General features: G+C 40.3%; 1 protein-coding gene across 1 annotated transcript; it reads left to right on the top strand.

Annotated features, from left to right (window-relative positions):
- Positions 1-12,737: 12,737 nt before the first annotated feature.
- Positions 12,738-40,810, top strand: LOC137218175 (uncharacterized; the record flags this gene model as incomplete). The annotated part of the gene is made up of 3 exons (XM_067724955.1): positions 12,738-12,763; positions 12,846-12,951; positions 40,268-40,810. Coding segments are annotated over exons 1-3 (670 nt in total), but the record flags the coding sequence as incomplete, so codon positions are not given.
- Positions 40,811-60,535: the final 19,725 nt, after the last annotated feature.

Raw genomic sequence — 60,535 nt, 5'->3', positions numbered from 1 at the left:
GGGTTTTTTTTTATCATTAAGCTGCATGAGCTGTTTATATATTTTGGAGATTAATCCTTTGTCCATTGATTCATTTGCAAATATTTTCTCCCTTTCTGAGGGTTGTCTTTTTGTCTTGTTTATGGTTTCCTTTGCTGTGCAAAAGCTTTTAAGTTTCATTAGGTCCCATTTGTTTGTTTTTGTTTTTATTTCCATTACTCTAGGAGGTGGATCAAAAAATATCTTGCTGTGATTATGTCAAAGAGTGTTCTTCCTATATTTTCCTCTAAGAGTTTTATGATGTCCGGTCTTACATTTAGGTCTTTAATCCATTTTGAGTTTATTTTTGTGTATGGTGTTAGGAAGTGTTCTAATTTCATTCTTTTACATGTAGCTGTCCAGTTTTCCCAGCACCACTTATTGAAGAGACTGTCTTTTCTCCATTGTATATCCTTGCCTCCTTTGTCATAGATTAGTTGACCACAGATGCGTGGGTTCATCTCTGGGCTTTCTATCTTGTTCCATTGATCTATGTTTCTGTTTTTGTGTCAGTACCATATTGCCTTGATTACTGTAGCTTTGTAGTATAGTCTGAAGTCAGGGAGTCTGATTCCTCCAGCTCCGCTTTTTCCCCTCAAGACTGCTTTGGCTATTCGGGTCTTTTGTGTCTCCATACAAATTTTAAGATTTTTTGTTCTAGTTCTGTAAAAAATGCCAGTGGTAGTTTGATAGGGATTGCATTGAATCTGTAGATTGCTTTGGTAGTATAGTCATTTTCACAATATTGATTCTTCCAATCCAAGAACGTGGTATATCTCTCCAACTATTTGTATCATCTTTAATTTCTTTCATCAGTGTCTTATACTTTTCTGCATACAGGTCTTTTGTCCCCCTAAGGAGGTTTATTCTAGGTATTTTATTCTTTTTGATGCAATGGTAAATAGGATTGTTTCCTTAATTTCTCTTCAGATTTTTCATCATTAGTATATAGGAATGCAAGAGATTTCTGTGCATTAATTTTGTATCCTGCAGCTTTCCCAAATTCATTGATTAGCTCTAGTAGTTTTCTGGTGGCATCTTTAGGATTCTCTATGTATAGTATCATGTCATCTGCAAACTTCTTCTTTTCCAATTTGTATTCTTTTTATTTGTTTTTCTTCTCTGATTGCCATGGCTAGGACTTGCAAAACTATGGTGAATAACAGTGGTGACAGTGGACATCCTTGTCTTGTTCCTGATCTTAGAGGAAATGCTTTCAGTTTTTCACCATTGAGAATGATGTTTGCTGTGGGTTTGTCGTATATGGCCTTTATTATGTTGAGGTAGGTTCCCTCTATGCCTACTTTCTGGAGAGTTTTTATCATAAATCGGTGTTGAATTTTGTCAAAAGCTTTCTCTGCATCTATTGAGATGATCATATGGTTTTTCTCCTTCAATTTGTTAATATGTTGTACCACACTGATTGATTTGCATATATTGAAGAATCCTTGCATCCCTGGGATAAATCCTACTTGATCATGGTGTATGATCCTTTTAATGTGCTGTTGGATTCTGTTTGCTAGTATTTTGTTGAGGATTTTTGCATCTATATTCATCAGTGATATTGGTCTGTAATTTTCTTTCTTTGTGACATCTTTGTCTGGTTTTGGTATCAGGGTGATGGTGGCCTCATAGAATGACTTTGGGACTGCTCCTTCCTCTGCAATTTTTTTGAAGACTTTGGGAAGGATGGGTGTTAGCTCTTCTCTAAATGTTTGATAGAATTCAGCTGTGAAGCCATCTGGTCCTGGACTTTTGTTTGTTGGAAGATTTTTAATCACAGTTTCAATTTCATTACTTATGATTGGTCTGTTCATATTTTCTATTTCTTCCTGGTTCAGTCTTGGAAGGTTATACCTTTCTAAGAATTTGTCAATTTCTTCCAGGTTGTCCATTTTATTGGCATAGAGTTGCTTGCAGCAGTCTCTCAGGATGCTTTGTATTTCTGCAGTGTCAGTTGTAACTTCTCCTTTTTCATTTCTAATTCTATTGATTTGAGTCCTCTCCCTCTTTTTCTTGATGAGTCTGGCTAATGGTTTATCAATTTTGTTTATCTTCTCAAAGAACCAGCTTTTAGTTTTATTGATCTTTGCTACCGTTTTCTTCATTTCTTTTTCATTTATTTCTGATCTGATCTTTATGATTTCTTTCCTTCTGCTAACTTTAGGGGTTTTTTGTTCTTTCTCTAATTGCTTTAGGTGTAAGGTTAGGTTGTTTATTTGAGATATTTCTTGTTTCTTAAGGTAGGATTGTATTGCTATAAACTTCCCTCTTAGAACTGCTTTTGCTGCATCCCATAGGTTTTCGGTCATCGAGTTTTCACTGTCATTTGTTTCTAGGTCTTTTTTTATTTCCTCCTTGATTTCTTCAGTGATCTCTTGGTTAATCAGTGCGTTGTTTAGCCTCCATGTGTTTGTATTTCTAATAGACTTTTTCCTGTAATTGATTTCTAGTCTCATAGTGTTGTGGTCAGAAAAGATACTTGATACAATTTCAATTTTATTAAATTTACCAAGCCTTGATTTGTGACCCAAGATATGATCTATCCTGGAGAATGTTCCATGAGCACTTGAGAAGAAAGTGTATTCTGTTGTGTTTGGATGGAATGTCCTATAAATTAAGTCCATCTAGTGTAATGTATCATTTAAAGCTTGTGTTTCCTTATTTATTTTCATTTTGGATGATCTGTCCATTGGTGAAAGTGGGGTGTTAAAGTCCCCTACTATGATTGTGTTACTGTCGATTTCCCCTTTCATGGCTGTTAGTATTTGCCTTATGTATTGAGGTCCTCCTATGTTGGGTGCATAAATATTTACAATTGTTATATCTTCTTCTTGGATTGATCCCTTGATCATTATGTAGTGTCCTTCTTTGTCTCTTGTAATAGTCTTTGTTTTAAAGTCTATTTTGTCTGATATGAGAATTGCTACTCCAGCTTTCTTTCAGTTTCCATTTGCATGAAATATCTTTTTCCATCCCCTTACTTTCAGTCTGTATGTGTCCCTAGGTCTGAAGTGGGTCTCTTGTAGACAGCATATATATGGGTCTTGTTTCCACAACAAGAGAAGCCACCGCAATGAGAAGCCCGCGCACCGCAACAAAGAGTAGCCCCTGCTCGCCACAACTAGAGACCCGGGCGCAGCAACAAAAACCCAACGCAGCCATAAATAAATAGATAAAGAGGTAAATAAATAACATATTACAAGCAACTTACCTATCACCCTTAAAAAACAAATTCACACATCACCTGCAGAAGATTCTCTAATACTGTTCTCACAAATTCATTATTGGCCAAAAGCCTGGAAATTGTGGTTCACTTTAGTAATACTTATCATTATGGAGCAAAAACAGACTGCAAAAACTTGGCAAATTATAATTTTTGTGTGGTCGGTCTGTATGTTACTGTTCAGTATATTAATTTAATACTTCATGTCCCTTTATTAAGTCCTCTAAATATTGTTTTCTCTGGCATTCAACCCATGCATAAACTGACTTTTTCCCATTTTCCTTTCATAGAAAAAAGTTAAACTGGCCAAATGTACAACTTTACTGACATACTTTTTCCCCCCAAGAACATTCTCTTAATCTTCAATTTAGAGGCCTGCTATTGAAGAAATCAAGTGGACAGGGAATATTTTCACTTTGGTTTAGCAGTTTCTGTTTCAACTTTCCAATTTACAACCCTTATGCAGAAGACATTCAGAAAGAATGACCCATGAAACTTTAACAAACCTGAACTCTACATGTTACTTTATTTCATTTGTTCTATCTCCCTTCAAATTCTAGAACTAAAAGCTAACAGATGGGTACAAGGAAAGGAATTCCATCTCCCACCCTCCAAGTTAACTTCCTGACAGCCACTTACTATTTCCATTATATCCACAACAGTTCAATTATAATATTGAAACAACAGAAGGGGACCTGATGGGAATGTTAAATGAGTGCAGCCAGTACAGAGAATAGTATGGAGGTTCCTTAAAAAACTAAAAATAGAGCTACCATATGATCCTACAATCCCACTCCTGGACATATATCTGGAGTAAACTCTAATTCGAAAAGATACATGCACTCCAATGTTCATAGCAGCACTATTTACAATAGCCAAGACATGGAAGCAACCTAAATGTCCATAAATAGATGAATCGATAAAGAAGATGTGGTATATATATATATACAATGGTTCGAGTCCAACAGTAGAAGAAAAGCCAATGACCCAGTTTGAAGGCAGTCAGGCAGTAAGAATTCTGTTACTTGGGATGAGGCCAGCCTTTTTGTTCTATTCAGACCTTCAGCTGATTGGACAAGGCCCACCCACATTAGGGAAGGCAATCTGCTTGACTTAGTCTACCAATACAAATGTTACTCTCATCCAAAAACACCTTCAGAGAAACACCCAGAATAATGACTGACCAAGTATCTGGGCACCCCGTGGCCCAGTCAAGTGGACACATAAAACTAACCATCACAAAGGGTAATTTAGTGGTTTGGAGAAGGCCCAACTATCAAGATTCCACCCAATTCCCCCTTTTTTGTTTTGGCCATGCCACATGGCTTGCGGGATCTTAGTTCCCTGACCAGGGATCAAACCCAGGGCCCCTGCAGTGGAAGCATGGAGTTCTAACCACTGGACTGCAGGGAATTCCCTCCACCCTTTTTAAATTTTTTTAATTTTTTTTTATTTTTGGCTGTGTTGGGTCTTGGTTGCTACGCGCGGGCTTTCTCTAGTCGCGGCGAGCGGGGGCTACCCTTCATTGCGGTGCATGGGCTTCTCATTGCGGTGGCTTCTCTTGTTGTGGAGCACAGGCTCTAGGCGCACGGGGTTCAGTAGTTGTGGCGCGTGGGCTCAGTAGTTGTGGCTCGCAGGCTCTAGAGCGCAGGCTCAGTAGTTGTGGGGCACGGGCTTAGTTGCTCCGCGACATGTGGGATCTTCCCGGACCAGGGCTCAAACACATGTCCCCTGCATTAGCAGGCAGACTGTTAACCACTGTGCCACCAGGGAAGCCCCCTCCACCCAATTATTAAAGACAAACAATCCAGTCTTTGTAGAGCTGGGGAGAGGTGTGACGAGATGGTTTTCAGAGGGTATGTGCAAGTTGGGCCAGGGGCATCAAAGCCTACAAGTCATAGCCATCTCCAAGAAAAGACAATTTTATGGGCCTGAGGCCAAAGTAGGTGAAGGTCTGGACTGTGCCCAGCTTAAGACAGAAACAGCTGCCTGCACATGGGGATGAAAATGAAAGGGCCATCAGTCCAGACTGCTCAGCAGCAGTCCAGAGGCAAAAAACAAAGATGCGAAATCCAAATTACATTCATTCATTCAGCAGTATTACAGGGCCTCTGCTACATGCCCAACACTGTGCTAGACATTTCAGATACAAGTATGCATAAGAAATATATTCTTCCCTCCAGAAGCTCAGTCTAGAAGGGAATACAAATATGCAAACAGATAATGATTATCCATTGTGGAAGGCTCACAATACATTGCAATGATAGCATAATGTAAAGTGTCTCAGAGGTCTTCTTGCCACAAAATACCCTCTTATCTCCACCCCCTCCCACCACAGCAATAGTTACTAAAATTCCATCCAGAGATTCATTTGTGCTAGCAATTAAAACACAAAAAAACAAAACTCAACTACAAAGGCTGTCATCCACATCTCAGTAAATTAGCTTAATAAACCTACTTTTCTAAATGTAGCTGAAATCAGTCAGATAGAGAGAATGGGAGTTTTGAGAGGTGAGGAAAAGACATGAGAACGATTTGGAAGATATCGCACTAAGTAAGAGAGAATGCAGGGAACGGGCATCCAGAGGAAGGAGAGGATCTCTGAAAAGAAAGGGGACACTTCAAGGTCAAAATCTTCAAGTACAAGGACCCATTAACTTTCTAATACTTTCAGAAAATGAACCTAATTTCTAATGGAAGCTGCCTCCAGAATGTTCACTCACTTCAAAATTCTCCCTAGGGCTGATTGATCCTTCCACATTTTCTTCCCCCAGAGGGAAGAAAAGATCCAAAGAGGAGGCTCTGCTACCATCTCTCTACATCATGGCTGTTATGTCACTTAAGTAGTCTGATCCCTAACTTCATCACAGTTATTCTGTCCCCTTGGATTGTCTTGGGTGGTCAGGGTTAGGGAGGGATGAAGGACAGGAGAAGGGGGCTTGTTATGGCCATTCGACAGAGAAAGTAAGGAAGGTATGGATAAATAAAGATTTAAGGAAAGGAAGACACAAGGGGGAAGAGAACTAAAAAAAAGATATGCTTCTAACTGATATATGCCAATAATGTTACTCAGTTACTAACTATTCCATTTTATTCACTTGGTTGGCTACTGCTCACAGTAGCTTGAAATTCCAAGTACATCCTTTATTGTTAATCTCCAGATTTCCCCTTTCACTTATTCCCCATTATTAAAAGAAAAATTTTCAATAGTTGTTTAATTGCATTTTCTGTTCCTTTAGATTCTAAACATTGTGGGTAAAACTAGGTTAAGTGTAGTCAATGCAAGGTCAAGATCTTCAGGCACAAAAAATCCATTAAATTTCTAATTTAATGAACCTAATTTCAAATGAAAGCTGCCTCCAGAATATATGGTTAAGCGTGTTCTGGGTATAATTTGTTTTGGCAAACACTATAGAAATTCACATAAAATTTCACTGAACTAAAAGTAAATTGCCCACCTAGCAAAAGATATTTTTCAATAGCTTCAAATGAATCCTAAAGGATGACAATTCTTGGAGAGAAATAAAGTATGGGTGAGTTAGAAATTGTAATTCTGGGTCATCTACCTCAATTAGAGAGACTATCTATGTTTAATTTGGTTGTGGTTAACACAGTTGACTTGGAGGCCTTATTTAGACACAACCTGAAATACCAAAGTTAAATCTCTATATCTATGTGTTTTACAGTGAAAGAAATGAAACAAAATTTTCTTCAAAGTATTAAAAACCAAAATTGCAATTATTAATGAAGTACTAGAATGTGAAACTGTTTTTCTCTTTGAATTATCTTTTAGTAGCTGTAATTTCTCTGATTCATTAAACACTTTTCTTATTCTGGCCCCCCAAAACATCAATACAAATAAGATAAAGTTTTCCTAAAGCACCCTTCATGAACCCCTAAATGAACCCCTAAATGCAAAATCTCATGAACCCCTAAATGCAAAATTTCACTGACTGTGTAGTGGGCAGGTAATTACTTTGTCTGCTGAATCACCTTACTGACAGATTTTGAGGAAAATATTTTTACGTGCCACTCTCAAACTTGTTATCAGAAATTGTTATGCAAAAAAAATTGCAAACTTGCAAACTCTCACATTGTCTAATTTTTCCTCACCAAACCCACTATGATATAGCTAAAAGGGAATAACTTTCATTAATTTTCCTACAAATGAAAAAGACTGATAGGTTACAAATTATGCATGATTTTTAATTACAAGTAAGCTGGACAGAAACATCTACTTTATTCAAAGTTGAGGAACAGCCAATGGAAATTTCCCTCTAATTTAGAACTTAAATGCCTTTTCTTTTTCTTCTCTTTCAAGATCTCATCTCATCTGATCCTATCATCACCACTCCAGTTCACAGACCTTCAGTCTTGTGACTTTCCATCCTTCAAGACCCAGCTCAGGCATCTCCTCCATGGAGCCTTCCCAGGTTGCCTCAGGCACCATGATTTCAAAGTACCTACTGCTTATGTCACTAACCTACAGGTGGGAAGCATTACTTGAGTAATATTCAAGCTTTCTATTGACCACTTGTCACGGATGTTGTTCAAGCAATGAATGATGAATCGGATTAGATGTCCTGAGAACCTGATTATCAATTTCTTCACTTATACTCCCAACTAGACCACGGACTTCTTTTAACAGTTATCGCCTTGTTGTTTACCCTCTTCACATCCCTACAGTGGCCCTTTAATAACATTTATTATTTACATAAGCGTTATGAAATTTTATCTACTATGGTTATCCTGGTGCACTATAAGGATGGTTGCATCCACTTGTATAGAAGGAAAAGATCTCCCCTGAACTGAGAAATCATTTTTCAGTTATCTGGGTAAAAGGCCTATATCTGAGACTGGAAATGGAAACCATGAGTCCAAAAAGGTGGGACTGGGCACGCTTGATTTTACTGGTAGCAGGGCCAAGGAGACAACTCCCTGGTAGTGGTGGCCAATGGCATAACCATACAATGACCACCAGGGCATCAGAAAAGTAGGAAAGCTGGGTAGATGCCATTAGAGTTACAAGGTAAATACCTCAAATGCCAGGACCCAGGATCAAAAAGCAATATTCTGTAAACTTTTTTCAAAAAAATGCTTCAACATCCTCTAAATTTCCCTTTTGTTTTCTACACGTATTAGGTCAAGTTGTTTTGAAAATTCAGTCTACCTCAACTCTGTCAAGGGAAATCAATGAAAGGTTTTGCCTTTGCCTGAGCAACCAGGGGGCCAGAAAAGGGGCCAGGTGGCAACACACAAGCAAGTTAAAGAAACCTTATGAATGGGAAAACCTGGAAGAAGAATAAGAGCCACCTGCTCTGTTCTAAACACTGGAAGGTTGAGAGCGTGTTTTACCAAGGACAGCAGCATTTTAAGACAAACACTGCATTATTTCGAATGAGTTCCATTTCTCACGCTAAAAAAAAAAGTAGTCCTGCATAAAAATTAAAAGGGTATTATTTGCAAAAATTCAGAGAATACATGCTACATATTCTCTCTACAGTACAGAGTAACACATTATTGAGTAAAGATTATCATACTTTTATGAATAATAAGCTTTTCCCCCTCGACAGTATAAACAAGGTTCGTTTTCTGAAATATTTTCCCAAACACTATTCTTCCACCATAAGTAATATTGAAGCTCATCTAAAAGATTGCCAGGTAGTTTTTTCTATAGTTACTCTGGATATTCTTTTCAAATGACAAAACGTGTCTTATATGTTGTGAAATAGCTCTTCTGTTGTACAAACTACTTTTAAAAGTACTGAAAAAAAATTATTTTAGAATTAAACTATCTAGAAATTTCCTTACTCTTGCCCCAATAATGTAAAATATATTCATATCTGTTAAATTCAAATAAATCTTAAAAGTTATTTACTTATGACATTAAAAGTTAAAAGTTATTTACTTAAATCTTAAAAGTTATTTACTTATGATATATCAATTTATATTACAAGTTATATAAATTATATGCTTAAAATATTCAGGCATACATTCTTAAATTAATCTTAAATATAACTTCTCAAGATAAATATATTAACATCTCAGTGCTTCACATCTTTAAATCTGTGAAACACTCCATGGGAAGCAACAGAATAGTGATGCAATTCTCGGGTGAAAATTGCTAAAACTTCTTGAAATAGTCAAGTAATTGTTAAACCCACTGGTTTTGAAGTTAGAAAAACTGAGTAAATCTGAAAAACTGGATCAAGTTTCTCATGTACACCTTAAAGATTACCTATAAAGATTTATGTTAAAGCACTAATTTTAAAAAAGATAATATCAGTGTGAATTTGGGGTAACCATTTTCCCTGGAACTTTATGGAATAGAGTTCTCCCTTCCAGAAGAAAACTTATTAATTTTTTTTAGAAACTTCACTCAATATATTTCTTTTAAAAGTGAAATATTTTATATATTTCGTATATCTAGGAAATGGGATATTTAGCCAAGTGACTATGCTGAAAACTAAAAAACATTAACTAAAAAAATAATTAAAAACTATAAAAGTAGAAGACATCAGTAAAATACACTCTATACAGAACACTAATCATACACTGTGCACATTTCTTCTTACATAAAACGTACTTGCAGAACTTTAGTATTAGCATAACAATAAATTATTATACAGCATTTTAGGGGAAAATCTGGTTATTCCATATTCCTGATTGAATTCTGTGTAAACAGAAATTAACTATAAGGACTATTTTTGGTATCAAAGGTAATCCAAGCCAAAAGTGTTTAAGAGATAACCTGAGATTTTAGAAGAGAGATGTGTACAATCAAAATGGAAGCTCCTTAAATCAACTGGCAATAAAATATTAGACCAGAAATAGTAATGATTATAAACTGCCATTCTGCCACTGTTATTGATATTAACCAAAGTATTAGGGAAGAGAAAATACTAGAGAAGTATCAATAATACTTTCGGATTAGAATGAAAAAAAAGGAGATTTGAATAGAATTGAAAGTTATCATTGCTAATTAAAAAACAATTAGGTCGGGCTTCCCTGGTGGCGCAGTGGTTGAGAGTCCGCCTGCCGATGCAGGAGACACGGGTTCGTGCCCCAGTCTGGGAAGATCCCATATGCCGCGGAGAGGCTAGGCCCATGAGCCATGGCCGCTGAGCCTGCGCGTCCGGAGCCTGTGCTCCGCAACGGGAGAGGCCACAACAGTGAGAGGCCTGCGTACCGCAATAAAAAAACAAAACAAAACAAAACAATTGGGTCTATAGAATAGTAATTCTTCAAAATGGAGCACATAACTGGTAAGCAGGGTACTTCATCTGCAGGCAATCCTCTGCATTTAAGGGGAAAAAATTAGGCAATTTCAGGGAGTTCTTGACTTGTCATTTCTTTGGGGGTCTTTCAACTTCATTTGTTCCCTTTATATAAAGGAAAGTAAAAGCTGACTTCAAGGTACCATCACCACCCTGTTGTGAAAAGCAGAGGAAAGTGGCCCACAGAAAACCACAGAGCCCAGTGTAAGCTGTTCTCCAGTGAACAGGAACGAGGCTGAAGTTGGTCAGCTATAACAGAGAGAGAAAGAGTCTTTTAGGGCTCATATAAACCAGACCCATGAGTTGGCATTCTAAGCAGTTTGAAACTCACCTGTACAAAAGGCCAGTACATCAGACCACTCTGGAATAAAGAGAAACTTTATTAGGATGCTTTTTAATCGCACAAAACGATCACACAGTTCGTTCTATAAAGCATTAAGAAACACCAGGCAGGTGGAATGTGGACGCGGTATTACATTTCAGACTAAGCAGATTAAATTAGACTACTTATGGTCTCTTGAGTGGAAGAGGGTAAGGAGTTGTACAAACAGCCGTTAGGCACAAGAATAAAGATTTTTATTATATTCACAAATTTACAATAAAAAGTCTACCTGAATCAGTACCAATTCTGGAAGACAACTGCTTTCAAAATAACAACACATATTTATTTATTTAAATTTATTCATATTTTACTTTTGGCTGCGTTGGGCCTTCGTTGCTGCATGCGGGCTTTCTCTAGTTGCGGTGAGGGGGGGCTACTCTTTGTTGTGGTATGCGGGCTTCTCATTGCGGTGGCTTCTCTTGTTGTGGAGCACGGGCTCTAGGCGCGCATACTTCAGTAGTTGTGGCATGCAGGCTCAGTAGTTGTGGCTCACGGACTTAGTTGCTCCGCGGCATGTGGGATCTTCCCGGACTAGGGCTCGAACCCGTGTCCCCTGCATTGGCAGGCAGGTTCTTAACCACTGAGCCACCAGGGAAGTCCACAACACATATTTATATATCGCAATTCTCCTGTTGGCCCATGCAAATGATGCAAGGGAAATATTGATAAAATACAGGATCATCAATCAATTTTTAAAACTCTAGACTAAACTGTTCTTTATGGTGATTTGATAATAATATATTCTAACTACTTCATGCTACAGAATAAGTTTAGCTTTTAAGATGTATTTATTTGTGGGAATTCCCTGGTGGTCCAGGGGTGAGGACTCGGGGCTTTCACTGGTGGGGCCCAGGTTTGATCCCTGGTCAGGGAACTAAGATCCTGCAAGTCGCGTGGTGTGGCCAAAAAAAAAAGATGGATTTATTTTAACAGGCTTTAACCTGTTCATTCTGACAAAAGAGTCATCATTATGGATTTTTTTTTAAAGATAGAGATCTTGGTATGTAAATTATATCTTAAAAAAAAAAAGCTAGAGGTTTTTAAAATAGTCCTTACAAGTGGTATTACACTAGTAATATAAAGGTGGTATTATTTTTTCTTTTTTTGTTTTTACTAATTTTTATTTTCTAAAGTTTCTATAATAAACTGTTGCAATAAAAGCTATTTAAAGTTTAAAGTGTATACTCATTTAAGAATTTACTACTTTAGGGGCTTCCCTGGTGATGCAGTGGTTAAGAATCCGCGTGCCAACGCAGGAGACACGGGTTCGAGCCCTGGTCCGGGAAGATCCCACATGCCGCGGAGCAACTAAGTCCGTGAGCCACAACTACTGAGCCTGCATGCCACAACTACTGAAGTATGCGCGCCTAGAGCCCGTGCTCCACAACAAGAGAAGCCACCGCAATGAGAAGCCCGCATACCACAACAAAGAGTAGCCCCCCCTCACCGCAACTAGAGAAAGCCCGCATGCAGCAACGAAGGCCCAACGCAGCCAAAAGTAAAATATGAATAAATTTAAATAAATAAATATGTGTTGTTATTTTGAAAGCAGTTGTCTTCCAGAATTGGTACTGATTCAGGTAGACTTTTTATTGTAAATTTGTGAATATAATAAAAATCTTTATTCTTGTGCCTAACGGCTGTTTGTACAACTCCTTACCCTCTTCCACTCAAGAGACCATAAGTAGTCTAATTTAATCTGCTTAGTCTGAAATGTAATACCGCGTCCACATTCCACCTGCCTGGTGTTTCTTAATGCTTTATAGAACGAACTGTGTGATCGTTTTGTGCGATTAAAAAGCATCCTAATAAAGTTTCTCTTTATTCCAGAGTGGTCTGATGTACTGGCCTTTTGTACAGGTGAGTTTCAAACTGCTTAGAATGCCAACTCATGGGTCTGGTTTATATGAGCCCTAAAAGACTCTTTCTCTCTCTGTTATAGCTGACCAACTTCAGCCTCGTTCCTGTTCACTGGAGAACAGCTTACACTGGGCTCTGTGGTTTTCTGTGGGCCACTTTCCTCTGCTTTTCACAACAGGGTGGTGATGGTACCTTGAAGTCAGCTTTTACTTTCCTTTATATAAAGGGAACAAATGAAGTTGAAAGACCCCCAAAGAAATGACAAGTCAAGAACTCCCTGAAATTGCCTAATTTTTTCCCCTTAAATGCAGAGGATTGCCTGCAGATGAAGTACCCTGCTTACCAGTTATGTGCTCCATTTTGAAGAATTACTATTCTATAGACCCAATTGTTTTGTTTTGTTTTGTTTTTTTATTGCGGTACGCAGGCCTCTCACTGTTGTGGCCTCTCCCGTTGCGGAGCACAGGCTCCGGACGCGCAGGCTCAGCGGCCATGGCTCATGGGCCTAGCCTCTCCGCGGCATATGGGATCTTCCCAGACTGGGGCACGAACCCGTGTCTCCTGCATCGGCAGGCGGACTCTCAACCACTGCGCCACCAGGGAAGCCCGACCTAATTGTTTTTTAATTAGCAATGATAACTTTCAATTCTATTCAAATCTCCTTTTTTTTCATTCTAATCCGAAAGTATTATTGATACTTCTCTAGTATTTTCTCTTCCCTAATACTTTGGTTAATATCAATAACAGTGGCAGAATGGCAGTTTATAATCATTACTATTTCTGGTCTAATATTTTATTGCCAGTTGATTTAAGGAGCTTCCATTTTGATTGTACACATCTCTCTTCTAAAATCTCAGGTTATCTCTTAAACACTTTTGGCTTGGATTACCTTTGATACCAAAAATAGTCCTTATAGTTAATTTCTGTTTACACAGAATTCAATCAGGAATATGGAATAACCAGATTTTCCCCTAAAATGCTGTATAATAATTTATTGTTATGCTAATACTAAAGTTCTGCAAGTACGTTTTATGTAAGAAGAAATGTGCACAGTGTATGATTAGTGTTCTGTATAGAGTGTATTTTACTGATGTCTTCTACTTTTATAGTTTTTAATTATTTTTTTAGTTAATGTTTTTTAGTTTTCAGCATAGTCACTTGGCTAAATATCCCATTTCCTAGATATACGAAATATATAAAATATTTCACTTTTAAAAGAAATATATTGAGTGAAGTTTCTAAAAAAAATTAATAAGTTTTCTTCTGGAAGGGAGAACTCTATTCCATAAAGTTCCAGGGAAAATGGTTACCCCAAATTCACACTGATATTATCTTTTTTAAAATTAGTGCTTTAACATAAATCTTTATAGGTAATCTTTAAGGTGTACATGAGAAACTTGATCCAGTTTTTCAGATTTACTCAGTTTTTCTAACTTCAAAACCAGTGGGTTTAACAATTACTTGACTATTTCAAGAAGTTTTAGCAATTTTCACCCGAGAATTGCATCACTATTCTGTTGCTTCCCATGGAGTGTTTCACAGATTTAAAGATGTGAAGCACTGAGATGTTAATATATTTATCTTGAGAAGTTATATTTAAGATTAATTTAAGAATGTATGCCTGAATATTTTAAGCATATAATTTATATAACTTGTAATATAAATTGATATATCATAAGTAAATAACTTTTAAGATTTAAGTAAATAACTTTTAACTTTTAATGTCATAAGTAAATAACTTTTAAGATTTATTTGAATTTAACAGATATGAATATATTTTACATTATTGGGGCAAGAGTAAGGAAATTTCTAGATAGTTTAATTCTAAAATAATTTTTTTTCAGTACTTTTAAAAGTAGTTTGTACAACAGAAGAGCTATTTCACAACATATAAGACACGTTTTGTCATTTGAAAAGAATATCCAGAGTAACTATAGAAAAAACTACCTGGCAATCTTTTAGATGAGCTTCAATATTACTTATGGTGGAAGAATAGTGTTTGGGAAAATATTTCAGAAAACGAACCTTGTTTATACTGTCGAGGGGGAAAAGCTTATTATTCATAAAAGTATGATAATCTTTACTCAATAATGTGTTACTCTGTACTGTAGAGAGAATATGTAGCATGTATTCTCTGAATTTTTGCAAATAATACCCTTTTAATTTTTATGCAGGACTACTTTTTTTTTTAGCGTGAGAAATGGAACTCATTCGAAATAATGCAGTGTTTGTCTTAAAATGCTGCTGTCCTTGGTAAAACACGCTCTCAACCTTCCAGTGTTTAGAACAGAGCAGGTGGCTCTTATTCTTCTTCCAGGTTTTCCCATTCATAAGGTTTCTTTAACTTGCTTGTGTGTTGCCACCTGGCCCCTTTTCTGGCCCCCTGGTTGCTCAGGCAAAGGCAAAACCTTTCATTGATTTCCCTTGACAGAGTTGAGGTAGACTGAATTTTCAAAACAACTTGACCTAATACGTGTAGAAAACAAAAGGGAAATTTAGAGGATGTTGAAGCATTTTTTTGAAAAAAGTTTACAGAATATTGCTTTTTGATCCTGGGTCCTGGCATTTGAGGTATTTACCTTGTAACTCTAATGGCATCTACCCAGCTTTCCTACTTTTCTGATGCCCTGGTGGTCATTGTATGGTTATGCCATTGGCCACCACTACCAGGGAGTTGTCTCCTTGGCCCTGCTACCAGTAAAATCAAGCGTGCCCAGTCCCACCTTTTTGGACTCATGGTTTCCATTTCCAGTCTCAGATATAGGCCTTTTACCCAGATAACTGAAAAATGATTTCTCAGTTCAGGGGAGATCTTTTCCTTCTATACAAGTGGATGCAACCATCCTTATAGTGCACCAGGATAACCATAGTAGATAAAATTTCATAACGCTTATGTAAATAATAAATGTTATTAAAGGGCCACTGTAGGGATGTGAAGAGGGTAAACAACAAGGCGATAACTGTTAAAAGAAGTCCGTGGTCTAGTTGGGAGTATAAGTGAAGAAATTGATAATCAGGTTCTCAGGACATCTAATCCGATTCATCATTCATTGCTTGAACAACATCCGTGACAAGTGGTCAATAGAAAGCTTGAATATTACTCAAGTAATGCTTCCCACCTGTAGGTTAGTGACATAAGCAGTAGGTACTTTGAAATCATGGTGCCTGAGGCAACCTGGGAAGGCTCCATGGAGGAGATGCCTGAGCTGGGTCTTGAAGGATGGAAAGTCACAAGACTGAAGGTCTGTGAACTGGAGTGGTGATGATAGGATCAGATGAGATGAGATCTTGAAAGAGAAGAAAAAGAAAAGGCATTTAAGTTCTAAATTAGAGGGAAATTTCCATTGGCTGTTCCTCAACTTTGAATAAAGTAGATGTTTCTGTCCAGCTTACTTGTAATTAAAAATCATGCATAATTTGTAACCTATCAGTCTTTTTCATTTGTAGGAAAATTAATGAAAGTTATTCCCTTTTAGCTATATCATAGTGGGTTTGGTGAGGAAAAATTAGACAATGTGAGAGTTTGCAAGTTTGCAATTTTTTTTGCATAACAATTTCTGATAACAAGTTTGAGAGTGGCACGTAAAAATATTTTCCTCAAAATCTGTCAGTAAGGTGATTCAGCAGACAAAGTAATTACCTGCCCACTACACAGTCAGTGAAATTTTGCATTTAGGGGTTCATGAGATTTTGCATTTAGGGGTTCATTTAGGGGTTCATGAAGGGTGCTTTAGGAAAACTTTATCTTATTTGTATTGATGTTTTGGGGGGCCAGAATAAGAAAAGTGTTTAATGAATCAGAGAAATTACAGCTACTAAAAGATAATTCAAAGAGAAAAACAGTTTCACATTCTAGTACTTCATTAATAATTGCAATTTTGGTTTTTAATACTTTGAAGAAAATTTTGTTTCATTTCTTTCACTGTAAAACACATAGATATAGAGATTTAACTTTGGTATTTCAGGTTGTGTCTAAATAAGGCCTCCAAGTCAACTGTGTTAACCACAACCAAATTAAACATAGATAGTCTCTCTAATTGAGGTAGATGACCCAGAATTACAATTTCTAACTCACCCATACTTTATTTCTCTCCAAGAATTGTCATCCTTTAGGATTCATTTGAAGCTATTGAAAAATATCTTTTGCTAGGTGGGCAATTTACTTTTAGTTCAGTGAAATTTTATGTGAATTTCTATAGTGTTTGCCAAAACAAATTATACCCAGAACACGCTTAACCATATATTCTGGAGGCAGCTTTCATTTGAAATTAGGTTCATTAAATTAGAAATTTAATGGATTTTTTGTGCCTGAAGATCTTGACCTTGCATTGACTACACTTAACCTAGTTTTACCCACAATGTTTAGAATCTAAAGGAACAGAAAATGCAATTAAACAACTATTGAAAATTTTTCTTTTAATAATGGGGAATAAGTGAAAGGGGAAATCTGGAGATTAACAATAAAGGATGTACTTGGAATTTCAAGCTACTGTGAGCAGTAGCCAACCAAGTGAATAAAATGGAATAGTTAGTAACTGAGTAACATTATTGGCATATATCAGTTAGAAGCATATCTTTTTTTTAGTTCTCTTCCCCCTTGTGTCTTCCTTTCCTTAAATCTTTATTTATCCATACCTTCCTTACTTTCTCTGTCGAATGGCCATAACAAGCCCCCTTCTCCTGTCCTTCATCCCTCCCTAACCCTGACCACCCAAGACAATCCAAGGGGACAGAATAACTGTGATGAAGTTAGGGATCAGACTACTTAAGTGACATAACAGCCATGATGTAGAGAGATGGTAGCAGAGCCTCCTCTTTGGATCTTTTCTTCCCTCTGGGGGAAGAAAATGTGGAAGGATCAATCAGCCCTAGGGAGAATTTTGAAGTGAGTGAACATTCTGGAGGCAGCTTCCATTAGAAATTAGGTTCATTTTCTGAAAGTATTAGAAAGTTAATGGGTCCTTGTACTTGAAGATTTTGACCTTGAAGTGTCCCCTTTCTTTTCAGAGATCCTCTCCTTCCTCTGGATGCCCGTTCCCTGCATTCTCTCTTACTTAGTGCGATATCTTCCAAATCGTTCTCATGTCTTTTCCTCACCTCTCAAAACTCCCATTCTCTCTATCTGACTGATTTCAGCTACATTTAGAAAAGTAGGTTTATTAAGCTAATTTACTGAGATGTGGATGACAGCCTTTGTAGTTGAGTTTTGTTTTTTTGTGTTTTAATTGCTAGCACAAATGAATCTCTGGATGGAATTTTAGTAACTATTGCTGTGGTGGGAGGGGGTGGAGATAAGAGGGTATTTTGTGGCAAGAAGACCTCTGAGACACTTTACATTATGCTATCATTGCAATGTATTGTGAGCCTTCCACAATGGATAATCATTATCTGTTTGCATATTTGTATTCCCTTCTAGACTGAGCTTCTGGAGGGAAGAATATATTTCTTATGCATACTTGTATCTGAAATGTCTAGCACAGTGTTGGGCATGTAGCAGAGGCCCTGTAATACTGCTGAATGAATGAATGTAATTTGGATTTCGCATCTTTGTTTTTTGCCTCTGGACTGCTGCTGAGCAGTCTGGACTGATGGCCCTTTCATTTTCATCCCCATGTGCAGGCAGCTGTTTCTGTCTTAAGCTGGGCACAGTCCAGACCTTCACCTACTTTGGCCTCAGGCCCATAAAATTGTCTTTTCTTGGAGATGGCTATGACTTGTAGGCTTTGATGCCCCTGGCCCAACTTGCACATACCCTCTGAAAACCATCTCGTCACACCTCTCCCCAGCTCTACAAAGACTGGATTGTTTGTCTTTAATAATTGGGTGGAGGGGGCTTCCCTGGTGGCACAGTGGTTAACAGTCTGCCTGCTAATGCAGGGGACATGTGTTTGAGCCCTGGTCCGGGAAGATCCCACATGTCGCGGAGCAACTAAGCCCGTGCCCCACAACTACTGAGCCTGCGCTCTAGAGCCTGCGAGCCACAACTACTGAGCCCACGCGCCACAACTACTGAACCCCGTGCGCCTAGAGCCTGTGCTCCACAACAAGAGAAGCCACCGCAATGAGAAGCCCATGCACCGCAATGAAGGGTAGCCCCCGCTCGCCGCGACTAGAGAAAGCCCGCGCGTAGCAACCAAGACCCAACACAGCCAAAAATAAAAAAAAATTAAAAAAATTTAAAAAGGGTGGAGGGAATTCCCTGCAGTCCAGTGGTTAGAACTCCATGCTTCCACTGCAGGGGCCCTGGGTTTGATCCCTGGTCAGGGAACTAAGATCCCGCAAGCCATGTGGCATGGCCAAAACAAAAAAGGGGGAATTGGGTGGAATCTTGATAGTTGGGCCTTCTCCAAACCACTAAATTACCCTTTGTGATGGTTAGTTTTATGTGTCCACTTGACTGGGCCACGGGGTGCCCAGATACTTGGTCAGTCATTATTCTGGGTGTTTCTCTGAAGGTGTTTTTGGATGAGAGTAACATTTGTATTGGTAGACTAAGTCAAGCAGATTGCCTTCCCTAATGTGGGTGGGCCTTGTCCAATCAGCTGAAGGTCTGAATAGAACAAAAAGGCTGGCCTCATCCCAAGTAACAGAATTCTTACTGCCTGACTGCCTTCAAACTGGGTCATTGGCTTTTCTTCTACTGTTGGACTCGAACCATTGTATATATATATATACCACATCTTCTTTATCGATTCATCTATTTATGGACATTTAGGTTGCTTCCATGTCTTGGCTATTGTAAATAGTGCTGCTATGAACATTGGAGTGCATGTATCTTTTCGAATTAGAGTTTACTCCAGATATATGTCCAGGAGTGGGATTGTAGGATCATATGGTAGCTCTATTTTTAGTTTTTTAAGGAACCTCCATACTATTCTCTGTACTGGCTGCACTCATTTAACATTCCCATCAGGTCCCCTTCTGTTGTTTCAATATTATAATTGAACTGTTGTGGATATAATGGAAATAGTAAGTGGCTGTCAGGAAGTTAACTTGGAGGGTGGGAGATGGAATTCCTTTCCTTGTACCCATCTGTTAGCTTTTAGTTCTAGAATTTGAAGGGAGATAGAACAAATGAAATAAAGTAACATGTAGAGTTCAGGTTTGTTAAAGTTTCATGGGTCATTCTTTCTGAATGTCTTCTGCATAAGGGTTGTAAATTGGAAAGTTGAAACAGAAACTGCTAAACCAAAGTGAAAATATTCCCTGTCCACTTGATTTCTTCAATAGCAGGCCTCTAAATTGAAGATTAAGAGAATGTTCTTGGGGGGAAAAAGTATGTCAGTAAAGTTGTACATTTGGCCAGTTTAACTTTTTTCTATGAAAGGAAAATGGGAAAAAGTCAGTTTATGCATGGGTTGAATGCCAGAGAAAACAATATTTAGAGGACTTAATAAAGGGACATGAAGTATTAAATTAATATACTGAACAGTAACATACAGACCGACCACACAAAAATTATAATTTGCCAAGTTTTTGCAGTCTGTTTTTGCTCCATAATGATAAGTATTACTAAAGTGAACCACAATTTCCAGGCTTTTGGCCAATAATGAATTTGTGAGAACAGTATTAGAGAATCTTCTGCAGGTGATGTGTGAATTTGTTTTTTAAGGGTGATAGGTAAGTTGCTTGTAATATGTTATTTATTTACCTCTTTATCTATTTATTTATGGCTGCGTTGGGTTTTTGTTGCTGCGCCCGGGTCTCTAGTTGTGGCGAGCAGGGGCTACTCTTTGTTGCGGTGCGCGGGCTTCTCATTGCGGTGGCTTCTCTTGTTGTGGAAACAAGACCCATATATATGCTGTCTACAAGAGACCCACTTCAGACCTAGGGACACATACAGACTGAAAGTAAGGGGATGGAAAAAGATATTTCATGCAAATGGAAACTGAAAGAAAGCTGGAGTAGCAATTCTCATATCAGACAAAATAGACTTTAAAACAAAGACTATTACAAGAGACAAAGAAGGACACTACATAATGATCAAGGGATCAATCCAAGAAGAAGATATAACAATTGTAAATATTTATGCACCCAACATAGGAGGACCTCAATACATAAGGCAAATACTAACAGCCATGAAAGGGGAAATCGACAGTAACACAATCATAGTAGGGGACTTTAACACCCCACTTTCACCAATGGACAGATCATCCAAAATGAAAATAAATAAGGAAACACAAGCTTTAAATGATACATTACACTAGATGGACTTAATTTATAGGACATTCCATCCAAACACAACAGAATACACTTTCTTCTCAAGTGCTCATGGAACATTCTCCAGGATAGATCATATCTTGGGTCACAAATCAAGGCTTGGTAAATTTAATAAAATTGAAATTGTATCAAGTATCTTTTCTGACCACAACACTATGAGACTAGAAATCAATTACAGGAAAAAGTCTATTAGAAATACAAACACATGGAGGCTAAACAACGCACTGATTAACCAAGAGATCACTGAAGAAATCAAGGAGGAAATAAAAAAAGACCTAGAAACAAATGACAGTGAAAACTCGATGACCGAAAACCTATGGGATGCAGCAAAAGCAGTTCTAAGAGGGAAGTTTATAGCAATACAATCCTACCTTAAGAAACAAGAAATATCTCAAATAAACAACCTAACCTTACACCTAAAGCAATTAGAGAAAGAACAAAAAACCCCTAAAGTTAGCAGAAGGAAAGAAATCATAAAGATCAGATCAGAAATAAATGAAAAAGAAATGAAGAAAACGGTAGCAAAGATCAATAAAACTAAAAGCTGGTTCTTTGAGAAGATAAACAAAATTGATAAACCATTAGCCAGACTCATCAAGAAAAAGAGGGAGAGGACTCAAATCAATAGAATTAGAAATGAAAAAGGAGAAGTTACAACTGACACTGCAGAAATACAAAGCATCCTGAGAGACTGCTGCAAGCAACTCTATGCCAATAAAATGGACAACCTGGAAGAAATTGACAAATTCTTAGAAAGGTATAACCTTCCAAGACTGAACCAGGAAGAAATAGAAAATATGAACAGACCAATCATAAGTAATGAAATTGAAACTGTGATTAAAAATCTTCCAACAAACAAAAGTCCAGGACCAGATGGCTTCACAGCTGAATTCTATCAAACATTTAGAGAAGAGCTAACACCCATCCTTCCCAAAGTCTTCAAAAAAATTGCAGAGGAAGGAGCAGTCCCAAAGTCATTCTATGAGGCCACCATCACCCTGATACCAAAACCAGACAAAGATGTCACAAAGAAAGAAAATTACAGACCAATATCACTGATGAATATAGATGCAAAAATCCTCAACAAAATACTAGCAAACAGAATCCAACAGCACATTAAAAGGATCATACACCATGATCAAGTAGGATTTATCCCAGGGATGCAAGGATTCTTCAATATATGCAAATCAATCAGTGTGGTACAACATATTAACAAATTGAAGGAGAAAAACCATATGATCATCTCAATAGATGCAGAGAAAGCTTTTGACAAAATTCAACACCGATTTATGATAAAAACTCTCCAGAAAGTAGGCATAGAGGGAACCTACCTCAACATAATAAAGGCCATATACGACAAACCCACAGCAAACATCATTCTCAATGGTGAAAAACTGAAAGCATTTCCTCTAAGATCAGGAACAAGACAAGGATGTCCACTGTCACCACTGTTATTCACCATAGTTTTGCAAGTCCTAGCCATGGCAATCAGAGAAGAAAAACAAATAAAAAGAATACAAATTGGAAAAGAAGAAGTTTGCAGATGACATGATACTATACATAGAGAATCCTAAAGATGCCACCAGAAAACTACTAGAGCTAATCAATGAATTTGGGAAAGCTGCAGGATACAAAATTAATGCACAGAAATCTCTTGCATTCCTATATACTAATGATGAAAAATCTGAAAGAGAAATTAAGGAAACAATCCTATTTACCATTGCATCAAAAAGAATAAAATACCTAGGAATAAACCTCCTTAGGGGGACAAAAGACCTGTATGCAGAAAAGTATAAGACACTGATGAAAGAAATTAAAGATGATACAAATAGTTGGAGAGATATACCACGTTCTTGGATTGGAAGAATCAATATTGTGAAAATGACTATACTACCCAAAGCAATCTACAGATTCAATGCAATCCCTATCAAACTACCACTGGCATTTTTTACAGAACTAGAACAAAAAATCTTAAAATTTGTATGGAGACACAAAAGACCCCGAATAGCCAAAGCAGTCTTGAGGGGAAAAAGCGGAGCTGGAGGAATCAGACTCCCTGACTTCAGACTATACTACAAAGCTACAGTAATCAAGGCAATATGGTACTGACACAAAAACAGAAACATAGATCAATGGAACAAGATAGAAAGCCCAGAGATGAACCCACGCATCTGTGGTCAACTAATCTATGACAAAGGAGGCAAGGATATACAATGGAGAAAAGACAGTCTCTTCAATAAGTGGTGCTGGGAAAACTGGACAGCTACATGTAAAAGAATGAAATTAGAACACTTCCTAACACCATACACAAAAATAAACTCAAAATGGATTAAAGACCTAAATGTAAGACCGGACATCATAAAACTCTTAGAGGAAAATATAGGAAGAACACTCTTTGACATAAATCACAGCAAGATATTTTTTGATCCACCTCCTAGAGTAATGGAAATAAAAACAAAAACAAACAAATGGGACCTAATGAAACTTAAAAGCTTTTGCACAGCAAAGGAAACCATAAACAAGACAAAAAGACAACCCTCAGAAAGGGAGAAAATATTTGCAAATGAATCAATGGACAAAGGATTAATCTCCAAAATATATAAACAGCTCATGCAGCTTAATGATAAAAAAAAACCCAACCCAATCCAAAAGTGGGCAGAAGAGCTAAACAGACATTTCTTCAAAGAAGACATACAGATAGCCAAGAAGCACATGATAAGTTGCTCAACATCACTAATTATTAGAGAAATGCAAATCAAAACTACAATGAGGTATCACCTCACACCAGTTAGAATGGGCATCATCAGGAAATCTACAAAAAACAAATGCTGGAGAGGGTGTGGAAAAAAGGGAACCCTCTTGCACTGTTGGTGGGAATGTAAATTGATACAGCCAGTATGGAGAACAGTATGGAGGTTCCTTAAAAAGCTAAAAATAGAATTACCATATGATCCAGCAATCCCACTACTGGGCATATACCCAGAGAAAACCATAATTCAAAAAGACACATTCACCCCAATGTTCATTGCAACACTATTTACAATAGCCAGGTCATGGAAGCAACCTAAATGCCCATCGACAGACGAATGGATAAAGAAGTTGTGGTACATATATACAATGGAATATTACTCAGCCATAAAAAAGGAATGAAATTGGGTCATTTGTTGTGATGTGGATGGATCTAGAGACTGTCATACAGAGTGAAGTAAGTCAGAAAGAGAAAAACAAATATCGTATATTAACGCATGTATGTGGAACCTAGAAAAATGGTACAGATGGACCGGTTTGCAGGGCAGAAATTGAGACACAGATGTAGAGCACAAACGTATGGACACCAAAGGGGGAAGGCGGCGGGTGGGTGGGGGGGTGTGGTGTGATGAATTGGGCGATTGGGATTGACATGTATACACTGATGTGTATAAAATTGATGACTAATAAGAGCCTGCTGTATAAAAAAAATTAATTAAACAACAACAACAACAACAAAATCCAAATGTTTATTGAACTGAGTACCTACTCTAGTTTTAAAGTTGTTTTTCAAAGCCCAGTCCCCGATACCTTGCTACAAAGCCATCTCTGCCTGTTCTGGCTTTTGTTACACTTCTTTTCTCCTGACTCTGAGAGCATTTATAGTCTGTACCAGATAATTTAGCACTTTATTTTGTTTTATTCTCTATTATAAGCTATTTTGTATGTATTATATTTTCTCCCAATGAAATTGGAGCTCTTCCAAGTTAAGGGTTATATTTTATATTTCTTCTGTATCCCTGTAGCCCAATGCTTTGCCCAAAGGAGTTCAAGAAATACTGGTTGGTTGACTTCTGTGTAAATGAGTACTGACAATGGCACTAATTGCATTCATGCATAGAAACCCCCTGAAGTTGAAGAAAGTAGATTTCTTTGACTTTACTAACCAGTGTAATAAGTAATATACCATTAAAGCTCAAGCAAAGAGAGAAGGGAAGGCGGAGGCGGGAATTAAGATCGCGGGCAATGGTTCTCATCTGGGGATAATTTTTCTCTCCAGGTAGGGTTGCCAGATTTAGCAAATGAAAGTATAGGACACCCGGCTAAATTTGAATTTCAGACAAACATTGAACACTTTTTTTAGTATAATTATGTCCCAAATGTTGCACTTGGGGCATATGAATAAAAGTGATTTGTTGTTTATCTGAAACTTATATTTAAGTGGAAGTTCTGTATTCTATCTGGCAACCCTACACCCAGGGGATATTTGGCAATGTCTGGAGACATTTTTGGTTGTCACAGTGGGGTGGAGGGGAGAGGGTGTGCTACAGGCATCTGGTGGGTAGAGTCCATGGATGATTCTAAACGTCCTACGATGCACAGGACAGCTCCCACAAGAGAAAATAATCTGACTCCAGATGTCAATTGTACTAAGTTGAGAAACTCTGTTCTACAGGATATAAGGAAACTAGTTCCAGGTTATCTTACCTTTTGGGCACTGTAAGCACAGCGATTAGGGTCTTTGACCTTTAAAGGTTTATAAAGATGTTTAAAACTTGAAGTGTGTGTGTGTGTGTGTATACACATATACATACATGCATATATACATAAATGTCTACACATACATAGGTATGGCTTCAAAATACAAAAAAAAAACTCACAAAATTAAAATCAGTAAGTTTAAATCTCTTAAAAGAGAATATAATGTTGGCCAGTAATCTGCAACTCAATTCACATAATTATATCATCTATATTAAATGTGGGATGTGGGTGCATTTCAATATGTTTGATACAATGTAGCGTAATCCTCTAAAACAAAGAGTAGAGTGTCTGGATTTTACAAAGGTTTAAAAGTAGTTCTGCTGAAGTCAGGCAGCATCCAAAATATTGTTTCTGGATGGGTTCCTGAAGGGAGAAGGACGAGGTTTTGAGATATGGAAGATGCTAGAATGTAAGGTCCACATGGAATATCCAAGGAAGACTTGAGTGAAAACCCAAGGCTGACAGGATAATCAAGGACAGAAATTAGAGGCAAGGGAGAAAAAAAGAAAAAGCTTTTCTGAATCATCATGAGTATGAAATAATTTGTTATATAGTGCTAAAGAAATCCTACCTTCTTATTCAGTTGTCACACCAGTAAGTCATCTCATGTCACTCTTCTGAGAATGAACCCTGGCAGTGGCTCTCCATCTCACTCTGAGGAACAACCAGGATTCTTATAGAAGCCTGGAGATCCTACCACACCTTCACCTTGACCCTCTGTTCTCAGTTCCTACCACTTCCCTCTCTGCCTCACATTCTCCAGGCACAGTCTTATTTAGGGTCTGTATTATTTATCTGTTGCTGTGTAACAAATTACCCCAAAGTGTAATTAAAAGAAAAAGCATACATTATCTCACAGAGTTTCTGTGGGTCAGGAATCTGGGAGTGGCTTAGCAGGGTGGTTGGAGCTCAGGATCTTCCATGAGGTTACAGTCAAGATGGCAGCTGGGGCTGCCGTCTGTGAAGACTTGACTGGGGCTGGAGGACCCGCTTCCAAACTCACTCACCTGGCTGTTGGCTGGAGACCTCAGTTCCTCACCACATGAACTTCTCCATTGGGCAGCTCCCAACACACCTTTCTGTAGAGTGAGATCCAAGAGAAAGAACACTCGAGAAAACACCAACACATGCCTTTTATGACTTAGTTTTCAAGTCACACACTTTCACTTCTGCCACACTCTCTTCTCCTCTCTTCTAAATTCAGCCCTCAAGGGCATGAACACCAGGAGGCAGGGGGTCACTGGGGGCCCTAATGGAGGCTGGATACTGTAGGATCCTTGCACTGGCTCTTCCCTGTGATAATCTCATGGCCAACTTCCTCAACTCCTTCAATTCTTTGCTTAAATGTATCTTCTCAATAAGGTCTGCCCCTACCACCCTGGTTAAAATTGTCATTGGCCCCCCTTTCCGCTATACTCTCCCAATCCTCCTTACTCAGCTCTACTTTATTTTTCCATAGCTGTAACGTCTTCTTCTACTATCCTATATAGTTTATGTATTTATTATGTTTATTGTTTATTGCATGTTTCCACCCTTCTCTTCCCCCAAGCTCCAGGGAGGCAGGATTCTTTGTCTCTTTTGCTGACTGATGTATCCCAAGCTCCCAGAAAAACACCTGACCTACAATAGGTACTCAAGAGACATTTTTGATTGAATAAATGAAGACCATAAAGCAGAAACAGTTTATTTTTAAATTGCATTATTAGGAAATCCCTGGTGGTCCAGTGGCTAGGACTCCACACTTTCACTGCTGAGGGCCTGGGTTCAGTCCCTGGTCGGAGAACTAAGACCCTGCAAGTGTGCGGTGCGGCCAAAAAACAAAATTGCGTTATTTAGGATAGCCAAGATATGGAAGCTACCTAAGTGTCTATCAAGAGATGGATGGATAAAGAAGATGTGGTATGTTTATGGTGTGTATGGCAGTAGAATACTACTCAGCCATAAAAAGAGAATGAAATTTTGCCATTTGCAGCAACATGGATGGACTTGGAAGGCATTATGCTAAGTGAAATAAGTCAGATAGAGAAACACAAATACTGTATATCACTTATATGTGGAATCTAAACACCACTACAAACTAGTGAATATAACAGAAAAGAAGCAGACTCACAGATACAGAGAACAAACTAGTGGTTACCAGTTGGGGGTGTGCAATATAGGAGTGGGGGAGAGGGAGGTACAAACTATTGGGCGTAAGATAGGCTACAAGGATGAATTGTACAACATAGGGAATATAGTCAATATTTTGTAATAACTGTAAATGGAGTGTAACCTTTAACAATTGTATAAAAAATAATAAAAATTTTAAAATTGATTTAATTTCTCAATGTCTCAAATAGACAACTACAGCATGTATCAGAAACTCTTATCTCAAAAAGAAAACTGGAACCCAAGCAAGTTCAGACTTCCATAGGATAGAAGAAGACAGAAATGAGAGATGAACTAGGAGTCTTTTAACAGAGGCATGCAGGGGAGAATGGACAGATCTGGCCCACAAGAGTGCTTTATGGCAATCACAGTTTGAAGATGGGAAATTTCATATTAAAAACCTGGGTTTCTGGCATCTCCTGAAAAATCTACTTCCATCGGAGAGTTCACTGTAGACTTCACTCCCTACGTCTGACAACCTGCCCAATGTGTTCATTTCCATTACCCACCTGGCCCCTGAAGGCATTGAGTTTGCAATCCCCTTTTTGGATTGTACACTACACTGGTGTCATTGGCCAGATAACCACACACTAATTATAAGCTTAGTTGATAGAAACATAATACAACGTAGGGACATAGTACCGTGACATTTCTTGGATCTGTCCACTGGTAGAATGACGAACCTGTTGGTCAGAGATGGTCTGATTCCATCTTGCTCACTATTCAGCACGTTATATTAATAGTGTTAACATCTGATGTGGTACAGTGTGATTCAGCTTTTCTCTTGCACTTCTCCTGGCAACAACAAATGTTTCCCTTCTGAGTCAGCATTACCTAGATGCTACTGCTGACCAAAATTAGACCGTATATTTTCAACCACATAAATAAGAGCAATTCAAAGTGTTCTTAATATTGAGTATGTAGGTCATGTAATCAGCCTATGTTCATAGTTCCTGTGATCTGAGCCAGAGGCAGAAATACAGCAGCATGCTCTGCTATGCAAGCATCATTATATTATAATGAATAGGTAATATTAAATTGGGCTAATGAGTCATATTACCGTAATCCAATATTTCCCTTGTAAAGTCCCTGAGGTTTATACAAGGAAATCTTTTCTAGTAACAAGAAGAGTGGTTCTGAGGCATGTGCCTCTCAGCACCTGGGTCTTTATTAATTAGTTGTGTGATTCTGGGTAAGGAGCTTAACCTTTCACAGCCTCAATTTACTCAGGATTAAAAGAGATCACATTTGTGAAAGCTTGAAGGACAGCGCCTGGCACATAGTGGGATTAATCGATGTTAGTGTCTTTTTAATTGACATTGATTCTTAAGATCCACAAAATAATAGACTAGATCAGCCGTCCTCTTGAAACTTATTTTCCTATGTAATATGGGATCATGTAGCGCATGCTCAAGCAACACTTCTTGAATAGATTTAAGGGGGAAAGAAAGAGGTTGATTTTCTTCTCTTCTACTCCCAAGCCAGGCAAAGCAGATAAAGACACTTCACTTAGTATTTCTTTTCTGAATTGACCCAAAATTAGAGCAGACCCCTAAAAATATATACTGAAATTTATTCCAATTTTAACCCCAGTCTGTAATTCAACTATATCCAGCTTGGTTATCTTATCAGTGTCGTGGACCAGCAACAGTGTATGTTTTCATATTCCCTTAAGTCATACGATCCTCTCTTTTTTCTTGTAATAATTTCTATAACTCTATCACATTGTATTTCCCATTCCAACTGTTAACATTAATTCAACAAATATTTACGCTATGTCCCAGGTGCTGTGCTAGGCATGAGGGACGCCTGAGCTGAGAAGGACCCCATTCTCTGTTTGCTTCTGGTCTAGTAGATAGACTTATAAGCAAATTACAGCTACCACTTACTGTGCGCCCACAAACTGCAGACAAGATTCTGTGCCACGCCCTTTGTATAATGTACTAATAGGTGTGGTGTAGTGAATAGTTGTCAGCTGTCTCTCCAGCATCCATTTTCCACCCTCCTTCCCTACAGCTCCCAGTTCCTGTTTGTAGATCCTCAGGGAGGGTGATTCCACTCCTGGCTCAAAGGATGGAGCACCTGACCAAGGTGAAGCCAATCAGTGCATTTCCTGCCTGTGGTTACAGTGATTGGTTCAGGGATGGCCATGTGACCTGCAGTGGTAGGCATTAGGAGAGAGATACTCCTAACTTTAGCTGGGAACACCAAACAAAGGCATTCTTATTTTCAGGTTGGGGTATTAATACAGATGTGAGTGCTAGAACTGATGTAACCTTTTTTTTTTTTTTTTTTTTTTTTTTTTTTTGCGGTACGCGGGCCTCTCACTGTTGTGGCCTCTCCCGTTGCGGAGCACAGGCTCCGGACGTACAGGCTCAGCAGCCATGGCTCACTGGCCCAGCCGCTCCGCGGCACGTGGGATCTTCCCGGACCGGGGCACGAACCCGTGTCCCCTGCATCCGCAGGCGGACTCGCATCCGCAGGCGGACTCTCAACCACTGCGCCACCAGGGAAGCCCGCTGTAACCATTTTTATTAGCATGAAGGGCACAGGAAGAGGAGTGTATCACTGAAAGAATCTCAGAGAAACCCTGATGATTTCTTAATCTCTACACTAGCCTATTTCAAAGCTTGCTTTACCTCTGGGCTTTTCTGTTTCAGTAGCTGATAGATTCTCTTCCTTGTTTAAACCACTGTGAATTAGGTTTCCTATTACTTGAAGGAAAGCATCTTGAAGGCTACACATGACCTCACAGTAGATGGCGCCTCCATTTTTATAACTGAGGAAGCAAAGGTACTTGTCTTCATCATCAACCCAATACATGGCAGAGCTATGATTTGAACTGAAGTTCGATTGGCTCCAAAACCCACACTTTCTATGATTGTAGAATTGCTTTCAGCATTTCCAGTGCAGTGTGATAAGTATATTAAAGATGTGGCAGTGACACAAAGGAAGAGATTGTTAATTCGTGTGTGTGTGTGTGTGTGTGTGTGTGTGTGTGAGTGATGTGGGCATGGAGATATTCAAGGAGAAGGAATAACATATGCAGAGGCATGGAGTGACTGGCTCATGGTATATGCTGAGTAAATGTTTTCTATTTCTTCTGACTTTATGCTTTTGAAAAGTTTATATTGCCAGAGAATCTTAACTGGAGGGTACCAGTATCTCCATGGATCCTTCAAGATAACATAAAGGACTGAGAGTTACTTCCAAAAAGCTATCATTCTAAAGCAAAGTTGCACAGATTAATTCAAACATCCCTTCTGTACCATTCGCAGGAGCTGTGTCAACTCAGTGTGGCTACCTCATGCTCAGGTAACCTCAGGTAGCTCAGGTCAACAAGTCATGTCTCTTTAATATCTGGTTAGTCCATGCCCTCCTTTTGATTCCACTGTCATTTTTTGTTTCAAGACTTCATTGTTTCTCGTGTAAAGTCTTGCTACTCAAAGTGCAGTCCATGGACCAGCAGCCTTGACACCACTTGAGAACATCTAAGAATCTCAGACCCTCACCCCAGACCATCTGGATCAGAGGGTCCATTTTAACATGTTAAACTTTGGGAAGGGGCTTCCTGGTGGCACAGTGGTTAAGAATCCGCCTGCCAATGCAGGGGACAGAGGTTCAATCTCTGGTCCGGGAAGATCCCACATGCCGCGGAGCAACTAAGCCCGTGTGCCACAACTACTGAACCTGCGCTCTAGAGCCTGTGAGCCACAACTACTGAAGCCTGCACGCCTACAGCCCATGCTCTGCAACAAGAGAAGCCACCGCAATGAGAAGCCCGTGCACTGCAATGAAGAGTAGCCCCTGCTCACTGCAACTAAAGAAAGCCCACGCACAGCAATGAAGACCCAACACAGCCAAAAATAAATAAATAAAAATAAATTTATTAAAAATAAAAAACTTTGGGAAGTACTTATGTATTTTACCACTAGAGTCTCTCAACTGATATCCCTACCTCTAGTTTTATGCCACCTCCACTCCTCCATCCCATTCTCCTTAGGACCATCAAATGACCTTTCAGGAGTAACACTGAATATATCTCTAGCCTGCTAAAAATCAGTGATGAAAATTATTGTCAGGGGTAGCGATCATTTGAGCGCAAATTAGTTCAATGGGAGTAGAAGTAGGGAGGAAGGGATAGTCTAGGTTGATGAATTCAGATGTACCTAGGCAATATCAGTAAGATTTATAGGACAAAATACACATTTTCTGGCTTGACTGACTGGCTGGAAGGAAACTTACCACCTGTGGAAGGTTTTGGAAGGAAGAGATTTAAACTGAGGTGCTTTGGTGACATTTATTCTAGCAGAGCTGTACAACAGAGAGATGCATATGCAGTCGTCCCTTGGTATCCCTGGGCTTTTGGTCCCAGGACCCCCTGGATACAACAGCCACAGATGCTCAAGTCCCTTACATCGAATGGTGCAGGTTTTGCTTATAATCTACACTCATCCTCCCGTATACTTTATTTTATTTATTTATTTAAAAAATTTATTTATATATTTATTTTTGGCTGCATTGGGTCTTCATTGCTGCACGCAGGCTTTCTCTAGTTGTGGTGAGCGGGGGCTACTCTTCGTGGTGGCTTCTCTTGTTGCAGAGCACAGGCTCTAGGCGTGCGGGCTTCAGTAGTTGTGGTGCGCAGGCTCAGTAGTTGTGGTTCACAGGCTCTAGAGCGCAGTCTCAGTAGTTGTGGCGTACGGGCTTTAGTTGCTCCGCGGCATGTGGGATCTTCCCGGACCAGGGCTTGAACCCGTGTCTCCTGCATTGGCAGGCGGATTCTGAAGTACTCTGCCACCAGGGAAGCCCCATCCTGTATACTTTAAATCATCTCTAAAGTACTTATAATACCTAATACAAGGTAAATGCTATGTAAATAGTTATAAATATAATGTAAACGCTATGTAAATAGTTGCCAATGAGCAGCAAATACAAGTTTTGCTTTTTGGAACTTTTTGGAATTATTTTCCCCCAAACATTTTTACTCTGTTGTTGGTTGAATCTGCAGATGTGAAACGCACAGATACAGAGGGCCGAATGTACACATCCGGAAATATAGATTTGTGAAATTTTAGCATCCTTTTACTCATTTTACTATTTAGGTTAACTCCTTTCCAGATAACCTCTAACCTGCATAGGTGATGATGGAAAATTGAAGAAATTACAATAAGATTGGATCTGTACATGTGTAGTGAATATGGATAGGAAGCAAAGATTTTGTTCCCGGGATGGAGCACTGTTGTGGAGCATCCCATAAATATCGATCCCATGTGCAAAAGGATGCTACTGGATTAATTCTACATGAAACAGTCAGATTTAGACAACATCTAGAAGTTGTGTTACGATATGCTTATGTTAAGTTATACACAAGTCGGGGAGCTTTTCACAAATGGACATTTCTTCTGTTTATTCAGTTCTTCATTCATTCAGCAATCATTTGCTGAGTACCATGTGCCGTTCAGTATTCCAGCTCTGATTATTTGAAAATGAATAGAACACATTTCCACTCCGTGGGTATACCCATGAAAACATGTGAATTCTAGTAAGTTGTAGTACACACTTCTGGTGAGTGTAAGTTAAGTACGGCATTTCTGGAGAACGGTTTAATAATAGTCATCAAATGCCTTTGACAATGTGCATATCCTTTGATTTAGCAATTTCACTTTAAGGAATTCATCCTAAGGAAATAAAGGACATCTACAAAGCTTTAACTGCAAGACTCTCCTCATGGTTTTCTTGATAATCTCAGGAAGTTGGGAATAACCTGATGGTCCTCAAAACGAAGGAGATTGCTTATGTAAATTACTCTGCAGGCAGCAGGAATCCAGTGGAAGCTTTTAAGCATAAGAGTGGCATTGCATGTGTATATGTGTGTGTGTATTTGTATGTGTGTTTTAAAGATAATTTTAGGGGACTTCCCTGGTGGCGCAGTGGATTAAGCTCCATGGTCTCAGTGCACGGGACCCAGGTTCGATCCCTGGTCAGGGAACTAGATCCCACATGCATGCTGCAGCTAAGGAGGCAACGTGCTACAACTAAGGAGCCAGGGAGCCACAACTAAGGAGCCCGCCTGCCTCAACTAAGACCTGGTGCAACCAAATAAATAAATAAATATTTTTTAAAAAGATATTTTTAGAAGCAATGTGGAGAATAGTCTCTAGTAGGGAAAAAACCCAGAAAAGATGTTTTTTTGCAATAGTCTGGGAAAAAGGTGTTGCAGCATTGAGCTAGAGCAGGGCAGTGAGAATGAAGAGGACAATTGGATTTTGGAGAGATTTCCAAGGTAGAATCAACAGGATTTGTTGACTGACTATGTGTAAAAAGAGTGTGGAATGTTTGAGAGTAAGGTACAGAGGCTAAATCTGAGATTTCTAATTGAGGTGGAGCAGGTTTGGGGGGAAATATAAGGAGTCTGATTTTGAACATGTTCAGGTTGAGGTTATAAATCCCTCTTCCTGGCTGTTGCCATGGTGATTCCTGGAGGAGAAAGGAAAGCTTTGAGAGGGGATGTGGGATTGTGGTTAAGTGTTTGGACTCTGAGACTGGCCGACTGAGACTGAGTGCAGGTGCTGCCACTTACTGGCAAACTACAACCTCTCTGTAGCTACAAACCCTGATCTCACAGGACAGAGATACAGAGTTAAGAAGGGTAAGTCTTGTAAAGTGCTTGGTACCAGTAACCACTCAATAAACATTGAAAAACAGAAAGCATCATAATAGAGTCCCCACATGCCCTGGGGACTTTTTTTCAGACTCCCCCCACCACCACCCTCTTACAGGCATGTAGCATTGACCTCACTCCTAATAACTTCATGCCCCAGCACAGCCAAAACACATGATCCCACTCCTTGAGCACTTTGGGCAGAAGTACCAGCTCCCTGCTCTCCAACGGATGCAGGATTTCAGGTCCGAAGTCTTCGGCATGTTTCCTCAGCTTCTTTTCTCTCTTCTAAACCTCCTTTAAGAGGAATATACAGTGTGCTTTCTGGAACTCTCTTGAACTCTATTTTCTCTTCCAAACCCATTTTCCTCTTTTTATCAATTTCCCCAAGACTGCTGGATGTTTCTAAGAGGAGAGAAGGACGGGGGCTGGAGATGGAGATTGAACAGAAGATGGGTTTAACTAGGAAGAGGTGAAGAATGAGAAGAGGAGAAGATGAAAGGGATAAACACTGGGAACCTTAACTGAAGGGGGTGAGTGATGGAGAAAGAGCTTGTGAAGGAGACGAGAAGGGAGGACTGGAACAGCAGGAGTGGGAACCAAGAGGACAGGAGAGAGCATGTCCTGGAAACTGGGTAGAGAGGGAGTTTGGAGTAGGGTCTGGTCCACAGCGTTATATATTTTTGGAGAGATTAAATAGGATGATGACTGGAAAGAAGCTATTGGATGTGACAAAAAATAGGCCATTACGGATCTTTAGAGCATTTTCAGGAGAATAGAGAGGAAGTGACTTGCCCAAGGTCATACCGCTAGTAAGTGGTGGAGCCAGGATGACAGAGCCCAAGTTTTTTTTTATCACTCTGCTCTACAGGTAATATTCTTTACATGCCTACTAACATGTCCCAAGTGTGTCTTGTGTTTATGTGGGTTGGAAACTGATGATATGTTATTTTATTATAGAAATGAAACACTAAAACCCCAGATCTGCTTTATGAAAGTGATGCCTTCTTAAGACATTGATCACTGACTTTACAAATGGAACACACCAAAAAAAAACACATAAAATAAAAATAAAAAATAAACAAATGAAACAAACCAACAAAACACCCCAGTTTTGATGAGAGAAGAGAGCTGTACTAATCCCAACTCTGCCTGATGAAAGTGTACGGTTCTGCTTTGGAGTCTGCCTTGCAAGCATAAGTGACAACTTCTTTGCAGAGCAGTTGACATGGGGTAGGCTCCTGGACTGTGCAGGAGGCATGCAACCTGGTCCAGTTTTTGCATTTTCCAGTTCTTCTCTGTGAATCTCTTTCACTGCTTCCTGAAACTCCTCATCTGTGGAACTCCAAGATATCTGCTAACGATCAATTTAGGAACGTGTTAATACTGGATAACACTGATCTCCCTGGAAGAGTCTGTAAAATTAGGAATATTATTATGACAAATGTAATGACTTCATAGAGTTGCATATTCTGGGATTTATGTAAGGATGACCTTGATAACTTGATGACTACAGCACAGCACGGAAGCCAACTTTTAGCTTCAAGTATTGGCAGCAGTGATGAAATTAACAGAATAAATGACATTTATTGAATATTTATTCTGTGCCATGTGCTGTACTAAGCATGTTTCATAATTAACCCCATTTTACAGGAAAGGAAACTATTTCTTGGACAGCTTCCATAGTTGGTTTAAGGTAAATAGCTTCCAATCATGGAGTCATGATCTCACTCAAGCATCCTGACTTCCATCTATGGCCCTAACCTCTAGAACTTTTTCTTCTGAATCTTAAAATTAATGTTTCTTCTCATGCAAATCATAGTTTCTGGAATTCCCACGTTCTAGAAGCAACACTTCTTATATTTCTTTGAGACACGGGGAGATTTTTTTTTTCCCTCTGCATTAGGCTTTTCATTGAAACACAGATGAATTCTTTTTCTTTTCCCAGTTTTTTTTTTGAACTTCTGAATTTTATTTTATTTATTTTTTATACAGCAGGTTCTTATTAGTTATCCATTTTATACATATTAGTGTATGTATGTCAGTCCCAATTCATCCCCCGCCCCCCCACTTTCCCCCCTTGGTGTCCATACGTTTGTTCTCTACAGACACACAGATCAATTCTTCTCTGGCTATTCCACTGTTTCTATAATCAGAGTGTGTGACTGACAGGATGTGATTCAGTTGGAATACAAGGTATAATGCCATACTGATTATGGGGGGCATTCCACTTAAATGGCTAGTAACGTCTTTCCCTGAAATATTCAAAGAATGTTTTCCAGGAATCAAAGAGAGACAAGGCTGATAAATGATATGCTTTAATAAAAAATGATCTATTAGGAGAAATTGGGGCCATTAGGGGAGGGACCCATTTTGTGAGAGTAAAAATAGCTTGAACAATATCAGTGCATCTCCACACCCACATTTTCCCCCTTTCTCCATGATTTAAACTGGAATGAAAGACATATCATGGGAATGGGAAATGATCCTTCTGATGTTCTTTCATGAATATGTTTGCATTGCAGTTGAAACTTTTACTATCTCTCCAGATACAGAAGCATCACTGTAGTCCTACTAACATATAGCCTATATACTAGTAGCAAAATGGCTAATTCACTAAAACCCCAGGATAATGCTGGCCAAGGTACATATTAAGTGGGAGACAGAAGGGTTGGCGGGGGTGGGCTGATGGGTGGGGAGGTGTTTGCCTAGCCTAATTTTTCTGAATCGGGCCCCGTGTAATTGAGCCACTAACTGGGGAATCACTGTCCTGGAATCACTGTCTTTGTTTTGGAAATTCCAGTTGCCACAGGACCTCAAGTGACATCCATCAACACACAAGCTGATGGGGGAAGAATGGATCGGGGGTATGGGATTAGCAGATGCAAACGATTACATATGGAATGCATAAACAACAAGGTCTTTATGTTTAGCACAGGAAACTATATTCAATATCCTGTAATAAACCATAATGGAAAAGAATATGAAAAACACACACACACACAAGCTAGAATGGACAGCCACCATCAGGTAATGCCAAACCCCAGGTAGGACCAGGACAGATTTGGATTGTGTGGCCAGACCCCTGGAATTCCCTGCTGGCTGGCTGCACAGGCTGGCCTTAGTCTCCATTAACCTTATGATAATGTGTTGCGATTTAAATGGTTAAATTCCATTCAATTTAATTTTTTTTGTTAATAGCTTTATTGAGATATAATTCATATACTATTCAAATCACCCTTTTAAAGGTACATATTCAAAGGTTTTTAGTATATTACTAGAGTTATGCAACCATCATCACAATTTTAGAACATTTTCACCAAAAGGAAACCCTGTAATCTTTAGCAGTCCCTGCCTTCGCCTGTTTTCCTCCACCCCCAGCCCTAAGCAACCACTAACCTACTTTCTTTCTCTGTTGATTTGCTATAATGTTTTCTCTGTAGATAAAGAATCTAGACAGTTTATATAAATGGGATCATATAACTTATGGTCTATTGTGACTGGTGTCTTTCACTTAGCATAGCGTTTTCAAGATTTAACTGTGTTGCAACATGTATCAGTACTTCATCCCTCATTATTACCAAGTAACATTCCCCTGTAGGAATATACCACATTTTATTTATTCATTCATCAGTTGATGGACATTTGGGTTGTTTTCACTTTTTTGGCTATTGTGAATAATGCTGCTGTGAGCATTTGTTCAAACAAGTTTTTGTGTGGATGTATCTTTCATTTCTTGTGGGTCTATACCGAGGAGTAGAATTGCTGGGTCATGTGATAACTGTGTTTACCCTTTTGAGAAAATGCCAGACTGTCTTCCAAAGTGGCTGCACCATTGTACATTTCCACCAGTAATGTATGAGGGTTCCAGTTTCTCCACTCAGTGTTGTTGTTGTTGTTGTTTTAATTTATTTATTTTTGGCTGTGTTGGGTCTTCGTTGCTGTGCGCAGGCTTTCTCTAGTTGTGGCGAGCAGGGTCTACTCATCATTGCAGTGTGCGGGCTTCTCATTGCGGTGGCTTCTCTTGTTGCAGAGCATGGGCTCTAGGTACGCGGGCTTCAGTAGTTGCGGCATGTGGGCTTAGTAGCTGTGGCTCACAGGCTCTAGAGCGCTGGCTCAGTAGTTGTGGTGCATGGGCTTAGTTGCTCCGCGGCATGTGGGATCTTCCCGGACCAGGGTTTGAATCCGTGTCCCCTGCTCTGGCAGGCGGATTCTTAACCATTGTGCCACCAGGGAAGTCCCTATTACCTTAATTTATGCTCTTATTATTATTTTTCTATTTCACTTAGGTTTTATCTCTTCTTTTCTCTTGTAGTCTTTTCAGTTGAATACAATGATTTTTTTTTAACCAGTTCAACTAGTTTTAAGTGTATAGCTCAGTGGTATTAAATACATTCACATTGTTGTGCATCCGTTACCCCCATCCACCCCCAAAACTCTTTTCATCTTGAAATACTGCAAATCTATACCCATTAAACAAAAACTCCGCATTCTTCCCTCCCCTTAGCCCTCAGCAACCACCATTCTACTTTCTGTTCCTGTGATTTTCACTACTCTAGGCACATCACATAAGTGGAATTGTACAGTGTTTGTCTTTTTGTGACTGGTTTATTTCACTTAGCATTATGTCCTCAAGTTTCATCCATGTTGTAGCATATTGCAGAATCCCCTTCCTTTTTAAAGGCTGAATAGTATTCCACTGTATGGAAAGACCACATTTTGCTTACCTATTCATCCTAACCCATTTATTTTTAGACTTACATTTTTAAATGCATGCATTTAAGGCTATGCATTTACTTACATCAAAACTTACAAGTTTTGATATGTGATACTCTCATGACTATCGAGGTCTAAATATTTAAAATTTTTCATTGTTATCTCCTTTTTCTCTCATGAGCTATTTAGAAGTACTTTCCTGATCATAAATTTTTGAAGCCTCTTGCTGCTGGTTGATAAATCATTTTCTTAAAGCCTTTTCATACCTCCACAAGCTGTGTGGATACTTGCCCCAGATGATGTCTTAAGAATAACAACAAACAACAAATGAACAACACATGTCCTATAGAGCTTCTCCCCCAGCTCAGTACAAAACTACATACCTGTGCAGTCAAGAAGGTCAGTACAATAAAGAGGCTAAGTCTGGATTCAAGTGCTGACCAGACCACTTGGTAAGTGTGGGAATTTGGGCAAATAACTTAATCTTGCTGCACCTCAGTTTCATCTTCTATAAAACAAAGCTAACAAAACAGTATCTGTTTCACAGAGTTATTGGGGAGTGTTTAGCACCTAGCCATCATTCAATAAATAGTACTATTTTAAAAATCAGTCTAGCTGCTGATTTTACCTGTACTTTTAATGCTGCTGTGCTTTGTTGGTTAAGATAAACCTCTGGGTTTCTGGAAAGTAAAGACCCATGTTCCAAATAGCTTTGTTATACTTGTGTCCAAAATAGTTTCATGTCTCTCTGAAGTTCATGCAAACACATACAGAGTGGACACAGGCACCGGCAGACAAGACTGTCCCATTTTATATTCAAATTCAAATTCAAAATACACACAGATGCAAACGACAGAGATTGTCACAAAAACGCACTCAGCCAAGCCCAGAACCCACAGATCCAGGTCCACACTCACGCTTCTGTAACACTCGCCACAAAGATGGATCCATTGCCCCCAGATAGAGATGCTCTCACAAATCCCACTCAAAACCTAGCAGCACGCTGATGTCACAAGCCCCAGTATGGGCTGCTGCCTTGTTTTTACTTCCTTTGTGATGGTTCTGTTTTAGTTGTTTTGTTGTTCTTCGTAGAGTTATCACCTACCCTCTTTTCTGTCTACCCAGCCCCCAAGCTCCCCGCCCCCAAGCCTCCATTGCGCATGCGTCCTCATCCTTTTTTTTTCTCTCTCTCTCTCTCTCTCTCTCTCTCCCCCTCCTCCCCCCCCCCCCCAACACTCCTGTACCAGTCGGCTGTCCCCGGCCCTGGCGGCGGAAGAGATGGAGCAACGTCACGAGCGCCCGGCCCCTTAAGACGCTGCTGGCTGGAGCCGCCTCCCTCCCTGCAACCCGCAGCGGGGATGGAGTAAAGGGAGACCCGTCGACCTGCCCGCGGAGATCAGCGATGGAGTTAAAGCAATCTTTGTCCATCCATCTGGAAGCTGAGAAGCCTTTGAGGCGCTATGGGGCGGTGGAGGAGACGGCGTGGAAAGCGGAGGGACTGGGGAGAAGTGAGTATTCGGGCGGGGGGTGGGACAGTTGGGGATCCGTGCGCTGGAGCGGGTGGTCGCGGGAGCGCGGGGTTGGTAGGGAGCGGACCGAGGGAGGCGCCCCCGCAGCGGGGCTTTCAGCGCTGCGGGGATGCGCTGCGCTGCGCTGCGACGCTCTCTCCCTCGAACAAAAGCCTCCGGGTTGGGCTTCACCGGGAGGCTCGGGAATCTCCAGGCAGCTGAGCCGGGAGTCTGGGGTGGACTCGGGAGTCCCGGATCCAAGCTCGCAGCCGGTCTTGGAAAGTAGGGTCTTTCCCGCAGCCGAGGGAGGAGGGTCTTTTCTCCACCGGGATGCACTAGGACGCTGGAGCCTTTGGACCATCCTGGAAAGCGCCCACGTCTCTGGAGAGGGGGGAGTGTCCGCTGGGTTTCTGCTTTTGCTTCTCCCCCGGCGTGAGGTTCAGGGCACACCTGAAATTCCCAGCGTTTCTTCTCCTGCCTTCTCCAGGGTCGCGAGTGGGAGGGAAAGGATTAGGGGAAGGTTAACCCTGTGCACGCCCTTCTTTCTCTCTTGACTCAAAGTCTCTGGTTTGGGTACAATCCTAGAAGGCAGTTCTGAAATGGACAGACTGTATTTGCTACTTCTCTCTACGGTATTTTGGGGTCAACAACATTAACAAATAAACTAAGGATTGTTTGTTTTTAATGAATAGGATGCAGTAGTTGAAACTCCTGCTCTCAAAGTATAGAGGCAGCTGCAGGGGTCCCAGCGTCACCAGCCCTCCCTGCAAACCCCGGGCGCTTAGCAGTCCCCTGCCCTTGCACTGCTTGCTTTAGCTCCGTACCTCCATCCGGGCTGGGAAGGGCCGTCTCGCCCTTCACAAGGACCCTCAGCTTCCTGCCTTGGCGCTGAGCTATGTTGGACCGAAGTATTGTGAATATGCTCTTTTCCTGTCTTCACCTGGTAGAAGATTGTGTGTGTGTGTGCTTTCTCCATACCTGTAATTACAAATTAAGAAGATCTTTTTAGAATGGCTCAACTGTACTCTGGTTTTCATGGGTTCAAGTAGAAATCACAGTCAAATGTCTTAGTTCTGCACCTGGAAACCAGAGTGTGTCCAGCCTCTCTCCTTTTCTTTTCTTTCTCCTTTTAAAATATGGGTCCTTCCTCCCGTTTCATCCTTTCAAAACCCTTTGGCTTTGGTACTTTAACATGACATGAGGGCTGAGGGTCTCTGGTCTTCCTGCAAGCTCAAAATAATACCCACAATGGCTGCCTTTTGTTGATAGATTGCCATGTATTAAGTCTTGCCTGTGCTAAGAACTTTAAATGCATCCTCTCATTCAATCCCTGGAACAGCCTCCTTGAGGGGAATATTATGACTTATGACTCCCCTTACATAGATGGAAAAATTGGGGCTTGCTAGGTGAGGTGATTTAAGTGGCAGAGTCAGGATTTGAACTCAGGTTTGTTGGGCCCCTGCGCCCCTCTCTGCTTTTAACCTGAAGGTGTATTGCTTTCACATTTTCAGGAAGCTTTCTAAATCTGTTGAGAGTCCCAGAACACATTCAGTGATTTTAAGTATGTGGCAGCCTGTTGGTCTCTGGAGTTCACGGTGGCCTTGAAAGACTACTGGGTCTGTGCAGAATAGAAGCCCTGGGTTTGAATCCTGGCTCTGCCGCCTTGCTGACATGTGACTGAATTTATAACTAGTCACATTTTTTTTAAGCCTCACTCTGCCTCTGTTCTCTGAAAGGGAGATGATAATAATACATACCTTATGGCTTAATTGTGAACATTCAATAAGATGATGTAGGTAGAGCTCAAGGTAAGTGCTGAATATATTGGCTGCTTCCATTATTTTGTTACTACATCTGTAGAAAGAACCTGTTTTTATCCTTTGCAAAGAATTACATAAATCAACACTATGGACTAAAGCTGCAATGTTGGCCAGGTCCCTAGTAATTCTCTTATGTTTTTTTATGTTCTCACCACTTTATTAGGAAAAATTTCAAGCATACAGAAAAATTGCAGTGAAAACCTGATTTATAGCATTTTTGCTCCTGAAATTTTTGTACTTCTAAGTCTTAGGCTGCAAACTGTTAAAAGGTTGGCGGAAAGGCTTTCTTATCCTCTCTCTTCCAAACCAACAAAGATTCTCACTCTTGCTTCCCATTCAGATGCAAGACCACAGTTTCTGATCTGCTTTTGGTGTGGATCCCCAAATCTTTTTTTTTCTTTCATTTTTACCTATTCAAATTCAAAATCTTCTTAAAGCACTGATCCAGAGTTTCACTTTTTTTTTTTTTTCAGAGTTTCACTTTTGAATCTAGACTTTTGATCTCTAGACTCTTGTCTGCAGCCTAACTTTTTTTTTTTTTTTTTTAAGTGGACTTTTTTTTCTTTTTGGACTCTCTCTCAACTCCCAGGGGATCTGTGGATCCATCCCATAACATCTGGGGCCTCCACTTATTTATTAATGAAGTGTGAAAATTAGTACTATTGATTCTGTGGCATAATAATTGTCAAGCCAATGTCGCTATGCAGGAAATGCTGGAGAAAAAGAGAGGCCCATTAAAAAGAAGACACTCTCTGTTTAACTTTTACACATATTTAAATATTTTATGTTAAACACTGAGTAGGTGTTACTTAAAAAGACTTGAAAAGGGGAAAAAGATTGCAAAACTGGTCATTTTCAGTTAAGGTTGTATTAACCATTCTCTTTAATGTTAGCTAGAGTTTCTAGGTAGAAGATATAAATAGTATAGTAGCTAAGAATGAGAGTTTTGAAATCAGGTGACATGGATCCAAACCAGCTCTAACACCTTGTTGCTTTGTCACCCTGGGAAAATTGCTGAACCGTTCTGTAAGTTAGCTGTCTCATCTATAAAATGGGGATATGTTGGTTTGAACCCTTGGGAACTTGCCAGCTGAAATCTGAAACTGGCCCCGTACTCAGAGGGCAAGAAGAGGCCAAAGAAAGAGACAGCCACTCCAGATTGGTAGGTGGCAGGTTTAGCAACAAGGGAACTTACATACGAGGCTTGTCTTGGGCGCCACAAGATCTCTGCACCGGCCCGCCAGAATCTCAACAGTTTACATAGAGGCCTTAATGGGGTTCAGTGGTGTATCCCATCCTGATGGTCTCAACAACATCCTACTCTCTCAAAGCCGCATCCTTGAACTGGCTCCTAGTGCAAGAAGAATGGGTGGAATATACATTTCAAGGACGGGAGGGGTGAGGAGCCTCCGATGACCCCAGTCCTGCTCAAGAGTCAGCTGGCAGTTCCATCCTCTCAGTGACATCTTCCAACAGGATAGTAAGGACCACTTCAGGCTGTTGGGAGGATTAAATAAGATAATGTATATAATGCATTTAGCACAGTGCTTGACATACAGTAAGCACTCAATCCATGCTGAATGGTTGTCACAATAGGGCAGGGGTCCCCAACCCCGGGCCATGGACCGGTATCAGCCTGTGGCCTGTTAGGAACCAGGCCATACAGCAGGAGGTGAGCAGCAGGCAGGTGAGCGAAGCATCATCGGTATTTACAGACTCTCCCTATCATTGCACTACCGCCTGAGCTCCGCCTCCTGTCAGGTCAGCTGCGGCATTAGATTCTCATAGGAGCTGGAACCCTACCGTGAACTGCGCATGCGAGGGATCTAGGTTGTGCGCTCCTTATGAGAATCTAATGCCTGATGATCTGAAGTGGAGCTGAGGTGGTGATGCCAGCGCTGGGGAGCGGCTGCAAATACAGATTATCATTAGCAGAGAGGTTTGCCTGCACAGAGACCATAACAAATCAATTGCTTGCAGACTCATATCAAAACCTTATCAGTGAGTGGCAAGTGAAAACAAGCTCAGGGCTCCCACTGATTCTGTATTATGGTGAGTTGTATAATTATTTCATTATATATTACAATGTAATAATAATAGAAGTAAAGTGCACAGTAAATGTAATGCCCATGAATCATCCTGAAACCGTCCCCCCACCCCCGGTCCGTGGAAAAATTGTCTTCCACGAAACCGGAAACCAACGTTCCAAAAAACGTTGGGGACCACAGCAATAGGACATAAGAGGATGGTGCCCAATAGCATTGGAGGAGATTATTCCAGCCTGCCAGTTTTTCCTTGCGTGCATTTCTTTGTAAGTTCCAGGTAATGATTGTGTAGATACCACCTTCTTCCTTATGGGAAGGTGTAGGAAACGGCTTTTGCACCCTTGGAAACCACCTAGTATTTTCTCCTTTGAGAAGGAGTCTAAGGAATTGATCCCATCCACTTATTCTTTTTTTTTTTTTTAATACATTTATTTATTTATTTTTGGCTGCGTTGGGTCTTCATTGCTGTGCATGGGCTTTCTCTAGTTGCGGTGATCAGGGGGGCTACTCTTTGTTGTGGTGCACGGGCTTCTCATTGCGGTGGCTTCTCCTTGCGGAGCACGGGCTCTAGGCATGCGGGCTTCAGTAGTTGTGGCACATGGGCTTCAGTAGTTGTGGCTCGCGGGCTCTAGAGCACAGGCTCAGTAGTTGCGGCGCACGGGCTCAGTTGCTCCGTGTCATGTGGGATCTTCCCGGACCAGGGCTCGAACCCGTGTCCCCTGCATTGGCAGGTGGATTCTTAACCACTGCGCCACCAGGAAAGCCCTCCCATCCACTTCTGACAACATTTTTCCACTAGAAGTGAGTAGGTTTTTTGTTTTTTTTTACTCAGTTGGAAAATGCATAGTGACATTTCAGTGTGGTTAGATATATAAAAGTATTGCTTTCAACCAACTGTAATTAATTAGGGGAGACACAAAGACAAGGTGCCTTTTGACAAAGCACAGAGCTTTTTAAAAGCACAGTTGTCGGTGGTCTTGGCCGTTTCTTGAAAGATTTGAGTGTGCCTTAAAGGATGATCAAGATTTTGGACAGGGGAGGTGGGGGATGGTGGCACAGCGGGTAGGAGATGCCAGGAGAGATAACAGCATTGGCAAAAGCGTAGAGGTGGAAATAAATGTGCTTATGAGTAGGAGATTGGAATAAAGTGGAAAGCTCAAACGATAATCTTTCTATAAGCCCAGGAGAGATGACAATTATTTAAAAATCCAAGAGTGTGTGCCGACTGGCAAACAGATCATTAAACTGGCCAATGTTTCAGGTTTAATAAACAGTGTGGAGACTGAAAAATATGAATTGCCGGCAATGTATATTATAGATACTTGGGAAAGAATTTGTGTTACTTTCATCTATTTGATTAAATATGCTAATTTTATTATTTCAGTTTTGTTTTAGTCTTATTTCTCTTTTCTTATTACAGAAGTAGTACATGCACTTTATAAAGAATTCAAACTCATCTGAAATATAAAAATAAAAAGTGAAAAATTACCATAATCTGCTCCCCCTTCCCCATTTATTCATTCAATAAATAGGTATTAACTGCTTTATAAGTGCCAGGCAGTGTTCTAGGGGCTCAGACACAGTGTGGGGCAAGACAAGCAAGGTTCCTGCCTGCATGGAGCTTCTATTCAAGGGGAAAGCAGGAAGTGGGCTGGGAGTGAAGGTGACAGACAATACATAAGAAAATAAATAATGTCGTTCAGATGATGATGTGTTATGTGGGAATTAATAGGGGAGGGATATTTCCCATCCAGTGGTCAGGAAATGCTTTCCTAAGGAGGTGACACTTTGCCATGTAAATGTCAAGGATCCAAGAAGCAAATGCAAAGGGCCTTGGTATGTTAGAGGAAGAGACAGAAGGCCAGGGTGGCTGGAACCGGGAGGGTCAGGGTAGAGAGAGGAGATAAATCAGCAAGGAGCCAGACTGGGTAGGACCTTGTAGGTTGTGATTAAAAAAAAGAAAGTACAGATTTTATTCTTGTTGTAGAAGCTGCTGCTGATTGTCTAGCTTAACTAACATGAGCTGGTTTTTGTTTTTAAAAGGTCACATCGGCTACTAGATGAAGAATCAGACCATGGGGCAAGTGGTGATCGATGTAATCACTGTTCGCTGTAGTCTCAGGGTCCTTCCTAATCAATCCCATTTTGGATAAGTGGTAGGAATTTCCTTAGTGTGAAAGGAGTGACAAGGGTAAAGGCAACATGGACCACCTTTTGGGAGATTGAGCATCGGGTTAATGTTTAGGAGGTGTGCTAGTCTCTGCAGTCTCCCTGGAGAGGCAGCTGACTGTGTAACTTTATTGCAGGAACCATAATAGCAGGAAGGCAAAGATGATGAATATGATATTATCTTGTATGTCCTTTGAACAAAACCAATTATTTACATAGCTCTGTTTATTCGGTATTCTAAGTTTCATTTTTGCAAGCGTTTCCTTCTTATATGTCCATTGAAGGAAAAATCAGTTATGCCTATTCTTGGTCTTGGATTAATTATTAAACACTTATTAATAATAATAGTAGTTAGTGAGCCTTAGCTATGAACTGCAGCTTATTAAATTCTAACAACTCTATTAGGTCAGCAGATAATTATGCCCCTTTCATAGATGGGGAAACTGAGGCTTAAGGAGGTTAAGAAAGCTGAAGGCCACGAAGCTAGTGAATGGTAGAGCTGGAGCCTGATTCTAGCTCTCTTTGACTCTAGATATTCCTAGTCAGTGTCTGTTATTCGTGGCACCGCGCTAGATGTTGCAGAGATTAGAGATGAAATAAGACACAGCCCCTACTCTGAGGAAGCTTACAGATTTGAGGAAGGGGAGCACAGATGTGAAGAACATCATGATATATATTATAAACCGGTATAAACAGTATGAAATAGATGCTAAATGAAGGTACAAGTGGGAAACGAGCAGAAGAAGAGATTGGCTCTTCCTGGGGGCTCCAGCATGACAGTAGGAGGAGTGTTTGCACTGGACCTGAAGGCTGAGCAGGGTTTCAGTGGGTGAAGAGAGGGGAGAAGGGCATTTCAGGTGAGCTGCCAGCCTCAGGCAAGGAGGTGGAGATCCCAAAGGCCATGCACCACTTTTTTTTTTTTTTTTTTCTGTTTCTTTCCCCTTGGAAAGAAACCTTGGGGTCTGTTTCACTCATGTGAATCACCTGTTACCTGGATGATCCTGAGGGCTGGAGACAAGCACAGGTGGAGGCTTTTTATGTGTAGCGCTTCAGAACATCACTCACAAAGCTCCCCCAAGGATGTTTACCATACAATCCACTCATTCCCTAACTATTCACTTACCCGATGGGCTTGAGCCCCTACTATGCGTTAGCTAATGAAGAAGACCCAGACTTCACCATTAAGGAGTTCTCTGGCTGGCTGTGTTCCAATCCTCCCTCTGCTGCTTCCCAACACTGTGATCTTGGACAAGTTGCCTAACTTCCCTGGACCCTACTCTCTTCATCTGTGAAATGGGAATGTACTTAATACCATGGAACTGTACACTTAGAAATGGTTAAGATGGGAATTCCCTGGCGGTCCAGTGGTTAGGACTCAGTGCTCTCATTGCCAGGCGCCCAGCTTCGATCTCTGTTCAGGGAACTAAGATCCCACAAGCCGTGTGGCACACCCAAAAAATAAAAAATAAATAAATACAGGTATAATTTATATAATATAATAACAAATATATTGTAGGTCCAAGTGGTCACACCGAGGGATGGTCCTGGGGTCTGGAAGAGAAAAGGACTCTTGAAGTAGGCTGAAAAGGTGAACAACATTTCATCACTGAATGAGGGGAACAGCATTCCAGGCAGAGGGAATGGCACACGTGCACATTTTACCCAGGAACTACAGCTGGATCAGTCATGCTTGCTAGGCTCTTAAAAAGTGAGGGAGACAAGACGGGCAGGAGGTGAGTGCATTTTGGAGTCCAGATAAGTTTGTAGGAGGCTAGACAGGAGAAGGCTCAGCTCCACATTTCCTGCAGGGTCCACGTGGGGTGACCAAGGACTAGACTGCTAGAATTAAGTTTGGGGATTTTTGTTTGTTTGAATGAGTCAGAGTCTGACTTACTGATAGTTATTTTTTAGTTAAAATGCCTTGACATTAAAGGAGCAAAACTAGTGATTTTAAGAGAAGTAGAAGAGAACGATGGTAAGAAATACCATACACTGAACACTTACTATGTGCCTGCTCCAAGCACGTGTTTACGTGCATGCTCTAATTTACTCCTTCCAACACACCCTATGATGTGAGGTGCAATGGAGCCATTTATTGCTCTATTTTACAGATGAGGAAACTGAGACTCAAAGAGATTAAGCAACTTGCCCGATGCCAGTCTGCTAGTAAGTGGCAGAGCTGGAACTTGAACCCAGCACGGGTGACTTCATCCTACTGCCTTTCTTATTTCCTGGGATTAGTAAAACCGCTCTTAATACAGATACAGATAAGGTCGGTTAGACACTTCTCTGGGTTTCTTAGTACTGATTCTGTTCTCTGGCTCATTAATTTCCTTTTCCATTACAAACGCATCCCTTGTAAACTTGAGGACTACGTCTCACTGCTTCAGAGTGCCTTCAGGGTAAAACTGCGGTGGGAGCTTAAAGACATTTACAGAAATGCAGCAGAAGAATTTTCCTGTTTTGAAAACTTGTAGCTTCCCAGAGAGAGGCCTCCCTGGGGGTGACCAAGAAAGATTTCATGGACAGTCTAGTGTTTGAGAGTGGGAATTCTGCCTGCATTTGAATCATGACTTTAACACTTATTAGCTCTGTGACCTTGGGTTAGTTACTTAACCTCTCTGAATTTCATCTTCTCAGCTATACATAGCTTTTTTTTTTTGGTGGGTGGGGGGGGCCCGCACTGTGCAGCATACAGGATCTTTGTTCCCCAGCCAGGGATTGAACCTGCATTGGGAGCGTAGAGTCTTAACAACTGGACCGCCAGGGAAGTCCCTCGTCTTCTCATCTATAAAATGGAGATAGTAAGAAGACCTGCCTCATAGGGTAATGAGGAAGATTCAGTGAGATAATGTGGAAAGCCCTTGCAGAGAATGTGGAAAGCCACAGTCTCCCTAAATGATGGTGATGGTGTTGATGATGATGATACTGACAGAACAGGATATAAAGTGGACCTTAACTGGGTAGTATCTAAACAATTGGAAAGAAGGAAAAGAGGAAAGTTAAAGTGGGCGGTCTGGCCTCAGGAAAAGTGTGGAGGTGATGATGTGTAAGGAGATTGTTGGAGGCATGCATGAACTTGGCTGCACTGGTGGATTGGGGAAGTCCAGGGTTGATTGATCAGGGCCCCTAGACTTGAGCAGATTAAAAATGACAGGCTGCATGGAGCCACTGCAGGACAAGGGGCAGAGGTAAAGAAAGTAGCATCTTAGGAAGACTTGTCTGGCAGTGGTTGCAGACGGGATGGAAGGGCAGGGACTCCGGGGCGGTGGAGGACCAACCAGGCGTGTTTTGGAATCATCTGATCGTGAGTTCACAGGGACTGGCGTCTAAAGCAGTGGCAGTGGGTTGGGAGGAAGGGACTAACCAGACAGACATCTGGAAGGGAAAAAGCATTGGTGGTTGATTACGGAGAGGAAAGAAAGAGGGTCTTCTAAACATAGGCAATGTGACAGGTGGGAAATAACTGTTGTTAGCCTGAGGTCTTCGGAATTTAAATACATCAGCACCAGTGCTGCTTATTCTCACTTTCAGTAGGTTTTAAAGAGGTGCATGGATTATGGGTGTCGGCAGAAGTAATAGTAATGGCCTCTTACCTTTATAGCACTTTCCAGTTTATACTTTTCCTGTGTTTTCTAATTTACTCTTTACAAAAAAAGGCAAAGGGCAGAAGTCATCATGGCCCTTTGTAAGTGGGGACACAGGTTAAGGACTCACCCCAGGGAAGGGGTGCAGCCAGTATGGACTGAGCAAGGACACAACAGCCCAGGCTGTTTGCACTAGACTAGGGTTTCCAGGGACATATTTATTTGGATAAATCACGAACAACAACTGCATTACAAGATGGTGACAAGTATGTCTAGATTTCATAAAATGCAAATTGGAAAATAACTATAATGCATGACACTAATTATTCAGTTTATTTAAAATTCCCAAACAGGTAAGTCATTCATTCATGTATTTGTCCATTCATCCATTCATTTCCTCATCCACTGAATACATATTTAATGATAGCCTCTTATATGCCAGATATTATGCTAAGCTCTTTAGAATACAGTAGCCCTTTGAGTAGGACATCTATAGTCCCTGCCTTCAGGTGACTTAAGGTCTTTTGGAAAAAATAGAACTACTATATGATCCAGCAATCTCACTTCTGGGAATATATCTGAAGGAAATGGAAACAGGATATCAAAGAGCCCTCTACACCCCCATGCTCACTGCAGCATTATTCACAATAGCCAAGACATGGAAACAACCTAAGTGTCCATCAGCCGATGAATGGATAAAAAAGATGTGCTGTATATATACAATGGAATATCATTCAGCCATGAGAAAGAAGGAAATCCTGCCATTTGTGACAAAATGGATGGAACTTGAAGGCATTTTGCTAAGTGACATAAGTTAGAGAGAAAGACAAATAGTGCACGATATCACACATGTGGAATCTAAAAAAAAAAATCAGTCTCATAGAAACAGTAGAAAAGTGGTTGCTAGGGGCTGGGGGAGGGGGGAAATGGGAAGAGGTTGGTAAAAGGGTACCTACCAGCTTTCAGGTATAAGATGAAGGAGGTCTGATAAGAACTTGCTGTATAGCACAGGGAACTCTACTCAATACTCTGTAATGGCCTATATGGGAAAAGTATCTTAAAAGAAAAAAAAAAAAAGAGTGGATCTATGTATATGTTTAACTGATTCACTTTTCTGTACCCCTGAAACAAACACAACATTGTAAATCAACTATACTCCAATAAAATTTTTTTTAAAAAGATGAGGTCTGAGGATCTAGTATAAAACATGATGACTATAGTTGATAATACTGAATTATATCCTTGAAATTTGCAAAGAGAGTAGAACTTAAATGTCCTCACCAAAAAAATAAACAAATATATAAACGTGTGGTGATAAATGTTTTAGCTAACTACATGGTGAGAATCTTTTCACAATGTTTACCTATATCAAATCACCACAATGTACACTTTATTTTTTTTAACATCTTTATTGGAGTATAATTGCTTTACAATGGTGTGTTAGTTTCTGCTTTATAACAAAGTGAATCAGTTATACATATACATATGTTCCCATATCTCTTCCCTCTTGCATCTTCCTCCCTCCCACCCTCCCTATCCCACCCCTCTAGGTGGTCACAAAGCACCGAGCTGATCTCCCTGTGCTATGAGGCTGCTTCCCACTAGATATCTGCCCTACGTTTGGTAGTGTATATATGTCCATGCCTAACTCTGGCTTTGTCACAGCTTACCCTTCCCCCTCCCCATATCCTCAAGTCCATTCCCTAGTAGGTCTGTGTCTTTATTCCTGTCTTACCCCTAGGTTCTTCATGACATTTTTTTCCCTTAAATTCCATATATATGTGTTAGCATACGGTATTTGTCTTTCTCTTTCTGACTTACTTCACTCTATATGACAGACTCTAGGTTTATCCACCTCAATACAAATAGCTCAATTTCGTTTCTTTTTATGGCTGAGTAATATTCCATTGTATATATGTACCACATCTTCTTTACCCATTCATCCGAACATGGGCACTTAGGTTGTTTCCATCTCCGAGCTATTGTAAATAGAGCTGCAATGAACATTTTGGTACATGACTCTTTTTGAATTATGGTTTTCTCAGGGTATATGCCCAGTAGTGGGATTGCTGGGTCATATGGTAGTTCTATTTGTAGGTTTTTAAGGAACCTCCATACTGTTCTCCACAGTGGCTCTATCAATTTACATTCCCACCAACAGTGCAAGAGGGTTCCCTTTTCTCCACACCCTCTCCAGCATTTATTGTTTGTAGATTTTTTGATGATGGCCATTCTGACTGGTGTGAGGTGATACTTCATTGTAGTTCTGATTTGCATTTCTCTAATGATCAGTGATGTTGAGCATCCTTTCATGTGTTTGTTGGCAGTCTGTATATCTTCTTTGGAGAAATGTCTTTTTAGGTCTTCTGCCCATTTTTGTATTGGGTTGTTTGTTTTTTTGTTATTCAGCTGCATGAGCTGCTTATAAATTTTGGAGATTAATCCTTTGTCAGTTGCTTCATTTGCAAATATTTTCTCCCATTCTGAGGGCTGTCTTTTGGTCTTGTTTATGGTTTCCTTTGCTGTGCAAAAGCTTTGAAGTTTCATTAGGTCCCATTTGTTTATTTTTGTTTTTATTTCCATTTCTCTGGGAGGTGGGTCAGAAAGGACCTTGCTGTGATTTATGTCATAGAGTGTTCTGCCTATGTTTTCCTCTAAGAGTTTGATAGTTTCTGGCCTTACATTTAGGTCTTTAATCCATTTTGAGCTTATTTTTGTGTATGGTGTTAGGGAGTGATCTAATCTCATACTTTTACATGTACCTGTCCAGTTTTCCCACCACCACTTATTGAAGGGGCTGTCCTTTCTCCACTGTACATTCCTGCCTCCTTTATCAAAGATAAGGTGACCATATGTACGTGGGTTTATCTCTGGGCTTTCTATCCTGTTCCATTGATCTATCTTTCTGTTTTTGTGTCAGTACCATACTGTCTTGATTACTGTAGCTTTGTAGTATAGTCTGAAGTCAGGGAGCCTGATTCCTCCAGCTCCATTTTTCGTTCTCAAGATTGCTTTGGCTATTCGGGGTCTTTTGTGTTTCCATACAAATTGCAAAATTTTTTGTTCTAGTTCTGTGAAAAATGCCATTGGTAGTTTGATAGGGATTGCATTGAATCTGTAGATTGCTTTGGGTAGTAGAGTCATTTTCACAATGTTGATTTTTCCAATCCAAGAACATGGTATATCTCTCCATCTATTTGTATCATCTTTAATTTCTTTCATCAGTGTCTTTAGTTTTCTGCATACAGGTCTTTTGTCTCCTTAGGTAGGTTTATTCCTAGATATTTTATTCTTTTTGTTGCAGTGGTAAATGGGAGTGTTTTCTTGATTTCACTTTCAGATTTTTCATCATTAGTATATAGGAATGCCAGAGATTTCTGTGCATTAATTTTGTATCCTGCTACTTTACCAAATTCATTGATTAGCTCTAGTAGTTTTCTGGTAGCATCTTTAGGATTCTCTATGTATAGTATCATGTCATCTGCAAACAGTGACAGCTTTACTTCTTCTTTTCCGATTTGGATTCCTTTTATTTCCTTTTCTTCTCTGATTGCTGTGGCTAAAACTTCCAAAACTATGTTGAATAAGAGTGGTGAGAGTGGGCAACCTTGTCTTGTTCCTGATCTTAGTGGAAATGCTTTCAGTTTTTCACCATTGAGGACGATGTTGGCTGTGGGTTTGTCATATATGGCCTTTATTATGTTGAGGAAAGTTCCCTCTATGCCTACTTTCTGCAGGGTTTTTATCATAAATGGGTGTTGAATTTTGTCAAAAGCTTTCTCTGCATCTATTGAGATGATCATATGGTTTTTCTCCTTCCATCTGTTAATATGGTTTATCACATTGATTGTTTTGCGTATATTGAAGAATCCTTGCATTCCTGGAATAAATCCCACTTGATCATGGTGTGTGATCCTTTTAATGTGCTGTTGGATTCTGTTTGCTAGTATTTTGTTGAGGATTTTTGCATCTATGTTCATCAGTGGTATTGGCCTGTAGTTTTCTTTCTTTGTGACATCCTTGTCTGGTTTTGGTACCAAGGTGATGGTGGCCTCGTAGAATGAGTTTGACAGTGTTCCTCCCTCTGCTATATTTTGGAAGAGTTTGAGAAGGATACGTGTTAGCTCTTCTCTAAATGTTTGATAGAATTCGCTTGTAAAGCCATCTGGTCCTGGGCTTTTGTTTGTTGGCAGATTTTTAATCACAGTTTCAATTTCAGTGCTTGTGATTGGTCTGTTCATATTTTCTATTTCTTCCTGATTCAGTCTTGGCAGGTTGTGCATTTCTAAGAATTTGTCCATTTCTTCCAGGTTGTCCATTTTATTGGCATAGAGTTGCTTGTAGTAATCTCTCATGATCTTTTGTATTTCTGCAGTGTCAGTTGTTACTTCTCCTTTTTCATTTCTAATTCTATTGATTTGAGTCTTCTCCCTTTTTTTTTTGATGAGTCTGGCTAATGGTTTATAAATTTTGTTTATCTTCTCAAAGAACCAGCTTTTAGTTTTATTGATCTTTGCTATCGTTTCCTTCATTTCTTTTTCATTTATTTCTGATCTGATTTTCATGATTTCTTTCCTTCTGCTAACTTTGGGTTTTTTTTAATTCTTCTTTCTCTAATTGCTTTAGGTGCAAGGTTAGGTTGTTTATTCGAGATGTTTCCTGTTTCTTAAGGTGGGCTTGTACTGCTATAAACTTCCCTCTTAGAACTGCTTTTGCTGCATCCCGTAGATTTTGGGTCGTCGTGTCTCCATTGTCATTTGTTTCTAGGTAATTTTTGATTTCCTCTTTGATTTCTTCAGTGATCACTTCGTTATTAAGTAGTGTATTGTTTAGCCTCCATGTGTTTGTATTTTTTACAGATCTTTTCCTGTAATTGATATCTAGTCTCATAGCGTTGTGGTCGGAAAAGATACTTGATACGATTTCAATTTTATTAAATTTACCAAGGCTTGACTTGTGACCCAAGATATGATCTACCCTGGAGAATGTTCCATGAGCACTTGAGAAAAATGTGTATTCTGTTGTTTTTGGATGGAATGTCCTATAAATATCAATTAAGTCCATCTTGTTTAATGTATCATTTAAAGCTTGTGTTTCCTTATTTATTTTCATTTTGGATGATCTGTCCATTGGTGAAAGTGGGGTGTTAAAGTCCCAGACTATGAATGTGTTACTGTCGATTTCCCCTTTTATGGCTGTTAGTATTTGCCTTATGTACTGAGGTGCTTCTATGTTGGGTGCATATTTACAATTGTTATATCTTCTTCTTGGATTGATCCCTTGATCATTATGTAGTGTCCTTCTTTGTCTCTTCTAATAGTTTTTATTTTAAAGTCTATTTTGTCTGATATGAGAATTGCTACTCCAGCTTTCTTTTGGTTTCCGTTTGCATGGAATATCTTTTTCCATCCCCTTACTTTCAGTCTGTATGTGTCTCTAGGTCTGAAGTGGGTCTCTTGTAGACAGCAAATAAATGGGTCTTGTTTTTGTATCCATTCAGCCAATCTGTGTCTTTTGGTGGGAGCATTTAGTCCATTTACATTTAAGGTAATTATCGATATGTATGTTCCTATTCCCATTTTCTTAATTGTTTTGGGTTCGTTGTTGTAGGTCTTTTCCTTCTCTTGTGTTTCTTGCCTAGAGAAGTTCCTTTAGCAGTTGTTGTAAAGCTGGTTTGGTGGTGCTGAACTCTCTCAGCTTTTGCTTGTCTGTAAGGTTTTAATTTCTCCGTCAAATCTGAATGAGATCCTTGCTGGGTAGAGTAATCTTGGTTGCAGGTTTTTCTCCTTCATCACTTTAAATATGTCCTGCCAGTCCCTTCTGGCTTGCAGCTTCTGCTGAAGGATCAGCTGTTAACCTTATGGGGATTCCCTTGTGTGTTATTTGTTGTTTTTCCCTTGCTGCTTTTAATATGTTTTCTTTGTATTTAATTTTTGACAGTTTGATTAATATGTGTCTTGGCATATTTATTCTTGGATTTATCCTGTATGGGACTCTCTGTGCTTCCTGGACTTGGTTAACTATTTCCTTTCCCATATTAGGGAAGTTTTCAACTATAATCTCTTCAAATATTTTTTCAGTCCCTTTCTTTTCCTCTTCTTCTTCTGGAACCCCTATAATTCGAATGTTGTTGCATTTAGTGTTGTCCCAGAGGTCTCTGAGACTGTCCTCAGTTCTTTTCATTCTTCTTTCTTTATTCTGCTCTGCAGTAGTTATTTCCACTATTTTATCTTCCAGGTCACTTATCTGTTCTTCTGCCTCAGTTATTCTGCTATTGATCTCATCTAGAGTAGTTTTAATTTCATTTATTGTGTTGTTCATCGTTGTTTGTTTCATCTTTAGTTCTTCTAGGTCCTTGTTAAATGTTTCTTGCATTTTGTCCATTCTACTTCCAAGATTTTGGATCATCTTTACTATCATTATTCTGAATTCTTTTTCAGGTAGACTGTCTATTTCCTCTTCATTCGTTAGGTCTGGTGGATTTTTATCTTGCTCCTTCATCTGCTGTGTGTTTTTCTGTCTTCTCATTTTGCTTATCTTACTGTGTTTGGGGTCTCCTTTTTGCAGGCTGCAGGTTCGTAGTTCCCGTTGTTTTTGGTGTCTGTTCCCAGTGGCTAAGGTTGGTTCAGTGGGTTGTGTAGGCTTCCTGGTGGAGGGGACTAGTGCCTGTGTTCTGGTGGATGAGGCTGGATCTTGTCTCTCTGGTGGGCAGGTCCGTGTCTGGTGGTGTGTTTTGGTGTGTCTGTGGACTTACTATGATTTTAGGCAGCCTCTCTGCTAATGTGTGGGGTTGTGTTCCTGTCTTGCTAGTTGTTTGGCACAGGATATCCAGCACTGTAGCTTGCTGGTCGTTGAGTGAAGCTGGGTGCTGTTGTTGAGATGGAGATCTCTGGGAGATTTTCGCCGTTTGATATTATGTGGAGCTGGGAGGTCTCTTGTGGACCAGTGTCCTAAAGTTGGCTCTCCCACCTCAGAGGCACAGCACTGACTCCTGACTGCAGCACCAAGAGCCTTTCATCCACACGGCTCAGAATAAAAGGGAGCAAAAGTAGAAAGAAAGAATTAGAAGAAAGAAAGAAAGAAAGAAAGAAAGAAAGAAAGAAAGAAAGAAAGAAAGAAAGAAAGAAAGAAAGAAAGAAAGAACGGAGGGAGGGAGGGAGGGAAGGAGGGAGGGAGGAAGGAAGGAGGGAAGGAAGGAAAAAAGAAAGAAAGATAAAGTAAAATAAAATAAAGTAAGATAAAGTATAATAAAGTTATTAAAATAAAAAAGTAATTATTAAGAAAACAAAACAAAACAAGAAAAAAACGGACGGATAGAACCCTAGGACAAATGGTGGAAGCAAAGCTATACAGACAAAATCTCACACAGAGGCATACACATACACACTCACAAAAAGAGGAAAAGGGGAAAAAATCATAAATCTTGCTCTCAAAGTCCACCTCCTCAATTTGGGATGATTCGTTGTCTATTCATGTATTCCACAGATGCAGGGTACATCAAGTTGATTGTGGAGCTTTAATCCGCTGCTTCTGAGGCTGCTGGGAGAGATTTCCCTTTCTCTTCTTTTTTCTCACAGCTCCCAGGGGCTCAGCTTTGGATTTGGCCCCACCTCTGCGTGTAGGTCGCAGGAGGGCGTCTGTTCTTCGCTCAGACAGGACAGGGTTAAAGGAGCCGCTGATTGGGAGCTCCGGCTCACTCAGGCCGGGGGGGAGGGAGGGGCACTGAGTGCGGGGCGGGCCTACGGCGTCAGAGGCTGGCTTGACGTTGCACTAGCCTGAGGCGCGCCGCGTGACGTTGCACCTGCCTGAGGCGCGCCGCGTGACGTTACACCAGCCTGAGGCGCGCCGCGTGACGTTACACCAGCCTGAGGCGCGCCGTGCGTTCTCCCAGGGGAGTTGTCCCTGGGTCGCGGGACTCTGGCAGTGGCGGGCTGCACAGGCTCCCCGGAAGGGAGGTGTGGATAGTGACCTGTGCTCGCACACGGGCTTCTTGGCGGCGGCAGCAACAGCCTTAGCGTCTTATGCCCGTCTCTGGGGTCCGCGCTTTTAGCCGCGGCTCGCGCCAGTCTCTGGAGCTCCTTCAAGCAGCGCTCTTAATCCCCTCTCCTCGCGCACCAGGAAACAAAGAGGGAAGAAAAAGTCTCTTGCCTCTTCGGCAGCTCCAGACTTTTCCCCGGACTCCCTCCCGGCTAGCCGCGGTGCACTAACCCGCTGCAGGCTGTGTTCACGCCGCCAACCCCAGTCCTCTCCCGGCGCTCCGACCGAAGCCCGAGCCTCAACTCCCTGCCCCGCCCGCCCCGGCAGTGAGCGGACAAGCCTCTCGAGCTGGTGAGTGCCGGTCGGCCCTGATCCTCTGTGCGGGAATCTCTCCGCTTTGCCCTCCGCACCCCGTTGCTGTGCTCTCTTCCGCGGCTCCGAAGCTTTCCCCCTTCACCACCCGCAGTCTCCGCCCGCGAAGGGGCTTCCTAGTGTGTGGAAACTTTTCCTCCTTCACAGCCCCCTCCCACTGGTGCAGGTCCCGTTCCTATTCTTTTGTCTATGTTTATTTTTTTTTTCTTTTGCCCTACCCAGGTACGTGGGAGGTTTATTGCCTTTTGGGAGGTCTGAGGTCTTCTGCCAGCGTTCAGTAGGTGTTCTGTAGGAGTTGTTGCACGTGTAGATGTATTTCTGGTGTATCTGTGGGGAGGAAGGTGATCTCCGCGTCTTACTCTTCTGCCATCTTCCCGGAAGCTCAATGTACACTTTAAATATCACATTTTTGTCAATTATACCTCAGTAAAGTTGAGAAAACTTCTTTGCAAAACCAAAGGACCAAGAGATGTTGCTGTGTCTCCCAGTCCTTCAGAAACAGAATTCAGTCAGCTTGCTGACCCGATGCCCTCATAGCTAAATGTTTTCAAGAGATTAATTCAGTTGTTTGGCCACAGGTGTGTTTTTGCAGGCCCTTGAGAAAGTGAATCCTAATAGGGTCAAACCAAGTTTTCTGGGCTAACCTGGAGTGCAATTACTTGATTCTGTTTTCCTGTGAGTGCCATGACCACAGAAACTCTGCGTGTTACATTCACTGCTGAATGCTGAATGCTCGGTGTCTATCACATCACCCAGCACTCAGAAGCTTCACGTTCAAAAAAATCACCAGTTGCTGAATTGGGCCACTGTTAATCCACAAAGATTGATATGCAAATGATTTAACTGTGTTTTGCAAACCTTCAAAATCATCAAACTAAAAAGAAATAAAGTTAGCTGGAGTCTTGGTCGAAATCACCTGCCCATCTCCTGCTTTAGAAAGTTTGTTCCTGCTCCTGTGGGTAGATGAGCTTTCTTGCTTTCCTGCTTTGAGGGAAGGTTGCAAGATTTTCAGATCAGATACAAAACAACAGGAATAGCTACTATTATTGTGAACTGGCAGTGCACCATGAATGCTATGATGGGTGTAGGCTGGGCAAGGTGCTTGACATATATACCATATCTCCTTGATTCTTAGATGTCAGCAAATGTGGGATGCACCATTCATAGTCAATCACATCTTTTTGGAACAACAAGAACAAAAAACAGCATGGCAGCATTAAATGTACTGGTCCATTAAAAGTCCTTTTAATTTCATGCGGAGAGCAGAGTCATCTTAGATGCTGCTGGTGAAATCGTTGAGTGTTCCAGCCTTTGGGGAAAGCAGTCAGATAACATCTATTAAAGTTTAAAATACTCATATGCTTTGACCCAGCAGTCTGACTCTGGGACTCTACCCAACAGAAATAGAAGCACCAGTGTACAAGGGAGTATGTGCAAAAAACAGAAAACCGAAACACTGAACACAGTGAAGGCCCAAGAGTAGAAGAATGGTTGAATAAATTATTGTTCATCCACTGTGAAAAGTAGGGAGCTGTTACAAAGGAATAAATTAGAGTAGTAATAGTTGTCTTAGAGGTATTATTGAGGGAGAAAAATGAGATCAAGGAAAATGTATATAACAGGATCTCATTTTTATAAAACAAAATGTCTTTCTCTGTATATATCACATATAATATATATGCATCCATGGATATGTGTGCGTGTTTGTATGTGTGTGATTTTATTAGTACGGAGAAAAACATGGAAAATGCATAACAAGTTGTTGCTATAGGCTACCTGGGGGAAGGTGGGGAGTGAGCGGGGGAGACGGGGCTGATGTGAGGGCCAGAGTGAGGTGGGGGCAATGGAGAGTCAAGCAAAAAAGAAAATTAAAAGGAAAACTTCACTAAAAAAACCTACTTAATATTATCACATGTATACATTTATGTTAAATTATGCATTTGTGGGATGGGGAAGGGGCATCCTAACTTCAGAAATGCTAAAATGTGGGAGAAGAAAGTGGTCTCAAAATTGAAGAGATACAGTTTTATCTGATTT

Source organism: Pseudorca crassidens, unplaced genomic scaffold, assembly GCF_039906515.1.
Source record: "Pseudorca crassidens isolate mPseCra1 unplaced genomic scaffold, mPseCra1.hap1 Scaffold_313, whole genome shotgun sequence".
In the NCBI taxonomy this organism is placed as follows: Eukaryota; Metazoa; Chordata; class Mammalia; order Artiodactyla; family Delphinidae; genus Pseudorca; species Pseudorca crassidens.
The sequence above is the reverse complement of the archived record's forward strand: the minus strand, read 5'-3'. Positions and strand labels throughout refer to the sequence as shown.